Source organism: Leucopleurus acutus (assembly GCF_964270905.1).
Source record: "Leucopleurus acutus genome assembly, chromosome: 6".
NCBI classification, from domain to species: Eukaryota; Metazoa; Chordata; class Mammalia; order Artiodactyla; family Delphinidae; genus Leucopleurus; species Leucopleurus acutus.
In genome coordinates, this window is record NC_139149.1 from 25547452 (window position 1) to 25601684 (window position 54233).

The window sequence follows — 54233 nt, forward strand, 5'->3', positions numbered from 1 at the left end:
GATGAACACATTTTGTAAAAGATTCAAACAATACAGAAATATATATGAAAACTTACTAATTGCCCTCTTCCCTTCCCTTCATAGGGTAATCACTTTCAACACTGTGTTTCCTTCCAGTTTCCTTTCTCTGTACATATTAATGGCTGTTCAGGAATGCCAGTGTTTAAATCTCATCTGGCGAAAGTTACTAAATTTCTCTGTGCCTGCTTCCTCATCTGTATAATGGTGACAGATAGGTTGTGAGATTTAAATGAGGTCATTCATTAGCATATTAAGAACAATGCAACTGAATGATAGCTATTATTACATATATATAATGCAAACATACATGTGTATAACATTTAAAATATATAATTTAACATATATGGAATTATGTCTTATGTAGCATTCCTCAGTTGTTTTTTATTTTCCTTCACTTAATAGTGCTTGGAGCTCTGTTTATACCAGAATATGTAGACCCACTTCTTTTTAACAGATGCATAGCATTCCACAGTAAGGTTGTACCATAGTTTAACCTCTTGCGTATTGAACACTGGTTGGTTCTTAATTTTAATATGTTGCAAATTAATATCTGTATCTTTAGTTATACATCTTTGTCCACATTTCTTTTCTTTAAGATAGATTCTTAGAAATTAAGTTGCTGACTCAATGGCATGCCCATTTGGAATTTTTATTGTAATCCAAAGTCTTCTAAAACAGGCTTCTTCAAATTTAAATCCTACCTACAGTTAGAAGTGTGTCTAAATCTCTCTGGTTTGCTCACACCTGTTATAAAACTTCATATTTTGGACACTTGTTTCTGTTTAGAGGGGTAGCTTTTCAGGTTAATTGGCTACTTGTTTTTCTTCTTTATATCCTTTGTACATTTTTATTAACTTATTATTGATATAAGAACTCTTAATAGAGTTTGGATATCATGTATTAAAATGTGATAGAAAAAAAATTTCTCTCTAGTGTTAGTTTTAAAATTTGGTTTATAGTGTCCTTCAAAATACATTACTTGGTACCATATTTTTGAAAGCTTGTGTGAAATGTATTATTTAATATTCTTGTTTCTAATCTTTAGATCTTTAGCCCATCTTGAATTTTAACTTTGTTTGTGCTGTGTGGTAGGTTTATCAATTTCTAATGGGTTACTGAATAGGCCATTCTCTCCCCACTATTTGAAATGCCAACTATCAGAAATGAAATATCTATCTAGACATATGTGTTTCTAGACTTTCTACTCCTTGTCTATCTATTCCTGTGCCAGTACCACAGTATTTCAATTTTTATACCTGTGTAGCGTAGTACTTTTCACTTTATGATAGGACATGGCCTCTTCTATCATTCTTTTTCCTAGAATTGTCTTGTTAATGTATATATATATTCATTTTAATAGAAAGTTTTATTTCACTTAGTGGAATTTTCAAGGTGGCCCTGACAGCTTCATATAAATGTATCATTTTTCAGATTCCTGTGTTTATAATCATTGTTATCTCTCTAAAAGCATATTATATTAATTATAGAAATATTAAATAAATGCATTCTCATAAATATCCCCAAAATTTAGATAATAGTTCCATTTGCCTTATACCTAATCCCAGCTACTTCCTAAAAAGTATTCACCATTTATTACATGTGTATGTACATAAAGAATATACTTTTACCTAACAAGTTTACAAAATAAGAGGTACTATAATGTGAGTATTGATCTACAACTGGTATTTTTACCATACAGCACAACTTGGAGATCTTCACATTGTGCAAATATTGATATATCTTATTCTTTTTGAAAGCTGCACTTTGTGACCTTGCATAATCATTAATTTGTTGATTAGGTTTTAGGTTATTTTCCATTTTCAGTGTCACAATGTCACAATGAATGTCATTGTATATGCCTTTTTCTATACATATATAGGTTATTTCTTCAGGGAAAATATTGAAGAGTACAATTGCTGGGTAATAGGGTAGTCAGTTATATTTTAACTTCTAATGGTACTGACAAATTTTTCCCTAAAAGGAGTGTCCCGATTTATACTCCTACCAGTAGTGCATTACAACATCAAATTCCAGACAAACCCACCAATGCTATTACAATATTATCAAATTATTAGTGTGTTTATAATTTTGAATGATTTTTAAAATTGATTTGTATCAGCTCTGTATCCATTTTGGGAAATAATCTTTTTCCCATTATAAACTGAGAAAATATATAGCTATTGAAACATATATATAGTATATTCTTCTCATCTGCAGCTTATTTTTCCTGGACATTAATCCTTTCTCTCGTATATAGGTTGAGAAAACATTTTCCCAATCTGTAGCTCTGGTTTTTAATTTTTAAACTTTGGTGTAGTCAAATTTATTAATTTTTTTCCTTATGGCATCTCTGCTTATACATAGTTTTAAAAAGCCTCTTCTACAAAGTTATAATAAAAGCTTGTATTTTTCCTTTTTAAAATTAATTTTTAAAAATTGATACAATTGACATATAACATTATATTTGTTCCAGGTGTACAACATGATTGTATACACTGCACACATATCACCACAATAAATCTAGTTAACATATCCATCACCACACATAGATACAAATTTTTTTCTTGTGTGTGGTGAGAACGTTTAAGATCTACTCTCTTAGCAACTTTCAAATAGTGTTATTAACTATAGTCACCATGGTGTACATTACATCCCCATGACATTTATTTTGTAACTGTAAGTTTGTACCTTTTGACCACTTTCACCCATTTCACCCACCTACCACCTCCACCTCTGGCAACCACCAATCTAGCCTTTGTACCTATGAGTTCATTTTTTATTTTATTAAAAATATTTTTTTAGGGACTTCCCTGGTAGTCCAGTGGTAAAGAATACACCTTCCAATGAAGGGACACGGGTTTGATCCCTGGTCGGGGAACTAAGATCTCACATGCTGCAGGGGAACTAAGCCCACATGCCACAACTACTGAGCTCACACACCTCAACATGAGAGCCTGCATGCCGCAAACTACACAGCCCATACACCCTGGAGCCTTCGCGCCACAATTAGACAGAGAAAACCCACACACCACAACTAGAGAGAAGCCTGTGCACTACAACTAGAGAAGCCCATGTGTCACAATGAAAAGATCCCGCATGCTGCAGCTAAGACCCAACATAGCCAAAAAAATAAAATGAATAAATTAAAAAGTTACTCTAAAAATGTTTTAGATTCCACACAGATTATACACTATTTGTCTTTCTGTCTTATTTCATTTAGCATAATGCCCTCCAGTTTCATCCATGTTGTCACAAATGACAAGATTTCCTTCTTTTCAGGGCTGAATAATACTTGATTGTACATATATATACATTTTATGCATTCTTCCATCAGTGAACACTTAGGTTGCTTCCATGTCTTGGCTATTGTAAATAATGTGGCAATGAACATGAGGGTGCATCAATCTTTTTGAGTTAGCTTTTTCATTTTCTTCAGATAAATACCTAGAAGTGGAATTGCTGGATTTATATGGTAGTTCTATTTTTAGTTTTTTGGGAAACCTCTATGTTTTCCATAGAGGCTCTCACCAATATTACACAAGAGTTCTCTTTTCTCCACATCCTTGCCAACGCTTGTTATTTTTTGCCTTTTTCATAATAGCCTTTCTCATGGGTGTAATGTAATAGCTCATTGTGGTTTTGACTTTCATTTCCCTGATGATTAGTTATGTTGAGCACCTTTTCATGTATGTTGGCAATCTGAATATCTTCTTTGGAAAAATGCCTATTCAGATTATCTGCCCATTTTAGATGGTTATCTTGTATAAATTCTTTACATACTTTGGATATTAAGCCCTCATCAGATACAGTACTTGCAAATATCTTCTCCCATTCTTTTTCATTTGACTGATGGTTTTCTTTGCTGTGCAGAAGCTTTTTAGTTTGTTGTAGCCCTATTTATTTATTTTTGCTTTTGTTGCCTTTGCTTTAGCGTCAAATCCAAAAAATCATTGCCAAGATTGATATCAAGGAACCTACCACCTGTGTTTTCTTCTAGGAAGTTTATGATTTCAGGTTTAATCTCCAACTCTTTAATCCATATTAACTTTTGTGTATGGTGTAAGGTAGTGATCTAGTTTTCCCAACACCATTTATTTAAGAGACCGTCTTTCCCTATCGTATATTTTTGGTTCCTTTGTTGTAAATTAACTGACTATATATACATGGGTTTATTTCTAGGTTCTCTATTCTGTCCTACTGATCTATACGTATGTTTTAATGTCAATACCATAATGTTTTAATTACTATACCTTTGTAATACAGCTTGAAATCAGGAAGCATGATACCTCTAGCTTTATTCTTTCTCAACACTGCTTTGGTTATTCTGGGTCTTTTGTGGTTCCATACAAGTCTTAGGATTGTCTGTTCTATTTCTGTGAAAAATGCCATGGAAATTTTGATAGAGATTGCACTGAATGTGTAGATTCCTCTGGATAGTATGGGCATTTTAACAATATTAATTCTTCCAATCTGTAAGCATGGAATATCTTTCCATTTATCTGTGTCTTCTTCAATTTCTTTCACCACGCTTATAGTTTTCAGTGTACAGGTCTTTTACCTCCTTGGTTAAATTTATCCCTAGGTATGTTTTTTCTTACTATGCAACTGTAAATGGGATTATTTCCTTAACTTCTTTTTCTGGTAGTTTTTATTAGTGTATAGAAATGCAGATTTTTGCATATTGATTTAGTATGCTGCAATTTTGCTGAATTCATTGATCAATTCTAAGTTTTTTGGTGGAGTCTTTAGGGTTTTCTATATGCAACATCATGTCATCTGCAAATAGTGACAATTTTACTTCTCCTTAATTTGGATGCCTTTCTTTCCTAGCTCTGGCTAGGATTCCAATACTATATTGAATAAGAGGTGAGAGCAGGCACCCTTGTCTCATCCCCAAGAGTATGATTAGCTGTGGGCTTGCCATTTATGGCCTTTATTTTTAATATTTGGCCATGCTGGGTCTTAGTTGTGGCACATGGAATCTTTGTTGCCGTGTGCAGGATCCGTTTTTAGTTGTGGCATGCAGGATCTAGTTCCCCGACCAGGGATCGAACCCGGGCCCCCTGCAATGGGAGCACAGAGTCTTAACCAGGGGACCACCAGGAAAGTCTCTATGGCCTTTATTATGTTGAGGTACTTTCTCTCTATATTCAATTTGTTGACAGTTTTTTAAAATCATAAATGGATGTTGAATTTTACCAAATGCTTTTTTCCCCATCTACGGAGAGGACCATGATTTTTATCCTTTTTTGTTAAACTGGTGTAATATACTGATTGATTTTCAGATGTTGAATCATCCTTGCATCCTGGAATAATCCCACTTGATCATGTTGTATGGTCATTTTAACATACTGTTGAAGTTTTGTTAAGGATTTTTGCATCTATTTTGTACATCAGGGATATTGGCCTATAATTTTCTTTTCTTTAGGTGTCCTTGTCTGGCTTTGGTATCAGGGTAATGCTGGTTTCATAAAATGAATTTGGAAGTGGTTCCTCCTCTTTGATTTTTTGGAAGTGTTTGAGAAGGACTGGTATTAATTCTTTAAATGTTTGGTAGAAGTCATCAGTGAAGCCATATGGTCCTGGACTTTTGTTGGGAGGTTTTTGATTATTGATTCAATCTCCTCACTACTAACCAGACTACTCACATTTCACATTTCATCATGATTCAATCTTGGTAGGTATGTTTCTAGCAGTCCACTTCTAGGCTATCCAATTTGTTGGCCAACAATCATTCACAGTAACATCTGATTCTTTGTATTTCCATGGTACAACTTGTAACACCTCCTCTTTCCTTTCTGATTTTGAGGGCTTTTTTTGTGAGTCTAGCTAAAGTTTTATCAATTTTATCTTAAAAAGAAAAAAAACAGCTCTTAAGTTTCATTGCTCTTTCCTTTCTTCTACTAACTTTGGGCTTCATTTTTTTCCCCCCGAGATAGCAAGTTAGGTTGCGATCTTTGTTTCTTGATGTAGGCTTTTATCCCTATATACTTCCCTCTTAGACTGTTTTTGCTGTATCCCGTAAGTTTTGGTATGTTGTTTCCATTTTCATTTCTCATTATTTTTAAATTTCTTCTTTGACCCATTGGTTGTTCAGTAGGTTGCTTAATTTCCACATATTTGTGAAATTTTTAGGCTTCTTGTAGTTGATTTCTAGTTTTATACCATTATGGTCAGAAAAGATGCCTGATATTGATTTCAGTCTTCTTAAACGTATTGACTTGTTTTGTGTCCTAACATATGATCTGTCCTGAAGAATTTTCCATGTGTGCTTGAAAAGAGTCTATATTCTGTTGCTTTTGGATGGAATGTTCTGCATGTCTGTTACATCCATCTGGTCTAAACATGTTATTTAAGGTCAGTGCTTCCTTATTGATAATCTGACTGGATGATCTATCCTTTTGATGAAAGTGGGGTACTGAAGTTCCCTGCTATTATTGTTTTGCTGTCTATCCTGTTAATATTTGCTGTCTATGTCTGTTAATACTTGCTTTATATATTTAGGTGCTCCACAGCTTTATTTGCACATTTTCTTTTCCATGTGTCCTAGAGATATTTCCATTTCAAACATCTTCATTTCCCTCATTTTAGTTTGCATAACTCAGAGCATTGCTATATCACAAGTTATGTAGTCATTTGCTTATTGATGGACATCTGTCGGCATTTGGTTGAAAATACATTAAATTTATGGATCAGTTGACAACATACAATATTTAAGACGTCCTATTCAGAAAGAAGTTACATCTGCTTACTAAATACTCATCTAATTTTCTTCATAAAGATCTTATACATGCTCCATCATCCATTAGCCACTTTGTTTCCCTGACAAATAACATGTAGAGAAAGGGGGTGTGTGAAAAAGTAAGCACACTTATTCAGATGGGTAAAAACTGATTTTAGTTGTATTAATGGCCTCACTTTGCTTTAGAGCCCCTACTTTCACTAACGACAGAATTGGGGAGGAGAAGACAGATTCACCATTAAGGAACTCATCTTCCCTGGGCTTCACACTTTGCTTTGGGGTTCAGTATTTGATCAAATTGAAGTTCAAATTTCTGTCAGGCTGTTTCTCTTTTCGGAACCTCCTCACCCCATTTTCTTTATCAAGTTGGGAATCAGTGCATGGAAGGAACTCTTTCTTGCTGTCTTCTGAGTTTTTACTCGTTGTTCTTCCTATCACCTGTTACTGAATGTCCCTGCCTTAGTCCATGCCTTATCCTAGACTCTCCTGTCTCAACAGGAAGTCTGAGATCCTGTACACTGAAGTTTCCTTATTCCAACAGGCTCTCCTACCTCCATTAATTAGGAACATAGTTTTCACAGGAGCTTATACCCTGCAGCTGCTAACTGCAACTTCTCTATCCATTTCCAGTCTCCCTTACCCTATTGTACACAAACCAGTGGAGAGAGGTTTGTATTAGTGAACTCAAATACCACATATAAACATTCCCCAACTGGCCCCACAGGCCCCAGAATCATCTGTTGTCAAAAGCTGCAGCAAAAGGAAATGGTACATCATGTACATACTGATCAAAGCTAAGCCTCAGGGACTATTAATATCATAAACAGCAATAACTCTTTTCCTGGAAAAATGCCATAAAATTTAAGGGTGGTCTGTAATATAGAAAATGACATATTGGGGACTCCCCTGGCGGCCCAGTGGTTAAGACTTCACCTTCCAATGCAGGGGGTGTGGGTTTGATCCCTGGTTGGGGAGCTAGGACCCCACATACCTCGTGGCCAAAAAACCAAAGGAAAAAACAGAAGCAATACTGTAACAAATTCAATAAAGACTTTAAAAGTTGTCCACATCAAAAAAAATCTTAAAAAAAAATGTATTTCCCTTAAAAAAGCAGTTAGAAAATAATTCTGAGACCTTAATCTTAGGATATATAAGTTAAAAAAGTTATTAAAGAGTAATGCAAAAAGTATAATAAACTTTTTATTTTCATAAACTGTCTTTAAAAAAAACCAAAGAGAACTGGAATTAACCTTGGAAAGTCATCTCCAAGGCCTCTTAGCTTTCACACTAACAAATTCTTATAAGGACTCTCCTCACAGGAACCTACACCTAAATGTTTACCATAATGCCGTATTTCCACCCCTTTGCCCCAGGAATCAAGCAAAAAGGGAAAGACTCATATTCATGAATAAATGGAAGCAATAATTTATAATAGAAATAAAGCCAATAGACAACTGCAGAAAAAGTTATTTTGGTGAAAAAAAGTAGTTGGCAATTGAAAAATGTTATTTCTCCAATAAGACACCACATAACAAAAACAACAGACCTTTTCCTACACATGAAAACAAAGGTCTCAGTTATAGAAATGACACACTATTGCAATCCAACTTTTTTTAGGCAAGAAGCACACTAAACAAAGGGATAAAACCTGCGTTGGTATAAAAGGAATGTGACATATGAGGCAATCAACTTGGTTCTTCTTCCTCAGAGTAAATCTTCCTGAATCATCACTCCCAGAAGCACTTCTCTGGCTAGTAGAGCTCCACCCAGACTCCACGCCAGAGGTGGAAGGCCAGTTTCTCTGGTTACTTTCAATAGCTCAATCTTCAAGCAAGTAGTTAGGGTTAACTACTAAGTAGGGATCTTCTTCATAGCTCTCACTTCCTTCTGTGGAGCCTTTCAATCCAGCTTGGGTGAGCTCAATTAGAACATGATCCTATGAAACACAAACGTTTGTCCTCAGTTCTCCAGCAGTATTATAAGAATGCTAAGATACACAGGACTTGGACTTGACCCTTCTTCTGAATATTTGTGACTAACATTTTCTTTCATTTCCCCCCAGAAACTCTCTCAGAAAAAGGACTATATCTTAAAGTCAATATCAAGCTTCTGCTAAGTCACCTTCCCATTAGGATATAGACTTTTTCATATCATAAACTTCTTTGAAAAATTAAGAAATACATCAGTAAGACTGACGTTGTGATTTTAATCAGGTTCCCTAGCATATATATCAACTACTTATAAATATAACTTCAAAAAAGAGCATATGAATTTTACAATCATGCAATTGTATAAAATCCTCTGATAAGTATGTTTATGATTCTGTTTATCACTCTGATAAGTGTTTAATTTCACTTAATATTATGTTAATTTTTAATTATTGGCCACTGAACTCTTTTATATACCATCCATTCATAATTTAGTTAGAAGTAGAATCTAAAGATAATTAACATGAAACAATTTTCCCTCTGACCTATTAACTAATTAAAAAAAGCAGAACATGCCATGTGGCTTAATAAACTTGATGACAGATTTGAAGCCATGATGTAACTATAAGTCTAATACGTCCACAAATGAGAAAGGCTCCTACCGAAGGCCCATACAGAGGAACTCAGGAAATAGTGATGTGATCCTAAGAAGGTGGAAAAGGCCCACAGTATAAGCACTAATTCCACTAAGAGGGATTGGACACTTTCAAGCACTCACTCTATGTACTAACACACCTTCACAGGAAGCATACTTGATTAGCACAGTACAAGTTCCTTAGTCTTCTGTACTGAGTTGGCTCAGGCGGTGAGTCAAACTTAAAAAGGTAAGCCCAATTTAGATCAGTTAATTTCACAACGTGTCCAAATGTGGATTTCTTGCATGGACCATCTTATCTTACACTGATCCCAGGGCCACAAGGGAGGGAAGGGCTGGCCTGATGCAAACACATTGCCCACCACTAACTAGATAGACAACTCTGAGCATAACGCCACCCCAGTTCAGCTTTATTTTTATACATATTATTCATTAAATTTTGAATGGAATAGTTCTTCCCACACCCCCACACCTGTAACCATAGACTCATCTAGTTCTATAGGGAAATAATTTTTCAGATGACAAACCCTGATATGTGACAACTATAATATTTATATAGTGAGCATTGTGAAGTCAACTGCAATCTCTGCCATTTGAACAGAAAAATTCAATCATTTAACAAGTATTTGAGCCCTCTATGACTTAGGCACCACTGTAGATTCTGGGGACACAGTGGCTAAAGAAACAAAGTCCCTGTCCTCATGGTGCTTGCATGTTAACAAGAGAGACAAAATAAACACCTAAATAAAGACGATACTGCCAGGCAATGATAAGCACTATGAAGAAACAAAGCAGGGTAAAGGGGTGACAGCAAGGAAGAGGCTATTTTGACTGGCCAGGCAAGAATAACTTCTCCGAGAAGGTAACATTTGAGCAGACCTCAGAATGGAGGATGGAATATGGGCAAAGAAACAAAGGGCATGTACAAAGGCCTTCATGCTTGGTGTGTCTAAGGAACAGTGACAAGGCCAGTGTCACTAAGCAGAATGGGCAAGGGGAAGAGGCTATGAAAAGAGGTGAATGAGGTGGGCAGGGGCTTGCTTGTGTAGGGTTCTGCAGGCCACGGTACGGAGACTGGATTTTATTCTAAATGTGAGAGAAGGACTAGAAGGAAGGGCACTAAAACAATTTGATTTGTTAAAAGATCTGTCTGGCTGCTGGGCAGAGAGCCACTGCAAGGGAGGACAGTTAGGAGGCACCCATGGAGGTCCAGGCACGGTGGCTTGGGTAGATGTGACGGTGGTGAGAAGAAAACAGAGAATACTGATACTGAAGGCAAGGCTCACAGGATTTGCTTATAAAAGGAGAGAAGTTGTGAGGGGAAAGAGAAGTCAAGGAATCAAGGATAATTCTAAGGTGCCTGGCTTAAAGCAAATGAGTAAGTGAAACATTGCAAGGAAAAACTGTTTTGAACACATTAAGCGTGAGACGCCTATTAATTTGCAAGTAGGCAGCTAGCTACATATATTAGCAATTTAGAGGACAGGTGAGAGCTGGAGATATAAATATGGGTGTCATCACAAATGGTTTTTAATTCATAGAACCAAATGAGATCACTTAGGCAATGAATATAAATAGAAAAGAGGTCTGAGAACTAAGCATAATACTTCATTTAAAAAGTGAAAAGAGAAAGACTCAGGAAAAGAGAATAAGAGGAAATAACCAGTGAGAAGGAGAAGACCCAGGAGAACATGGTGACTCAGAAGCCAAGTGAACAAAGTATTTCTAGAAGGAGTGATCAACTTTTTTTTTTTTTTTTTTGCGGTACACGGGCCTCTCACTGCTGTGGCCTCTCCCGTTGCAGAGCACAGGCTCTGGACACACAGCCTCAGCGGCCATGGCTCACGGGCCCAGCCGCTCCATGGCATGTGGGATCTTCCCGGCCCGGGGCACGAACCCATGTCCCCTGCATCGGCAGGCGGACTCTCAACCACTGCGCCACCAGGGAAGACCAGGAGTGATCAACTTTGACAGATGCTGCTGACAAGCTGAATACTGAAAATAATCAACTGATTGGAGTAGTGAGAAGGTATGTATGTAATGGTCCTTTAAGAGAGTAGGAGAATGAACTGCCTAGGGAAAAGTAATAGCATCGGGCAGTGCTACTGTGAGGTCAGTACTACTGTGACGTTGATAAGACAGAAGTAAAGAATTGTCCATTTGAGATTTGTGGTCATGAATTTAAAATAAAAGTGGGCACATGGTTGTATGCTTTTCTCCAGATACTTTTAACTGCATAGATATAGGTATAGAAAACGAATTAGATTGAACCAAATCTGGAATTTTGCCAAGCAAGTAATATAAAAGAGAATGAATGAAGTTGAAAGTATAAGAAAAAAGTGATCATGGGATAGATTTTAAGCTGGGTAATGAGGGAGATAACATGAGGAAGGATAAAATGCAGAAAATAGGTGACAGTGGTCAGGACGCTCAAAGGTTTATGGTAGAGTGGAAAACAAAGGTTAAAAACACACAAATAATAAGACCCTAAATTCACTTTACCAGCTTTAAGTTCTGCTTATTTTAGCAGAAGAAATAAGTCAATTAACTGTTAATAATTCTCTCTTGTTTTATACAACTCCTAATTCTGACTAGATCCTAATGATTCAAAATAAATGAACATCTAATGAACCTACAAAGATTTGAGGCATGAACTCCTTCTGTAATACCTCAGCAAGCTTAATTATATACGTACATAGTGGGTGAGTCGATAAATGACTTTCTCTATGATTCTCTTTTTATTTATCAGCTCCTCTTCAGAATCTATTTCTGATTCGATTTCCTTCAAGTACCAATTAACAAGCTCACTCCTCTTTAATGCCGACTCATCCTCTTCTGTAACAACAAAAAATACATTTAAAAAGGATTAAATTATCCTTGTAGCAAACTGTATTGCCAATTCTTGGAGTCTGCATGCACAAGATAATGTACAGATTAGATAACCTTCAATCTGTCAGAAAACATATCTGCTGAAATAAGATTTGCAATCTTCCAGCATAAGCCTGAAAAATATTACTTGAATTAAAGTATGCCTTACTTTATCCTGAAAAGAAAAATCTAAAAAAATAGAGATTATAAGAAACAAGTTTCTTAAAGCTATAACGACTTCAAAGTATGAAGGTGTTTCCTTCACCTTCTCATGCTTCACCACCTATGATAATCTGTCAACAGCAGTTGAAAGAGTAAATTAGGAATGAAGTCACAGCAAGCAAAACTGCTTAAATACAACTATTCCTCTTTGGAAAGGGGAACACTTTATGGAATTGAGGTCAACCAAGGAGTGAAATCCATAGGTGTTCACTCAAAAATAAAAAATTACCAATTTATTCCAGCAAGGTCTATCCTTATTGACTGAACTACCTGCCCTTTAGAGTCCAGAACTCTAAATTCACAAGAGAAGTTGGAACCTGGCAATATTTTAAACTATCACAGATATAAAGTATACTAAAAGAAAACTTCATTTGTCTTGATTTTAGAAATTGCTAATAAAATACAAAATCAAAATAGGAAAATTTTAGCTTTACTGATGATGCGTCTGAAAAGTTTTATTATGGTTGTACTGAAACTTCAGTGGTTTGTCCAAATGCTTTTGAGTAAGTAATCTCTTTGGTTTACAGTTTAAAGTTTTGCCAGGGGACTTCCCTGGTGGTCCAATGGTTAAGACTCTGCACTCCCAATGCAGGGGGACTGGGTTCCATCCCTGGTTGGGGAACAAAGATCCCACATACCGCAATGAACCCACGTGCCCTAGAGCTCATGTGCTGCAACCAGAGAAGCCTGAGAGTGGCAACGAAGACCCAGAGTAGCCTAAATAAATAAATGAACTTTAAAAAAAATAAAGTTTTGTTAGAAAACAGCTGTCTATCTGAAGACTGAGAATTAATAACTTACCTGGCTGGGTGAATAGCGTCTTTTTTCTTTTTTTAGGGAAAGGAGGAAGACCTAGAATTTATCTGTGGAATGCACTGTGTGGGTGCTAATCGTATCTTTGCTCCATTGATGGTTGGCCATGTTTAAAACTTAGTTGCATGAGAGAGAGAAAGAATAAGTACAACATGAACACAGGAATGTTTGCTCCCAAATCTTTTTATGTGAGAAGGGACTGGAACTAAAACCTCTCTGTCCTAGTGGCCTCTTTACTGCCTTCTTTCCTCCTTCCCACTGGTCCACAGTTCCCAGGGGAATGAGGGCAGAAACTAAAGGGCTTAAATCTTTTAGTAAGCTAAGACAATCTCTGGTGTTCTCTTCCTCCATCGCAGTTAGGACACTCTGATGAGAATATGTCTGGAAGCCAGCATACTGACAGTCAAATAAGAATTTTTTGATGGTTAATCACCAAACTGAAGTTTAAGTTCAACCCCTTGATTTAATCACTTTTCCTTCTGCCTTGTGGCTAATTACAGGTTGAGAAAACCTGGATAGCATGGTAAAGCAGTTAAGAACAGGAAGGGTAGTAATGTTCAGGTATCACACTTTACCTACAGAGAAATGAGGATTTTACTTCATTTCTAGTCTGGAATGTACTTGTGCTAATAGCCTTTTGAGTTTCAATTACTTGTCTATGATATATAAATACTCTAGGAGTCCATCCATTTTAAACAAACCCATTGTAAGGAAAAGTGACTTTGCATCTGTAAAAACATTTGTTAAGTACGTCTTTATATATTCTCAGATCCCAAATTCAGCTTCACAAATATTAAAATAGGCCAAGGACATTAATAAGAATGAGTCATAAACCTTTGACAATGAACTTGTGGGGAAATGTCTGGGCTGGTAGATATGCTGACATTCCCTAGTAGATTTTGTTTGCCAAAGTGAGCTTGTCTAACAGTTTCTCATCTCTTCTGACAAAATAACACAATCTTTAGCAATCAGAAGTTGTTAGCTGATTCACTTTGTCATAAAGCAGAAACTAACACACCATTGTAAAGCAATTATACTCCAATGAAGATGTTAAAAAAAAAAAGATGTTAGACAAAAAAAAAAAAGTTGTTTATGTGAATACAGCTTATGTAAGTGACTCAGCATGTGAGCAGCACTAAGTATGTATGGCCTCACCTTCTTCCATCTTTCTGAGATGAAGCACAATAAGGTTAGAGATTCGGCAGTATTCGGAGAAGCCCAGCCTTAAGGAGGCTTTCGGAACAGCATCTTGGTTCATGTCTTCACTGTGGCCATTAATTCCATTCACAGGAGCAGGGATATCAGCATGACCTAAGTGAAATATTAACTGTTTGAATCTTCTTTCTGTGCCTCCAATACTCCCCTATTAAATGTTTATAAATATACTACTTATATTTTAATACTACTATTAATAATATTAATATAGTTATATAATTATAACTATATTATATAGTTATAATTATATAACTATATCTATAAATATATAAAATTTTTATATTTATAAAATATATAAATATTATAAAAATATTTATATTTAATATATATATATAAATATATTATATATATATTATATATAAATATATAAAATATATATAAATATTATAAAAATATTTATAAATATTATGTAAAAAATATAATTTTTATATTATTATATATAAATATATATTTATATATAAATATTATATAAAAATATAGTTATATAATTATATATATAATATATAGTTATAAAAATATTATATATAGTTATATAAATATATATATTTATATATATAAATATATTTATATATAAATATATATTTATATATATTTAATAATATTTAAATATTATATATATAATTATATTTATATATATAAAAATATATATAAAATATATATTTATATATATAACTATATATAAATATTATATAAATATATTTTTATATAATATATATATAAAAATATATATTTATATAATATATATATTATATAAAAATATAGTTATATAATTATAACTATATTATATAATTATTATATAACTATATATATAAATATATTATATATATTTATATATATAATATATATATTATATTATATATATAAATATATTATATATTATATATAATATATAAATATATATATTATATAACTATATATAATATAAATAATAATATAGTATTAAATTAAATAATTAATTTAATACTAATATTAATAATAATATAAATATATTTATACTTATATATATAAGTATAAATACTTATATTTTAATACTATAACCATATAGTTATACTCAGTATTTAGTAATTGTATAAATAAATTAGAAAGTTTATAAATGCTACCAGTTAAGACAAAAACCCATTTGGAAGGGATGGGAAGATTGGGAGATAAAAGGATTTCATAATCTGAAAGTGCATTTGCAATATTAAGTCCACTGTCTCCATTTTGGTGTTTTTTCTCTCAGTCTTTCAAGCATATATATTTTATATCAAGTAATTATATTTTAACTTAGAAACAGTTAATAAAATTCAATATCCATTTTTTCCCCTTTTGCTAATAGACTTCACAACCATCAGTAAGTGCATTTTTACCATGACATCTCAGAGAACATTTTGGTCCCTAACTCTAGAACAGTCATGAACAGACACCTCACCATGGATGCCATCTGGGCCCTCATCTACCTCCATCTGGGCATCTTCGTCTTGATCTAGATTGACATCAGGTGTTTCTACACGGATGATTGATTTATTCAGTAACCTGAAAGCTTCCTTCACATGTTTAGGCTGGACCTAAGCCAATCAAGATGAAGTAAATCAGTAAGCCAGTCTTTTTGATATAACAAACAGACTTTCTCCATATGAAATTACAGTGGCATTTTGGTTTTCTCACATTCTCCCTCTACACAACATAAAATATGAGAGAACACCATAAATTCACCAGAATGGTTAAAAGGACCAACAATATTGAGAATGTAGACAACTTTCATTCACTGCTGCTGGGAATATAAATTGTTACAACCATTATGGAAAACTGATTTTCAGGCTTTACTAAACTGCACACACCTACAATCTATGACCCAATGATTCCACTCCTAGATACACACCAAACAGAAATGTACGTATAAATACATCAGATGAACTAAAAGACCTGCACATCCCATAAGAACCCAAATTGGAACTATCCAAATGTCCATTAATAGAAGAATGAGCCAATCACTGTGATAACATTCACTGATAGTTACGTGTATTTAACCACAACTGGGAGGGGAAAAAAGGTTGAAAACAACCTAACTAACCATCAGGAAAAGTATGGTTAGAATACTATATAACCATAAAGAAAAAAAAAAAGGTTATCCTCAGAGAACAGTAGCAGTGACTGTAAACAAACTGAAAGGGTAGCTCTTAGAGATGCTAGTAAGGAATGTTCAACTTCCTGATCTGGGTATAGATTACATAGATACGTTCATTGAAAGTTAACAGAACTGTACACTTGTGATTTGTGCACTCTCTGTACATATGTTTTGCCTCAAAAAGAAAAGCCTACTTAGAAGAAAAATTACAAGTCTATTTGGGGGCAGGGGGAGACTGCTTTAAGTCTTTGTATGAATAATCAACAGTCTCTCTAAATCTACTCCCTTCCTAACGAGCTGAGCCCTATAACAATAGATAAACCCAGCAGAGCAGCCTTTTTTTTTTTTCCTTTAAATACATTACCACCTGCAATGAAACTTTAAGCCATTTGAGAACAGTCAATATCAAGACATATCCTAGTAAACTTACTGGTCTACAAAAATAAGAGAGAATACTTTGGAAAGAGAAAAATATCAAACTACTTATGGAGGAAAAATTAATAATCAAGGGCTGGCCTCAGATTTTCGCAAAGAACAACTGATGTCAGGATACAGTAGAAAAATTTCTAAGAAAAGAAAATATGAGCCAGAGGTTGGATGTCATTCAGGTAAAGACTACAAATAACCCTGCTGAACATAACACTCAGGGAATATTATTCCCATGAACTCATCTTTTTCATCAAACCCTTGAAAAAAGGCCAATTTTCAATCAGTGAAGTGATAAGTTAGAAATCGTAACAAATTTATCTCCAATGATCATGCCTTGCACACATTTAGCTACAAAACTAAGACTTAAACAAACGTGGGAATCAAGAGTGACAGAACAAAATGTAAATGGTATATGTCCTGAAGATAGAGGGGTACAGGGAGACCCAAGAGATGGGAGTAAATTTGCTGATAGCCCCCAAAATGAGCGGAAGACGTAAATAAACATTTCTCCCAAAGACATATAGATGGCCAAGACGCATATGAAAAGATGCTCAACATCACTAACTACTAGAGAAATGCAAATCAAAACTACAATGAGGTATCACCTCACACCAGTCAGAATGGCCATCACCAAAAAATCTACAAACAATTAGTGCTGGAGAGGGTGTGGAGAAAAGGGAACCCTCTTGCACTGTTGGTAGGAATGTAAATTGATACAGCCACTGTGGAGAACGGTATGGAGGTTCATTAAAAAAACTAAAAATAGAATTACCATATGACCCAGCAATTCCACTACTGGGCATATACCCAGAGAAAACCATTAATTCAAAAAGACATATGCACCCCAATATTCATTGCAGCACTATTTACAATAGCCAGGTCATGGAAGCAACCTAAATGCCTATCAACAGATGAATGGTTAAAGAAGATGTGGTATATATATACAATGGAATATTACTCAGCCATAAAAAGGACAGAAATTGGGTCATTTGTAGAGGCGTGGATGGACCTAGAGACTGTCATACAAAATGAAGTAAGTCAGAAAGAGAAAAACAAATGTCATATATGAACACATATACATGGAATCTAGAAAAATTGTACAGATCAAACTTTTTGCAAGGCAGAAAGACAGAGAACAAACGTATGGACACCAAGGAGGGAAAGGGGAGGTGGGATGAATTGGGAGATTGCAATTGACATATACATACACTAATATGTATAAAATAGATAACTAATGAGAATCTGCTGTATAGCACAGGGAACTCCACTTTGCTGTACAGTAGAAACTAACACAACATTGTAAGACAACTATATCCCAATAAAAAAAAAATTTTGCTGATTGCCTCTCACCTGTAACAGATGATAAATCAAGCCATGGATAAACATATCTGACTGTGCAAAGGTAAACAGTAAAATATTATTTACTAAAATCAGGTGGTTGGGAGGGAAGGGAAGAAGAAAGAAGATGAAACATGCTAATTTTATCACTTCATAGTAGAGAACCAATAGAGAACTAAGGGTACAATATAAAGTTATAATAATAAAAGTAACCACTAAAATAACTTTCTGAATCTCAGAACTACACATACAAGCAAAAGCAAAGTGACCACAAAATGAAAAATCATGTCAACTATAAAAAGAAAACAAAAACGAAAACCCAAATAAACCTCTCTCTCATACCAATAAATGTAAATGGGTTTAACTTACATGCTAAATAAATTTTCTTTGCATCACAAAACAAAATCCGACTCTATGCTGTATATGTATATAAGACACACTTAAACTTACTCAGAAATGCCGAAAAATAGTAAAAAGTTAGGCAAAGGTATACCTGTATACCTAACAAAGAAAGCAAGGTGGAGTTCAGGCCAAAAGGCATAAATGAGACAAAGTTAGAGGGTACAAATCTCAATGAAAATATATGTATCAGTTAAGAGAACAACAATATCAGTAAAATAGAATTTATAGGAGAAAAAAAGGATAAATACAAAGAGACAATAACTATGTTGGTAGAGAAATAAAACCTATTCATAGGAGACTTTTCTTTTAATTAATTAATTAATTTTTGGCTGCACTGGGTCTTCATTGCTATGTGCAGGCTCTAGTTGCAGCGAGTGGGGGCTACTCTTCATTGCGGCGCCCAGGCTTCTCCTTGCGGTGGCTTCTCTTGTTGCGGAGCACGGCCTCTAGGCACGTGGGCTTCAGTAGTTGTGGCTCACGGGCTCTAGAGCGCAGGCTCAGTAGCTGTAGCTCACGGGCTTAGTTGTTCCACAGCATGTGGGATCTTCCCAGACCAGGGCTTGAACCCTTGTCCCATGCGCATTGGCAGGCGGATTCTCAACCTCTGCACCACCAGTGAAGTCCCCATAGGAGACTTTTAACTTTCAATCTAGAGAAGATACAGTAGACCAAAAAACCCCACAAAAAAATAGAAAACCTATGTAACATAATAAGGTAACCTCCCCCTTCACAGATATATAAAATTATATACACTGTAAACAGAGACTAGGCCTTCCATTGAAGTGCTCATGGAACACTTATGGAAATGGGCTCTGGGCTACAAAGCATCCAAAAAACCAAATTCCAAAAAACCAAAAAACTAAATGAGAAACATAGACATCATTTTCTAATCACAATGCAGTAAAATTAAAACAAGCAACCAAAAAAACATTCTAACTGGATATTATTCTAACTGGATATTATTAAACTCTGAAACAACTCTTGGTAGTGGATACTTTTCTAGGAAAATGTAGCTTACCAAAACTGACCCAAGAAGAGATAGAAAATCTAAACAAGACTGACTTCCATGGCAGAAATTAAGAACCATGCACCCAAATTGTATACACTAGACCCAGAGAGTTTTACTTGAGAATTCATATCAGTAAAATAGCAGATAATTTTAATGCAATAGAAAACCATTCTAGAATAGAGAAAAAAGGGGAAAACTTTAAAAAATGTAAATGAAATAACCACGATAATAAAACAGACTGCAAAAACAAATGGAATCAATGTTTTTTATGAGTACTGCTTTAAAAATTCTAAATAACAGCAAACAGAAGCCAAATGCATTAAAAAAAGTGGGATTTATTCCAGGAAGGCTTGACATTAGAAAGTCTATTAATTTATTTTTCATTTTAATAGATCCAGGAGAAAAAAAAATCATGATTAACTCTATACACACTAAAAAGACAACTGGCCAAAAAAAAAAAAATCTTCTTGATAAAAATATTCAAGACATAATAATAAATGTATAGTTCCTATTGATAAAAACACATCGTATCTCAGCCACAGAGCCAATTAGGAACAAGAAAAAAATGTCCAATGTCATAATTATTAGACATTGTATTACAACAGCAAAGGTAAATTAGTGGAAAATATGGGAAAAGATTAAGTTTCTTTTTCAATAAGAATAGAAAGAAAAACATATGCCATTTATCATTTGCAAATAAGAACAAAAATCTGGAAAATCAACAGACTCAACTGAAAAACTACTACAAACAAAAGGCATCAGTATAGTACAAAACTAGCATACAGAAATCAATAGTTCATATATACACGCAACAACCAGTTAAAATATAAAATGAAAAAAGTCTACCTTCAATACCCACAAAAATAACAAAATATCAAGAAATAAATTCAACAAGAAACATGCAAAAATCATATGAACTTTAAAACCTATTGAGTGAAACAAAAGACATATGTGGAAAAATCTAGAAACAATAAATGCTGGAGAGGGTGTGAAGAAAAGGGAACACTCCTACACTGCTGCTGGGAATGTGAATTGGTACAGCCACTATGGAGAACGGTATGGAGGTTCCTTAAAAAACTACAAATAGAACTACCATATGACCCAGCAATCCCACTACTGGGCATATACCCTGAGAAAACCATAATTCAAAAAGAGTCACATACCAAAATTTTCATTGCAGCTCTATTTGCAATAGCCCGGAGATGGAAACAAACTAAGTGCCCATCATCGGATGAATGGATAAAGATGTGGCACATATATATAATGGAATATTACTCAGCCATAAAAAGAAACGAAACTGAGCTATTTGTAATGAGGTGGATAGTCCTAGAGTCTGTCATACAGAGTGAAGTCAGAAAGAGAAAGACAAATAACGTATGCTAACACATATATATGGAATTTAAGGGAAAAAAATGTCATGAAGAACCTAGGGGTAAGACAGGAATGAAGACACAGACCTACTGGAGAACGGACTTGAGGATATGGGGAGGGGGAAGAGTGAGCTGTGACAAAGCGAGAGAGAGGCATGGACATATATACACTACCAAACATAAGGTAGATAGCTAGTGGGAAGCAGCAGCATAGCACAGGGACATCAGCTCGGTGCTTTGTGACCGCCTGGAGGGGTGGGATAGGGAGGGTGGGAGGGAGGGGGACGCAGGAGGGAAGAGATATGGGAACATGTGTATATGTATGGCTGATTCACTTTGTTGTGAAGCGGAAACTAACACACCATTGTGAAGCAATTGTACCCCAATAAAGATGTTAAAAAAAAAAAAAAGACATAAGTGGAAAGATAATGAGGTCTCTGGTACTCAGAACTGTTAACGAATGTTTGCATTTGTCATTCTAGACACCTGAAAGGAAGGCACTGCTTTAACCTCTTGAACTTAGGCATGGCCGTGTTAATTCCTCTGACCAATGAAATGTGACCAGCAGTGTCATGTCATTTCTAGATAGAAGGTTAAGAAATGGCATATGATTCACCTTGTCTTTTCTGTCTTCTGTGATCATGGAAGTGTATGTCAAGAAAGAACCTTTACATCAGCCTGAATTTCTGAGCGATGTGAAGCGCAGAGCCTCTGGCTAACATAAATGAACATGAAGCATGAGCAAAAAAATGGAATTGTTTCTGTTTTAAACAGCTGAGAGTTTTATAGTGGCATAATCTAGATTCTAACCGCTATTATGCTTTCTTAGAAAAAATCATCATAAAGAAGTCAATTCTCCATTATTAACATATAAATTTAACATGTTCTCAATATCAATAATTTTTGGGGGGTATACTATTTTTATTTTATTCATATTTAAATTTCACCTCAAATACTGAGCTCAAGTATATGCTGGCCCTATGTTCAGATTTTTGAAATAAAGATAAATGGACAGATAGCTTTAAGGGTGAATGTATTTCATATTTCACAATATATTCAACAATTAGGGAAAATCTAGGGGGTGGTATAATTATATACCTTTATACATTTAGTAGCACAAGTACAGGGAAAAGCCATGCAACTGGAGGAAAAACCCATTTCAAGGCTGAACAGAGGTCCTTGAATGCCAACAGAATCTCCCCTTGACTTCAGACAAACCAAGGAGTCTGTCAGTATACAAAAAACACTGAATTCAGGAGCAATAGGATAGGTATTAAGGAATTGGTTCTTGCCAATCAGGATTATGTGGGCCAGTCTGAAGTGAGCAGAGGTGGCTGGAGGCTGGAAATGTTGTAGCTCAAGTTCAGAATCTATAGATTAGAACAGCAGTCTAGAGACAGAATGGTTAGTGCTTTGTTCAAAAATTCCTGGGTTTTCCAAACAAGTTCCTAGGATGCTTTCCTCAAACAGTGAATATCACTCATCAATAAAAACCAAAACAAAACAAAGCCAGCTGGCTATTAAGTTCACAACAGCCAAAAGAGAACAATGCAGTGGAACATGCATTGGAACAAAAGTGCAACAATGCAGTGGAACAAAAGAGAACATTTAAAATATTGTGGTACTAATGCAAGAGGAGGCTAAGACAGCATAGGAACAGAATTCAGGAAAGAGATCCTAACAAACACAAGAATATATAATAAAAGCATACCAAACCAGTGTGGAAAAGACGAATTGTTCAGTAAGTGGTGTTGGAACAACTAGGAAACTAGCTGAAAAAGAATCAACTGATTTACACCTCACATCTTACAGAAGGATAAATACCAAATGTTTGAATGATTTAAATACAAACAATGAAACCATCTAAATGCTTGAGGAAATCCTGAGAAAATTCTTTTATAATCTTAGAGTGGGGGAGGCCTTCTAATAAAACAAAGTAAAAAGTGAACAAAGAATATGATCATAAAAGGAAGTAGAAATGGCTCTTAAATATATGCAAAAACACTCAATTTTATTCAGGAACTGCATCTGTGTATATATATATGCATATATGTATATTTATTTTATATCATATGCATTTACTACCTATTGAAAAACCAAAAAAAGGAAAGAAAAATCTGTTAGAAATTCTCCAAGACACGTCAGTTCTATGAAATTCATTTTAAGAAACATTACAATGAAGAAAAAAAAAAGGTACAAATGTTAGTATGGTTTTTAAGAATTCCCCTCCATCATGGCCTATTCTTTCTCTACAGATTCCACTATATTCCTCCCAATACCCTTCACTCTAAACTTTCCACCTTCACTCTAAAAATTCCTACCAAAATTTTATACACCCTTCAGTGATCCAGTTTAAATGTTGGCATCTCCCCAAACCCTCCACCTTTGTTATGAAATAATTCATTGATCTCTGTACTCTTTGCTGATGACACTCCATCTAATATCGTCTCTCATATTTCACATGCTTAATTAAACATATGTCTTGCTCCCACCAAACTATCAGCAATGGAAGACAGGGGCTCTTTTATTCATCTCCTAACTTACAAAGATGTGCACTAAATGTCAGGAGAATCAAAGAATAACAAGTAAGACAGTGTGAAAGTATTTTGTAAAGTACCACATCAGAGAATTTGAAAAATTAGACAAAAGGAAAAAAGCCAAAAAATGAAATCTATGAGATAGAAATGGTGAATGAAGTAAGAACAGTGGTTACTTCTGGGGAAGGAAGGGTGCAAGGGAACTTTTTAGGATGATGTAAACCTTCTTTGTTATAAGCTGAGTGGCCACAAGGGTGTACGTAAAAAGTCAAAGCTGTACATTTTTCTCTATGTGAATTATACCTCTATCATACTATTAAGAAAAATAGCCAAACTCCTTCCTCAAACAAAATCTTACACTGTCTAAAATATAAAGCTAGATAAAAGCAGGGCTTGTTTGCTTGAAGCAGAGATGAGGGCATCCTTCCACTCTGCCCCCCATTTACTCCCTAAATACCCACTGACATGTACCTGTAGAACCCAGGGCTCAAAGAACAATTTAATATACACATGTTATACAAAGGAGAATTCCCTTATTAGGAGACTGGAGGCTACATTATCATATCTGTATCCCCTCCCACAGGCCTAGCACATTGTAGGATTTAAACAAATTTTCCTTGAATGAATGGCATTAATCTTGAACTCACCTCTATATGTATGTACTCTATAATCTATGTCATGATTATCTCATTATCATTAATCTAACTACTACATTCAAAAAATGGTTGACAGCAACATTCTTCAAGGGGAAAACCCCAGGGTCAGGGGTCATGTATCCTATGAGCACTCAATAGTCATATAAAAATAAATCTGCAGCTAATGCTAGTATGTCTTATACCAAACATAAAAACAGCTTGTAAGCCAACAAATCAATTTCTCTTTCCCATTATGTTAGAGTGACTTTGATACCTCATCACAGCAGTGCATCCGAGCCATTGCTTCAGAGAGACGGATCATGCTCTCAAGCTGTCGCACTGTAATCCTCCATGAAGACTTGGTTACTCCAGAACCATCCCTCTGGCGGAGGCGTTTATACTGTTCCACAATGAAGTCCTCCGACTCTTTAGAAATCTGTTCCAGAATATCAGTGAAGTCAGAGCATTTCCACTTAATGGGAGCAGCTTTAAACATTAAGTTTAAGAGCCTTCCAGGTGAAGATGCTCTGGGGGAACTAAGAAGGTCAAAACTTTGAAACCAATGACAAGAAATTAATACTGAAATGCCTTTCAAAAGAAACTAATACAAAGGAGGACTATGAATTCCATGTACTAATTTTATGAATAGGAAGACAGTAGAGTTAGTATTTAAGCAAATGACCATTTCTAAACAATGTATACTTTTATACCCAACATGTGAAAGCTCATTAAACAGATTACTGCTCAGGCTATTCTTGAGGCTCAGTTAATTAACTTATGCAGTCTTTGGGAAAAAGAAAAGTCAATATATATAATACTGCCCCCTATCAGTGGCTTCACGTTCTGTGGTTTCAGTTACCTGTGGTCACCTGAAGTCTGAAAATATTAAACAGAAAATCCCAGAGATAAACAATTTATAAGTTTTAAATTGTGCACCATTCTGAGAAGTGTGATGAAATTTTATGCTGTCCAATGTCCCATCTGGGACAAGAATCATCCCTTTATCCAGTGTATCCACACTGTATATGTTACCTGCTTATTAGTCACTTAGTAGCCATTTTGGTTATCAGATCAACTGTTAGGGTAACATAGTGCTTGTGTTCAAGTAACCCTTATTTTACTTAATAATGGCCTCAAAGTGCAAGAGTAGTAATGCTGGCAATTCAGATATTCTCTTATTGTGCCTAACTTATAAACTGAACTTTATCACAGGTATGTACGTATAGGAAAAAACATCATACATATAGGGCTTGGTACTATCTGTGGTTTCTGGCATCCACTGGGGGTCTTGGAACATATCCCCTACTGTATATATACCTTATTATTAGTTAAATAATAACAACAAAATGAGGCATTCTAAAGAATACTGTTTTTCAGAGCAAGGAACTAAGCATATTAAGGAAGCATGCCAAAGTCAAGAGGGACCAGCGTAGTCATGGAGAATAAATGCCTCTGCAAACAAAAGTGCTTTACCCTTCCCTTGGGACAGTGAGAGTCAATCCCAATATTAAGTGAAGGTGATAGATAATTAAAATCTAAGCATAACTCCCAAAAGTCAAGCCAGAAAGAGTGTAAAAACCTCAACCAGAATCAAACAATTTTTTTTTGTACTCTACTTTAGGAAAATGTCAAAAAAAATGCATTATGGAGGTTTATCTTAAAAATAAATGTCCAAGTGAGCACCCTGGATCCTGTATTGTAAAAGTTACTCATGTTCATTACAATAACCTAGAGGAATACAAGCTTCCCTCAGAGACAGATTTGAGAGCATTCAGTAGACTACTGATTTAAACACATGCAGTTTTAAGATTCTTAGGAATAATGGTTGAAATAAAAGGATATCCTACTTTATTTGGTTATTCAAAACTGTTCACCCATAAAAATCTTTTTATTATACCTAAAAAGTTAAAGAAATTGAACTTTTCAGACTTTTAAAAAATTCCCTTTCTCAAGTCTCTCTGAGGAAACAAACTGTTCTCAAAAAAAACCAAAAACAAACCAGAAAACCCAAACCAAAATCAAACCAACCAACTAACCAACCAAATGACCTTAAACACCCAAACAAGTCAGGTTCAGTTAATTTCCATACAACGCTTTTGTTTAAATGCCACTTTCATATACTTATTATGCCCAATTACAGTACAAAAGGGCAGGTTACCTTGGGCTTAAACTGTCTTGCAAAAAGAAGATACCTCCTGATATCATCAAGGGAATACACACGATCAATTGATTCTTCAATTCTTGAATGCAAGTCTACTATTCGCCTGGCGATAGCATAGTCTGTAACCTAATTCAAAATAAGAAAGTCATTTTAATCAGGTATAGTAATATCCACTCCAGACTATCCCAGGCATTAAGAAATTTTTTATAGCTAACAACAAGCTCTAATATGCCACCATAAGATGTATTAATGGGTTCAACTTTCTGATGAAAATTTAGTACCACATCCAAAATCAAAAGTTTAAATGTATACCTTTGCCCTACTCTAAGACTATTCCTGAAGGAATTTACTGACTTTAATATGGCAGAAATAAGATTTCTAGGGCCCTAAGTGTGTCTAGAAGCATTAATTCATGCAACCCTCACAAAAAATTTACTAGGTAGATAATTATTACCCCCATTTTACAGATGAATAAATTGAGGCCTGGAAAGATTAAGTAACTTGTCCACACAGTTAGTAATAGAGCAAGGATTTGAAGAGTCTAGTTTCAGAGTCCATCCTCCTAGCCACTACATTACGTTGCCGCTTATGAACATACGAATGATGATCATCACAGAACCGTTATTAACATTGAAAAAAATAAAATCACACTAAAAATATGCAATACTCTCAAATAGTACAGAAAAAAAAAGTAGAGATACACAGCAAATGGTAAAGCAAACAGGGCAAAAAGTTAATGTGAACTGAATAAAGGGTATATGAGTATTATATGCACTATTATATTTCCTGCAACTTTTCTGTAAGTTTGAAATTATTTCTAATTAAAAAGCTAAAAAACTAATTTAGTAAATTATATATAGACAGAAATATATGAAAATCAGACAATGCCCAACAATGGGGAGGAGGGGACTGGGTTAAACATTTATATAGATTTGTGAAGGAAAAGAACCAAACCCAAACATAAAAAACGAAAACCCTCTAAACATTCACATTAATGGGAGGCAAATTTTATCTAGATGAATTTAAAATTTTGCCGTAAGCAAGAGGTATGCATTGTACCTAATGTACTGTAGGACCTCCATGCTCAGCAATTAAAAGTACAGTACAACATGACCTTCTACAGAAGGTCATTTTGTACTTCTGTGCACATCTGAGATGTGCAATGTTGTTAAATATTTAAGTCTAAGTATAAATAACTCTAATACTGACATGTTAGAATGTAAGTAAATCTGCAGTTTTTAAAAAAAAAATTTCTTTTATTTATTTATTTATTTATTTATGGCTGCATTGGGTCTTTTTTGCTGCGCGCAGGTTTTCTCTAGTTGCAGCGAGAGGGGGCTACTCTTCATTGAGGTGGCTTCTCTTGTTGTGGACCATGGGCTCTAGGTGTGCGGGCCTCACTAGTTGTGGCTCACGGGCTCTAGAGCAGAGGCTCAGTAGTTACGGCGCACGGGCTTAGTTGCTCCGCAGCATGTGGGATCTTCCCAGACCAGGGCTCAAACCCGTGTCCCCTGCATTGGCAGGCAGATTCTTAACAACTGTGCCACCAAGGAAGTCCCTAAATCTGCAATTTTATATTCAATCTTAACACTCTTACACAATTAGGAAAAAAAATGTGACACATGCAATAATTTGATAGGAAGACAGAGGAAGACAAATGACTCAATTTGAAAAAAAAAGAAAAAGAAAAATTTGTTTGGAACCCCAATTCTTTTCAACCTTAATGAAAGAACAAAAACAAAAATCTAATAAAAATCATGGGCTTCCCTGGTGGCGCAGTGGCCGAGAATCCGCCTGCCGAAGCAAGGGACACGGGTTCATGCCCCGGTCTGGGAGGATCCCACATGCCATGGAGTGGCTGGGCCCGTGAGCCATGGCCGCTGAGCCTGCGCGTCCAGAGCCTGTGCGACGGGAGAGGCCACAATAGTGAGAGGCCCGTGTACCGCAAAACAAAACAAAACAAAACAAAAAAAACCTCTTAAAGAGTATGGTTGGGAATTAACTGAAATACTGTTTTTTTGAGAATTAAAAAACAGTAACAAGGGGACTTCCCTGGTGGTCCAGTGGTTAAGAATCTGCCTTCCAATGCAGGGGACGCGGGTTTGATCCCTGGTCAGGGAACTAAGATCCCACATGCCGTGGAGCAACTCAGCCTGCGCGCCACAACTACTGAGCTCGCATGCCACCACTACTGAGCTTGTGTGCCTCAATTAGAGATCCTGAGTGCCACAAACTACAGAGCCCACATGCCCTGGAGCCTGTGCACCAAAACTAGAGAAGAGAAAACCTGCATGCCACACTAGAGAGAAGCCTGTGCAACACAACAAAAGATCCCGCGTGCCGCAACTAAGACCCAGTGCAGCCATAAATAAATAAGTAATAAATCTTAAAAAAAAACAAAACAAAAACAGCAACAAAACCAAAAAACTTGATATTCAACACAATTAAGCAGAACAAGCAATTCAAGTGATTTTCAGTTGCTTAATAAACCCCTGTCCAATCCTGTGCCACTCTGAGAGAAATGAAAGGTCAGTGACAACACATGCACCAGTTCTTTAGGAGTACATCCTCCAGGCTTGTCTCACTCAATTACTCAAACTGGAAATAATAAAGGAAGCTCAGAGCGATAGCTCATAGTTACCTCATTACATTCATCCACAAGTATAAAGAAGAGATCAAATCGGGACATGATAGGAGCTGACAAGTTTATATTCTGTTTCAATGATTTTGATCTGTCATAGTGTCCACTGATTGGGTTTGCTGCTGCCAAAATGGATGTCCTGGCATTTAGAGTAGCCTGACCACAAAAGGAAAAATCGTGACAGGTTTAAAAAGACAACTGTAATGGCATATGACAAAATGCTCAACCTCATTCATAATGAACTAAATACAAACCAAAAGAATAAGATATCATCTTTCACCCAGTGAATCATCAAAATTAAAGTCTGGGGGCTTCCCTGGTGGCGCAGTGGTTGAGAGTTCGCCTGCCGATGCAGGGGACACGGGTTCATGCCCCGGTCTGGGAAGATCCCACATGCCGCGCAGGGAGCAGCTGGGCCCGTAGGCCATGGCCGCTGAGCCTGCGCGTCCGGAGCCTGTGCTCCGCAGCAGGAGAGGCCACGACAGAGAGAGGCCCACGTACCGCAAAAAAAAAAAAATTAAAGTCTGATAATATATAGCAACAGGTACTCCCATATGATGTTGATGGTATGATGTGCACACCCTTTAAGCCAGCAATTTCTTACTAAGAATTTATCTTGCAGCTAGGTACAGGAAGATATGTACAAGGATGTTTACAATATTGTTTGTAATACTAAAGGCTGGAAATGACCTGAATGTCACTCTTCTTTATAAGAGTCTAATGAGCCAAACTGGGGTATGTACAGTTGAAAATCATGGAGTAATAAAAAGACAAGTGGATCTAATATATACTGGTATAGAAAGATTACCAAAATAAAATTATGAAGTTAAATGAACAAGGAACAAAACTGTATGTGTATTATGCTTATTTATGATAAAATATTCCTAAAAGGGACATAAACTCAGCAGATACTTCTGAGAATCTATTGGTGCTAGGAGTTGGAGGGGAAGATTTTTTTTTAACTTACGGTTTAAAGTATTGCTTACATTTTTCTTAACTATTTGAATGTATTACTTTTATTTTTAAAGTTTGATTTCTCTCTAATGCTAGTTACAATATTGTACTTATTATTTTCATTTAAATAATCCATCGACTTGATTAATAATCCTCAAGGCTGTGTTTTCCGTTTCAGTAAACTGCATTTCATGTTGAAGTAATGCATTTTATCCAAGTGATCGTCTAGAGCTACATTAATCTACAAGGCTAAGGCAAGATGCAATGGAACAGAAGTGGACACACGTACCTTCACTCCTGCTTTAGTGATGGAGATGGTCTGCTGTTCCATAGCTTCGTGAATAGCAACTTGATCCCGCACCTCCATCTTATCAAATTCATCAATACAACACACACCCTGTAACCAAACAAACCTAGCATAAGAAACTGCCTTTCAGATGTCAAACGGCAAGGAAACTCAAAGTTTGCTACCACAGAGACCTTTCAGTTCTTTTAAACAACTAAGATAGGTAAGTAAGCAATCCTAACTCCCTCTACTAGAATAAGATAGTACAATAGTTCCCAGAGCTCGAGGGAACCATACTCTTTTGACTCATTTTAAACCAAGAGTGAAACTAAAAACATGCAGTTACTTATTGCACTTTTATTCAACATCAAAACCTTGTATAAATCTCAGGGTCAAAATATTCTGGGTTACTACCTCAGTGTTGACTTTAGGCTGGGAAAGTGAAGGATGGAGTTGGAACATAATGTTTATAAGTATATATAGCTACAATTTACACGCATTCACAGAGCTAACTGATCTATGACAAATACATGCAAAATGCAATAGATATACTCATAGATGTGTCACAGTCGAGAAAGGAAAACTGCTGAGAAGTACTAGTCACAGCAAACACACAAGCTCAGGGCAAGTAATACGTTCTAGAGAAGTTCAGAAAGTGCTGATTAATGATGACAATCCCAATTTCTAGATTAATAAAACCATGAATTATTTACTAAAAGTACTTATTAAAAAGAGGACATCTCCTTAATAGGAACATATAGGCCTTTATTGATAGGGATGGGGATATTCTGATTTCTTTATATCCAAGAGGGTAAAACGTTCTTACATTATCAGCCAGCATCAAAGCTCCAGCCTCAATGACAAACTCATGAGATTCTTCATCTCTCACAACAGCTGCTGTTAAGCCAGCAGCACTGGATGCTTTGCCACTGGTATAGACAGCTCTGGGACTGAATTCCTCCACGTGCCTGTTCAAGGTTATCATATTCATTAATATATGACTACAAAGCAACCTCTTCAGGATTATCAGCTGGTTATGGCTTATGTCAAGTAAGAATTTAAATTTCTAAAAGAACATTTGAAAGAGGCATTAAGAAAAAAAGCAATTCATAAAGACACATGCCATAGACCAAAGAGAAAGCCTTTTCTCCTTTGGTCTTTTAAATAGGTCAAATCCATTCCTGTTAAAGGAAGATGAAGTTCATACATGGCAAAAACAATAATAAACAGTTCAGCAAAAATGATCTATTAGAAGGCCTTGCACTTAAAATGAAAACAAACAAAAAACAAAACAAAACAAACAACTACAACGAAAAAAAGAAAAGAAAACAAAACAAGATGGGACATTTATTCCAAAAAGGCAAGGCTGGTTTAACATCTAAGAATCAATAACATGCCATATTAAAAAATGATAAGAACCACCTTAACAGATGCAGAAAAAGCATGTCAAAAAATCTAACGGCCATCATGATAAAAACTCAACTAACTAGAAGAGACTTTCCCTCAATCTGGTAAAGGGCATCTATGAAAACCCACAGCTAACATCATACATAATGGTAAAAGGCTGAATGCTTTCCCCCTAAGAGCAGGAACAAGACTTAGGGGTCTGCTCTTGCCACTTCTATTCAACATTATACTGAAAGGTTCAGCCAGGGCAACTAGGCAAGAAAAAGTCACCCAGATTTGAAAGAAACAACAACTATCACCATTTGCAGTTAACATGATCTTGTCGACAGAAAATCCTATGAAATCCACTATAACAGTTAGAACTAATAAGTCAGTTCTTGCGATGCTGCAAGATAAAAGATCAGTAATTGTATTTCTACACACTTGCAATAAACAACCCAAAAATTTAACTAAGAAAACAGTTCCATTTACAATAGCATCAAAAAGAATAAAATACTTAGAAATAAGTTTAATAAAAGAAGAGCAAGCTTATACCCTGAAAACTACAAAACATTATTGAAAAATTAAAGAAGACCAAGATATCCCATGTTAATGGATCAAAAGACTTAATATTGTTAAAAAGCAAACATAATCGTGTACAATACTGTTCAGAGGCAACACTGCAGTACATCTTTCTGTGGTGGTGGTGGGAGAGGTGGGAGGCAGGGGCAGAGGAAATGAGAAAAAAAGAGAATTCTCTTAACACAGGACTATTACCTTCAAATCTAGAACTCAGTCCCTGATATACTTGAAGGAAATAGTATTTAATTATAAAACTTCAACTAAAAATGTTTCAGCTTCTAGAACATTTCCATGTTAAAAATTTCCCAGACAAATAAAGGAAAGGCAGCTTGATATAGTAGGAAGAGCACATGCTTGGCAGTCAAAATGCTAAGTTCTAATATTCATGGCTTAGTCAGAGAAGTTTTGATTGCCTCCCTAAAAGAGAATAATATTACATGCCTGTCTGGATGCTGGTAGGATAAGACAACACACACACACACACACACACACACACACACACACACCCCCCACCAAGAACACAGCAAGTGCTCAAAAACTGGTTGCTCTTATCTTGACCTCTAAGTTTCTTAAAAGTTTGAAAGTAAGCAAGTGTTTTATTATAGCTTTTAAAAATAAGCAAAAATTGCTAAAGTAGTACTCATACTGATAGGTTTAGCATAAAATGTCTCATCTTTATCACACTGTTTTTGGAAAGAGTGTCCTCTTTAAGAACCTTAAGGATGTTTGTATTCTTAATCTCAGCAATCCTATGCCTAGGAATTTACCCAAAGGAAAATAATAAAATAAAAACTTATACACATTATGATGTTCACTGTATTTGACTATTAAAATAAATTACTGTTAAATTGTCTAATATCAGGCTAGGGGAATGATTTTGTAAGTTATACCAACAAAAAACAACAATCATGAAAATAAAGAAACATGGAAAAATATTTAGGGTAAATTAAAATTATGCATGCTGTGACTTACAACCATGAGAATATATATTCATATATTCAAAGACTTTTACACAAAGATTAAAAAAATTCTATGTGGGACTGGAATTACAGACAATTTTTCCCTATTCCCCAAAATTGTAAAATGTTCTTACATTCTACTTAACAAATTAAGGTGTACTTAACCTAAGAGTTATATATTCAACAGTCATAATTTATACTCCTGCTCCGGTAAGGGCACACTGACTGCATTCTTGGTAGCACAGAAAGCCTAGAACTACGCATATTGTTTTCTCTGCTGTACTATCTCAGGCAAACACTTACTTGAGAAACTGGCTCTTAGCTGTACTTGGGTCACCAACAATGCAAACATTTATGTCCCCTCGAAGAGAGGTTCCTTCCCCTGTTGTCTTTGGAACACCACCAAAGAGCATCAGCAAGATACCCCGTTTTACTTCGTCATTGCCTGAAATGAAAATCCAAGGTATTTTTCAACATGAGGTTAAACAATTTCACAGGAAACTACAAAGGCATATTTACCAACCAAAAGAGCAGAGACCGCTGAAGAAAAGCTAAGACTAGAGTAAAAATATATGGTTCTTGTCCTGTGAATGTAAAGTCACCCAGTCACTGTCCTAATGTCTTCACCTAATCATAGATGGCAATGCTCACCATTCTAAGAGCCTCTCCTTGTCCGTAAGTCCTACTTCCTAAACAAAGCCTTTCCCCATGTCACAGTCCTCAAATATCTCTCCCCATAAATAAACTATGTCCACTACAGCCTACCACATTTGCTAGTTCTTTCTACAGGCAAGTCTTACAGCTCTACCAAGAGTTTGAGGAAATGGTCCATGACTTACTTCTTTTGTATCAGGTACAGTGACCCATGCTGAATATAAATACAAGCTAATTGAACTGATATGGATTAGATAAGATGCTGAATGTGATTTACAGCTGCTTCTGAGAACTGTTTATAAATGCAATATAAGAAGGAAATGCACAATTAAAAAAAAAAAGACAACACCAGATTTTTAGAAATGTGATACCAGAAGAAACATTTTTCCGTTTTAGTTATTATGACTTTCTGTGAATTCCATCAACAAAGTGCTAGGTACATTTATACAAAACACTCCTTAAAAGCAAAAAATTAAAAATCCAATCCAAAAACAAAATTTCTCTGACTCATAACCTATATGAAACAAATGTGTTGGAGGTGTGGTAGTTTTAAAATGGCCCACAAATTATTTGATAATCCGCTTTTCTAGATGGAGCTTAATTCTCCTCTCCTTAAGTGTGGCTGGGCTTAGCAACTTGCTTCCCACAAATAGCCTATGGTAGAAGTGAAGGTGTCTTAACTTCTGACACTAGGTCCTGAGAAGCACTTTGCTTCCTCCTTGCTCTGCTCTCTTGGATTGCAGGCTCTGGGGGAAGCCAGCTGCTGTGTTGTGAGGACACTGAACCAGCTCAATGGAAAAGACTCATGTGGCAAGGAACTGAGGCTTCCAGCTGACAACTAGCACTAACATAAGCAGTGAGTAAGCTCCCTCGTCAGTGGATTCTCCAGCCCAAGTCAAGCCTTCAGATGACTGCAGCCCCAGATGACGTCTTGGCTACAAACTCATCAAAGACTGAGCCGGAACCACCTAGCTAAGTCTCTCTCAAATTTCTGACCTATAGACTTTATGAGATAATGTTTGTTGTTTCAAGCCATGAAGTTTTGGTATAATTTGTTATGTAGCAACAGTTTAGTTTACAGGGGAATGGAGCAACATAAAATTTGACACCTACTCATTATAAGGGAGGACACTCTAAAATCCACAAAAGATTATTAACATAAAAGAATTTCAGTTCAATTTCATTGACCAAATATTTAAGTAGAAAAAAAGGTTAATTTTCAATGATTAAAAATATATACCTAGGGACTTCCCTGGTGGTCCAATGCTTAAGAATCTGCCATCCAATGCAGGGGACGCGGGTTCAATCCCTGGTCAGGGAACTAAGATCCCACGTGCCACAGTGCAACTAAGCCCGTGCACCACAACTAGAGAGCCTGGATACCACAACTACTGAGCCTGCATGCTCTAGAGCCCGTGTGCCACAACTAGAGAACCCACACACACCACAACTAGAGAGAAGCCCGTGCACTGCAATGAAGAGCCCACACACCACAATGAAAGATCCCGCGTGCCGCAACTAAGACCCAATACAGGCAAATAAATAAACAAATAAATACTTGTAAAAATCCCAATAGCTTAAAAATATATGTATATACCTAAGAGAAATACCCATAATCTTTTTTTTTTAAAAAAGATGTTGGGGGTAGGAGTTTATTAATTAATTTATTTATTTTTGCTGTGTTGCATCTTCGTTTCTGTGCAAGGGCTTTCTCTAGTTGTGGCAAGCAGGGGCCACTCTTCATCGCGGTGCGCGGGCCTCTCACTAGGGCGGCCTCTCTTGTTGCAGAGCACAGGCTCCAGACGCGCAGGCTCAGTAGTTGTGGCTCACGGGCCTAATTGCTCCGCGGCATGTGGGATCCTCCCAGACCAGGGCTCGAACCCGTGTCCCCTGCATTAGCAGGCAGATTCTCAACCACTGCGCCACCAGGGAAGCCCCAAGTACCCATAATCTTATGAATTCTTGCCATAACTCCAACTGAATGCGGAAGATAAGGATGGAAAAAACAAGGGTAAAGCATGAGGCCTGAAAATTTAGTCAAATCCTCAACACACAAGGGGATTTAATGAAGTGAGCAGCTAGTAACCAAGAGCTAAGAAAATATGAAAGAAGAAACCACAAACTATAGGCATAGTAATATAGCCAAAAAACATCAAGAAATCTCTCTCCACCATGAAAACTAAAAAGAAAAATGAGATCAGGATATTAATCTGGCATATTAGAGTATACTTAAGTGCAGTTCTATCCTAAAGCCAGAAAAAAAGACTAAATGACCTTTTTTTTTTAAAAAAAAAAAAACTATGGTAGAGGGCTTCCCTGGTGGCGCAGTGGTTAAGAATCCGCCTGCCAATGCAGGGGACACGGGTTTGAGCCCTGGTCCAGGAAGATCCCACATGCTGTGGAGCAACCAAGACTGTGTGCCACAACTGCTGAGCCTGCACTCTGGAGCCCGCAAGCCACAACTACTGAGCCTGTGTGCCACAACTACTGAAGCGCGTGTGCCTAGAGCCCGTGCTCCGCAACAAGAGAAGCCACCGCAATGAGAAGCCTGTGTGCCACAACTAGAGAAAGCCTGCGCATAGCAATGAAGAAAAATAAATAAATAATAAAATATTAATTTTATTAATGCAGCGAAAAATAAATAAATAATAAAAATTTTAAAAAACTGGTAGAGTGACAAGGGCTTGGCGATGGCCGCCCTGCAGGCGCACAAACGGCTGTCGGGAGGCTGCTGTGTGGCGGCCGCTGAGACCTTCTCTGTCTGAGCCACAGTTCCTGAGTCCGGGGTCCCGTTTCCCGGAACCTTCAGATTTAAAGTACTACATGAAAATGAAAAGAAAGGTGGTGTATGCTGCCAGCAGGCTGAGATTGGGTGCTAATGAGGAAGTCTTCATTTTAAAGGAAGATTATGAAAGAAGATGAAAACTAAGATTGCTACAGGTTTGAGAACAAGAAAGAGATATTGCTTTACAAATAAGAGAAGAAATCAGCAACTCACTCGTTTGGCAGAAGAACTAAGGACAGAATGGGAGGAATCACAAACTCAGAAAATAAAGAACTTGGAAAAACTGCATTTGGCAAGTTTAAGAAATATGGGAGAGGGGCATCAACAAGCCAAAGAAAATGTAAGTGAGCACTTATTTGACTATCTGCCTGTGGTAGTGATACTTGTTAAAAGTAGATTACAGTTGTTAGACACTTATAAAAATGTTTTCATGGGCTTCCCTGGTGGCGCAGTGGTTGAGAGTCCGCCTCCCAATGCAGGGGACACAGGTTCATGCCCCGGTCGGGGAAGATCCCACATGCTGCGGAGCGGCTGGGCCTATAAGCCATGACGGCTGAGCCTGCGCGTCCGGAGCCTGTGCTCCAAAACGGGAGAGGCCACAGCAGTGAGAGGCCCGCGTACCACAAAAAAAAGAAAGAAAAAAAATGTTTTCATGTATAGAATTTGCTGCGGGCAGTCCGAACTTTTTTGTAAATTTAATATAATTTAAGAATTCTGCTAGGTTCATTTCCTAGTAAGAGTCATGTCAAGAATAATCTATTTCCAATGATGTTTAAGTTAACATTATTCTCTAACAAATTTATGGTTACCAAAGGGGGAAGGTGGGGGGGATAAATTAGGAAGTTGGGATTAATATATACACAGTACTATATATAAAATAGATAACCAACAATGACCTAGTGGATAGCACGGGAAACTATACTCAATATTTTGTAATAACCTATAAAGGAAAACAATCTGAACAAGAATATATATATGTATATAACTGAATCACTGTGCTGTATACCTGAAACTAACACAACATTGTAAATCAACTATACTTCAATTAAAAAAACCAAACATTATTCTCTTCCAGTCCTTAACTATCTGTGTAAATAAAATAGTAACCTTCAGAAAAAAAAAATTGTGGTAAAATATACACAACTTTTAAGTGGTCCAGTGGAATTAAGTACATTCATTATCTTTTATAACCATCACCCCTATCCATTTCTAGAACTTTTCATCATCCCAAACAGAAACTCTATCCATTAAACAACAATTCCCTATTTCCCTCCTCACCAGGTAACCTCTTTCTACTTTCTTTCTCTGTGAATTTACCTGTTTTAAGTACCTCATTTTAAGTGGAATTGTATAATATCTGTCCTTTTATAAATGACTTTTTAAAACCCCTTCTAAACCCACTAAAAAACTTTCATAACCTGACTTTTGTGTTTTAAGAAGTCACATGTTGCTATTTTATAATCATTATTTTGATTTCAAGTTTATGCCACAAATGGATAGAACTCTTACCATGTATAGTAGGGAACAGGCTTGTACAAAGATTGTGGTATAGATTTTTATCTTGACTCATTTCAAACACTTTCTCCCACTCCTTCACAGTCATTTGGTTCTTAATGCTCTCAGCTGTCTGTTCCTCATCTCGGAGCTCTTTTCCTCCGAACTGAGGGGTGGAGAAGAAAGGAAAAAAATAGTAGTATAGAAACAGTCAAAATAATGTGAAAGAGAAGAAACATCACCACAAACGAAATATAGCCTGGGAGGTCAACTTCAGAATCTGCTGACTGTAAAGGTTTTTTAAAAAAATCTCCTAACTAGTATGGCCTAAGTTAAGATACTGAAGAGCTTGTCATTTGTCCAGTGATTTAAAAAAAACAAAAAAAGCTACCACTATTGTTTTGTATTGCTATCTAAATGAATCTAGATGCTCATGAGATGAGCCATAATAAAATGTTAATCACTGATATGAAGATGAAAATGAAGAAACAGTACATTATGTTCACCACTCATTTTCCAAACTTTTCCTCACTGCTTTCCCCTCCTGGAACAAAATCAAGCTCTGAAGAACTACAATACCTGGGGTCGATCACTCTCAGAAAGAGCAGTATACTGTACTTCCCAGATACTAAATTTTTCTACTTGTACTTTCTCGAGGAACGTGACAGAGGAACTTTAACAATTAAAAACAGAAAAACAAAAACAGAAAAACCACTATGAATAATAATAGTACCAATGCTCTTAAAGCATTGAGCTCTTATGTACAAAAATAAATAAGACTTTTCCTTAAGATCGGGAAGACAGACATGAAAAAATCTGGTTTTAAAACTAAAGAACAAATCTCAACCCAACCCTGTTTTTAACACTGAGTTTGCGGCAGCCTCAGGGGATGCCTTTCTTAAGCTCTGCCATTCTACTAAGAAGACTCACCCTCGGGTTGGTTGGTGCAACACAACAGGCAAGAAAGACCAGCCTGTATGAAAGATCCCTAACACCAAGTGCCCGGAGCCCTCGAATGCCTTCTGTCTCATATCCATCAACACCACTGACACGGTAATTAGTTTCTGCACGTGCTCCTGAAACAATGAATGATAGACTGTTTCACAGCTCAAATACTGAAGGTGCTGAGAATCAAAACTGCTCAGATAAATGAAACCTATAAATGCAAATATTTCATTTAGGCTTTGAAATTTTCCAGAACAGTAGCTTTTATAGCAAACCAATTTGTTTTTACTCTCATCATAGTTCCTTGCTCACCCTCTGATTGGTAGCCAAAAATAAGACAAGGAAGACGCAAGAAGCTAGATACTCTGCAGTTCGGGTAACTGAGAATTTGTTAAATTTGAGCCACAGATTACTGACCTGGTATGCTAAGCTTAGACACGTCAGGCACAACAATCAGCGTCCCTGTAAAGTCACACTTGTCACCAGCTTGAGCTGACTCCACAGCTTCAGCCCTCAAGATCACTTCTAAACTGCGAGGGATACTCCCTCGAGGAAGCTCAGCTTGAGTCTCTTGAATACGAACCTGTAACAAAGACAAATAAATTGCCAAGGATGAGAAGAAATCTATTTCAAATGCCATGCAATCTAAATTAAATGCCACAAATATTGACATATCCTAAATTATCTTACTAGTTTGCAGACTTCTGACATGTGCCAACATTCATCTTAAAAATTCTCTACCATAAAACTTTCAATTTGGTAAGAGATTACATCTACTTAAAAACTTCAAGTTCACTTTTACTGTCATTAAACAACATGTATTTTTTTCTTTGTTCAAACTGACTTTAAATAATTGTTCTGTGTTCCATATTCCTCTAAATTGTCAGGGAAATTTTATGAAAAATTTCACATCTTTTATACCCTCCACCTCAACACAACTGTTAACATTACTTAAGACACACATATTTTTACTGTATTATTTGAAAGAAGTTGCAAAAATCAAGATACTTCACCCCTAAATATTTTAGCACTCACCTCTTAAGAATAAAGACAGTCTCCTATGTAACCACAATACCATCAATCACACCAAGAGATTTAAATATTTAATTCCATAATGACTTCTTTATCTAGTCCATCTTCAAATTTCCCCAGTTGTCAAGAATGTCCTTTATTACAGCTGTTTTTTTCCCCCCCAAACCAAGACCCAACCTAAATTCATATTTTGTATTTGGTTGTTATATCATGTTCTTTATCAAATATAAAGCATCTTTTACCCAAAGTTGTTGGTAAGAACACATGTTTCCTATAAACCAAGTATCAGAATAAAACAAGAAAACTAAGTAAGGACTAAAAACTGAATTTAATATAAATTATTTATTTTAGTCTGGTACTCATTCTCCAGTGCTTGAGCTGCTGCAGCTTTTCTCTTTGCATATATCAGAGTTACTAAGCCCTGAAGAGCTTTAGCCCCTTCATTCTTACTGCTACCATCCAACTCTTGCCCAGTTACTACAACTGCCTATTAGTCTCTTGTTAAATACCACACACAGTTGTCTCATTAATCTTCCTTTAAAATTCACATCATCTGAAAACTTATCCCCTTGCTTATCAAGATAGGTCCAAGCTTCTCAATCTGAGATTTAAGGCTCCAAGTACTTCCATGCTTCATACCAAACCATCTCTCAGATGATCTCCAATTTGGTTCCTCTACTTTAATCATGATAATCCTCATTGCTATTGACAAGCATGTCCATTTTCACCTGTCCTTTTATTTATGCCTTCCTCCCTCCTAACCACCAACTCCAAGTCTTACACCAACAAGTCTCCACTTCTGCAAAAATTTTCCTAACTCTAGCTTGTAATAATAACAGTAATAATAATGGTTACTGTTTATTCTTTGACAAATACATTTTATTTGCCTGAAGGAGCTTCCAATCCAAGTTATTAATGGTTAGAACACATTTATATACTGATAATTGAAATTTGCATTACAAATTTTTAGCTTAAATCTGTAGTCACACTTGATGAACCTTGACTTACATAAAAACTGAGTTTAACATTGCCTAAGTAAGCTTATAATAATTACAAGTGCCTAGAAGTGAATTATTAGCATAGGCTGAATCTGACCTAAAAAGAAATTAATAAGCACCTTTTGAAAATCAACAAATCTCGATTTATTTGTATCCAGCAGGAATCTCCTTCTGTTGGCACAAACTGGATTTCGGCAGATGTTTGGCTGTGTATATCTGAATTGTTGTTCTACATCCTTGATCACTGTCTGACAGTCCAAGCACAGGAAAGTTCCGCTCACAAGCTCTGGATGAACTGGGTGAGTCCGTACCACCTGCCCACTGATGCGAGTGAGCAAACCAATTCTGGATGAGTTGAGTTCTCGAATTCTGTTTAAAGACAGATATTGTATTACTAAATATTCATTTTCAAACTAAAAATTTTCACTTTTAATGAGAGGATATTCAATGATAATTTATGCTTAAAATAACAACAACAAAATAAGAGACAAGGTATTCTTTGGACTCTCCTACAAGAATAATTTAGTCAACATGCCCATTCCTGAAGTATAATGTACATGCATCCACAACAAAATACATAAATGAATAAATAAGAAAAACTAAGTAAAGGACATGAAAGAAATGCAATTACAATTATAAAACACAATGATCCCATTTTTGTTTTATATGCAAATACATTTTTTTCTTACCTACATTTCTAAATAAGCATTTTCACAGTAAAGTTATCCTTGGGAAAAATTATCATAGGAAAATTTTTTTTTCTGAACTTGAAGGTTTAGAAAACACTGTATTTCACAAACCCATTTTATATTAAACAACTTGGTAATTTTATAAGTAATTTTAGTAGTTTAAGTTTTCAAAATATCACTTCAATTTCCTCCAACAAATTTATTCTTTAAATAACTGCTAAAGAGGAAAACAGTTTAAAAGCTATGCTATTTAAGCTCTTGACAATTCATTAATTTTTGTGACTGTTCTCAGTTTTCATATTTTCTCACTAATTTTTCACCTCAACATCCCTTAAAAGGTCTCCTAAAATACTATAATCCCCAGAAATTGCTTCACTTAACATACTTCCCATCCCATTTTCCTGGAAATACGTATTTTCCAAAACTAAATCTTCTGGATAACTGGATATAACTCTTTATAGACCTGGATATAACTCTTTATAGACCTAAGACTACAACCTTCTGAGCTTTCTGACAATTAAGTGATGCCTATACTATTTGGAGAATTTTTTTTTTTTCAAAGAAGGGTTTCTTACTTGTGTCTGGTAGGAAGATCTTGGAATGCAACATAAAAATCCTTGGCAAGAGGGATCTCTTTACGGTCTTTGACAAAGGTTTTCAAGGCCCGACACAGGTAAGGGTAAACTCTGAAAAACAAACAAAAAGTAAATCAACTGACAACTTCAAGGGGCTTACCAAGGGCTCCTTCCCCTTATGCTTCCCAACAGCTGAAAGTAAGGAATTTCATCTGGTTACAACCAAGCTTTAGAATTTAACTCTGCGGGACACTTCTATCATCTGATCCAGGTTTAGAGCATCTTCAATTCTCTCCTATTCCACCATAAATATATCTAAGACAATAGAAACACCAAAGATAAAATGCTGTTCCTGAAAACCTATTATTTTTAAATAATCATTTAGCATACACACAGCAGGTCACTCCTCTGTCCAAGATGACTCTACTTGAACCACCTGGGCAGTATACTCCTAGCAAGGCAGCCTCCCACTTGTCAAGGCCTACTATTTTCTTCCAGGTTTTATTCTTGATTGATAGGAAGTGGATAAGGGCAGGGAAGGAATTTGTGTACTGATTTGAGAGCAAGTTGGCAGAAACGTTTCACTTGACTGGTTAGATGGAAGTGTGCATGTTCTCTTAACTTTTAAATAGCTGAGGCAGCTTGGTTTAAGTGGTAGGATCTGGAAGTCCTCTGAAAAATCAGCTACTTTCAGGAGACAGAACTGCGGCACGGTCTGTGCATGAGGTACAGGCACAGGTGTTTCCACCATCAGCCCTGATTTTCTATTTCCCTCTCACTTGTCAGTACAACTTTTCCTGCTACATACTATCACAATAAACTCTGCTGCTTATCCCTCTAACCGTTCTTGATAGCCATATATGACTAGAAACACCGAGACAAATTCTCCATCTCCCAGTACACCAGGTAAAAGAACAGGACTGTGACTCCTTACTCCTGGGTCTTCATTTCTCTTTCATAACAGTCCACAGTGTTTATTTTAACCTGATTTTATTTAAACTAAGTTTTGTGTAGAAAGATATTTCTGGCTTTATATATCAATTGAAAGCAAAACAAAAGCCTAATGTCTAATTTCTGCCAAAAAAATACCATTCAGCTTTTAAAATGTTTCAAGGGATTTTATATGATATGGGGAGGGAGAGTGGATTAAATGAATGACATAGCAATAGCACTGAAGCCTGAAACAAAGCAATCCTCTTAACACCTGGAAAAACTACATAGAAAACAAAGGTTTTCAACATTCGCATGTGAAAAACAGTCAACTCCACAAAGGCTTAAATTAGTTCAGAGCAGCACTAAAATGACCACTGGCTGTATCGAAGGGCCTCTGTGACAGCTGCCCTTTTGCCTCACAAATGAACACTTCCATTCTAAGAATAGCTGGCTTCCCAGGCTACATGTCTATTTAAAGTGAAGATTAATACACCAAACCTATAGAACTCCTCTTGAATGGTGGTGGAAAGTTGCTGGTTAAATTGCTCCAGGTCCAAAAAACTCACAACCAATGTGTTTCTCTCGGGACGAATTAACTCCTCAGCTAACTGCAAGTACTTAATTTCTCCATCGCTGTTCTGGAACCTGTAGATACATGCAAGTCAGATTAAACCTAAGAATTAGGCAGCAAAAAGAAGAATGTGAATGCCTGATAATTCAGCATATTGGTTAAAGACCATCAGTTTTAGGGTCAGACAGGCCCATTTTAGTAGGTGTATAACTTGGGGCAAGTTACTTACCTATTCTAAACCTGTCCCCCTTCTGTTTGAAAAAAAAATAATAAAAAAGATTAGAACATCATCTTATCTCTTAAGATCACTGTGAAGATTAAATGAGAAAATGCCTTTAAAATGTTTTGTACAAAGCTGGGAACATAGCAAAACTACGTCTTCAGATTTAAATCTGAATTTCTTGATTTAACACTTTCCAATCTTAACTGTACACACCAACAATAAAAGAATAGTATTTGTTGATTAGAAAATATTAAATCAAGATATCCAGGTTAGGAGATTGGTTCAAGATGGCGGAGTAGAAGGACGTGTGCTCACTCCCTCTTGTGAGAGCACCGGAATCACAACTAGCTGCTGGACAATCATCAACAGGAAGACACTGGAACTCACCAAAAAAGATATCCCACATCCAAAGACAAAGGAGAAGCTGCAATGAGGCGGTAGGAGGTGCGCAATCACAATAAAATCAAATCCCATAACCGCTGGGTGGGTGACTCACAAACTGGAGAACAATTTTACCACGGAAATCCACCCACTGGAGTGAAGGTTCTGAGCCCCCCGTCAGTCTTCCTAACCTGGGGGTCCGGCAACGGGAGGAGGAATTCCCAGAGAATCAGACTTTAAAGGCTAGCGGGATTTGACTGCAGGACTTCGACAGGACTGGGGGAAACAGAGACTCCACTCCTGGAGGGCACACACAAAGTAGTGTGCACATCGGGACCCAGGGGAAGGAGCAGCGACCCCATAGGAGACTGAACCAGACCTACCTGCTAGTGTTGGAGGGTCTCTGGCAGAGGCAGGGGGTGGCTATGGTTCACTGCGAGGACAAGGACACTGGCAGCAGAAGTTCTGGGAAGTAGACACCTCCTGGTGTCGCCCACCAAAGAGCCTGTAGGCTCCAGTGCTGGGTCGCCTCAGGCCAAACAACCAACAGGGAGGACAGTCAGCCTCACCCATCAGCAGACAAGTGGATTAAAGTGTTACTAAGCTCTGCCCACCAGAGCAACAGCCAGCTCTACCCACCCCATCAGGAAGCTTGCACAAGCCTCTTAGATAGCCTCAACCACCAGAGGGCAGACAGCAGAAGCAAGAAGAGCTACAATCCTGCAGCCTATGGAACGAAAACCACATTCACAGAGAGACAGACAAAATAAAAAGGCAGAGGACTATACCAGGTGAAGGAACAAGATAAGACCGCAGAAAAACAATTAAATGAAGGGGAGATAGGTAACCTTCCAGAAAAAGAATTCAGAATAATGATAGTGAAGACGATCCAGGACCTCGGAAAAAGAATGGAGGCAAAGATTGAGAAAATGCAAGAAATGTTTAACAAAGACCTAGAAGAAGTAAAAAACAAACAGAGATGAATAATACAATAACTGAAATGAAAAATACACTAGAAGCAATCAGTAGAATAACTGAGATAGAAGAATGGATAAGTGACCTGGAAGACAGAATGGTGGAATTCACTGCTGAGGAACAGAATAAAGAAAAAAGAATGAAAAGAAATGAAGACAGCCTAAGAGACCTCTGGGACAACATTAAATGCACCAACATTTGCATTATAGGGGTCCCAGAAGGAGAAGAGAGAGAGAATCGACCTGAGAAAATATCTGAAGAGATTATAGTTGAAAACTTCCCTAACATGGGAAAGGAAATAGTCACCCAAGTCCAGGAAGCACAGAGAGTCCCAGGCAGGATAAACCCAAAGAGAAACACGCCAAGACACACAGTAATCAAACTGACAAAAGTTAAAGACAAAGAAAAATTATTAAAGGCAACAAGGGAAAAACGACAAATAACATACAAGGGAACTCCCATAAGGTTAACAACTGATTTCTCAGCAGAAACTCCACAAGCCAGAAGGGAGTGGCACGATATATTTAAAGTGATGAAAGGGAAGAACCTACAACCAAGATTACTCTACCCAGCAAGGATCTCATTCAGATTTGATGGAGAAATCAAAAGCTTTATAGACACACAAAAGCTAAGAGAATTCCACACCACCAAACCAGCTCTACAACAAATGCTAAAGGAACTTCTCTAAGTGGGAAACACAAAAGAAAAGGACCTACAAAAAGAAACACAAAACAATTAAGAAAATGGTAATAGGAAAATACATATCGATAATTACCTTGAATGTGATTGAATTAAATGCTCCAACCAAAAGACACAGGCTTGCTGAATGGATACAAAAACAAGACCCGTATATATGCTGTCTATAAGAGATACATACAGACTGAAAGTGAGGGGATGGAAAAAGTTATTCCATGCAAATGGACATCAAAAGAAAGCTGGAGTAGCAATACTTATATCAGGTAAAATAGACTTTAAAATAAAGAATAGGGCTTCCCTGGTGGCGCAGTGGTACAGAGTCCGCCTGCCGATGCAGGGGACACGGGTTCCTGCCCCGATCCGGGAAGATCCCACATGCCGCAGAGCAGCTAGGCCCGTGAGCCATGGCCACTGAGCCTGCGCATCCGGAGCCTGTGCTCCGCAATGGAAGAGGCCACAACAGTGAGAGGCCCGTGTACCGCAAAACAAACAAACAAACAAAATAAAGAATATTACAAGAGACAAGGACACTACATAATGATCAAGGGATCAATCCAAGAAGAAGATAAAACAATTATAAACTTATAGGCACCCAAAATAGGAACACCTCAATACACAAGGCAAATGCTAACAGCTATTAAAGAGGATATCAATAGTAACACAATAATAGTGGGGGACTTTATAACGCCTCACCTACACCAATAGACAAATCATCCAGACAGAAAATTAATAAGGAAACACAAGCTTTAAATGACACAATAGACCAGATAGATTTAATTGATATTTATAGGACATTCCATCCGAAAACAGCAGATTACACTTTCTTCTCAAGTGCACACAGAACATTCTCCAGGATAGATCACATCTTGGGTCACAAATCAAACCTTGGTAAATTTAAGAAAACTGAAATCATATCAAGCATCTTTTTCAACCACAACGCTATGAGATTAGAAATCAATTACAGGGAAAAAAAAAACGTAAAAAACACAAACACATGGAGGCTAAACAATATGTTACTAAATAACCAAGAGATCACTGAAGAAATCAAAGAGGACATCAAAAAATACATAGAGACAAATAACAATGAAAACATGACAATCCAAAACCTATGGGATGCAGCAAAAGCAGTTCTAAGAGGGAAGTTTATAACAATACAATCCTACCTCAAGAAACAAGAAAAATCTCAAATAAACAATCTAACCTCACACCTAAAGGAACTAGAGAAACAACAAACAAAACCCAAAGTTAGTACAAGGATAGAAATCATACAGCTCAGAGCAAAAATAAATGAAATAGAAACAAAGAAAACAACAGCAAAGATCAACTCTATGCCAATAAAATGGACAACTTGGAAGAAATGGACAAATTCTTAGAAAGGTATAACCTTCCAAGACTGAACTGGAAAGAGGCAGAAAATATGAACAGACCAATCACAAGTAATGAAATTGAAACTGTGATTAAAAATCTTCCAACAAACAAAAGTCCAGGACCAGACACCTTCACAGGTGAATTCTACCAAAGGTTTAGAGAAGGCTAACACTCTTCCAAAAAATTACAAAGGAACACTCCCAAACTCATTTTATGAGGACATCACCCTGATATCAAAACCAGACAAAGATACTACAAAAAAAAAAAATTACAGACCAATATCACTGATGAATATAGATGCAAAAATCGTCAACAAAATACTAGCAAACAGAATCCAACAACACATTAAAAGGATCATATACCATGATGAAGTGGGATTTATCCCAGGGATGCAAGGATTCAACATATGCAAATCAACCAATGTGATACACCATATTAACAAATTGAAGGATAAAAACCATATGATAATCTCAAAAGATGCATAAAAAGCTTCTGACAATATTCAACTCTCAAAAGATGCATAAAAAGCTTTTGACAAATTTCAACACCCATTTATGATAAAAACTCTCCAGGAAGTGGGCATAGAGGGATCCTACCTCAACATAATAAAGGCCATATATGACAAACCCACAGCAAACATCATTCTCAATGGTGAAAAACTGAAACCATTCCCTGTAAGATCAGGAACAAGACAAGGATGTCCACTTTCGCCACTCTTATTCAACAGTTTTGCAAGTCCTAGCCATGGCAATTACAGAAGAAAAATAAAAGGAATCCGAATTGGAAAAGAAGAAGTAAAACTGTCACCATCTGCAGATGATACTGTACATAGATAATCCTAAAGATGCCAGCAGAAAACTACTAGAGCTAATCAATGAATTTGGTAAACTTGCAGAATACAAAATTAATGCATAGAAATCTCTTGCATTCCTATACACTAACAATGAAGGATCAGAAAGAGAAATTAAGGACACAGTCCCATTCACCACTGCAACAAAAAGAATACCTAGGAATAAACCTAAGGAGACAGAAAACCTGTACTCAGAAAACCATAAGACACTGATGAAAGAAATCAAAGATGACACAAGCAGATAGAGATATATCATGTTCTTGTATTGGAAGAATCAATATTGTGAAAATGACTATACCACCCAAAGCAATCTATAGATTCAATGCAATCCCTATCAAATGACCAATGGCATTTTTTCCAGAACTAGAACAAAAAATCTTAAAATTTGTATAGAGACACAAAAGACCCCGAATAGCCAAAGCAATCTTGAGGGGAAAAAACGAATATCCAAAGCAATCTTGAGGGGAAAAAACGGAGCTGGAGGAACCACAGCTGGAAGTCCCTGACTTCAGACTATACTACAAAGCTACAGTAACGAAGGCAACATGGTACTGGCATAAAAACAGAAATATAGATCAATGGAACAGGATAGAAAGCCCAGAGATAAACCCACGCACCTATGGTCAACTAATCTATGACAAAGGAAGCAAGGATATACAATGGAGAAAAGACAATCTCTTCAATAAATGGTGCTGGGAAAACTGGACAGCTACATGTAAAAGAATGAAATTAGCACATTCCCTAACACCATACACAAAAATAAACTCAAAATGGATTAAATACTTAAATGTAAGGCCAGACACTATAAAACTCTTAGAGGAAAACATAGTCAGAACACTCTATGACATACATCACAGCAAGATCCTTTTTGACCCACCTCCTGAAGTAATGAAAATAAAAACAAAAATAAACAAGTGGGACCTAATGAAACTTAAAAACTTCTGCACAGCAAAGGAAAGTATAAACAAGATGAAAAGACAACCCTCAGAATGGGAGAAAATATTTGCAAATGAATCAACGGACAAAGGATTACTCTCCAAAATATATAAACAGCTCATGCAGCTCAATATTGAAAAAACAAACAAGCCAATCAAAAAATGGGCAGAAGACCTAAATAGACATTTCTCCAAAGAAGACATACAGATGGCCAAGAGGCACATGAAAAGATGCTCAGCATCACTAATTATTAGAGAAATACAAATCAAAACTATAATGAGGTTTCACACACTGGTCAGAATGGGCATCATCAGAAAATCTACAAATAACAAATACTGGAGAGGGTGTGGAGATAAGGGAACCCTCTTGCACTGTTGGTGGGAATGTAAACTGATACAGCCACTATGGAGGTTCCTTAAAAAACTAAAAATAGAATTACCATAGGACCCAACAATCCCACCACTGGGCATATACCCAGAGAAAACCATAATTCAAAAAGACACATGCGTCGCAATGTTCACTGCAGCACTATTTGCAACAGCCAGGTCATGGAAGCAACCTAAATGCCCACTGACAGACAAATGGATAAAGAAGATGTGGTACATATATACAATGGACTATTACTCAGCCATAAAAAGGAATGAAACTGGGTCATTTGTAGAGACGTGGATGGACCTAGAGACTGCCATACAGAGTGAAGTTAAGTTGGAAAGAGAAAAACAAATATCGTATATTAACATATATATGTGGAATCTAGAAAAATGGTACAGATGAACCATTTGCAAGGCAGAAATAGAGACACAGATGTAGAGAACAAATGTATGGACACCAAGGGGGGAAAGCGGGGGGCTGTTGTTGGTGGTGGTGATGGTGAGATGAATTGGGAGATTAGGACTGACATATATACACTAATATGTATAAAATAGATAACTAATAAGAATGTGCCATATATTAAAAAAAGTGATAAGTAATAAAAAACTCAAAAATACCCAACTCTATTAATGATATAAAAAAAAGAAAGAAATACAGGTTAAAATCCAAAGATTTAATTTCTAAAGAGAAAACTGACAGATTAGCTGTTGATTTATGAACCAGAATACAAATAAATACACAGAAATGAGGTGCTTCAGCGCCTAAGACCTTCAGGAAAAAGGAAACATACACACACACAAAGTAAAGCTGGTGTGTTTTTTCCAAAAGCGTATCATACGAACATATTTGATTTTTGTTCTTCTAACATAACCATGCAGATTAGTTTTGAGAAAAAATCAATTCCTCCTTCAAATACAGCATGTTCTAACTGTTAAATACCTAAATAGCTATCTGCAAAGCACTATGCCAGAGGTACCACAGGCTGGAAATGACAGCATCATCCCTCTGCTGGGGTTGACACTCTCATAGGAGACATTTCTACTAAAAAGAGGGACAAGACATCTAAATGTTCATGACAAATGAACGAACAAAATGTAGTATACACATACAACAGAATATTATTCAACCTTAAAACAGGATATTCTGCAATGTCTCAATATGGATGAATCTTGAGGACATGGTGCTAAGTGAAATAAGCCAATTACAGAAAGACAAATATTGCATGATTCTACTAATATGAGGTATCTAAAAGTCAAATTCAGGAATTCCCTGGTGATGCAGTGGTTAGGACTCCACGCTTTCACTGCCGTGGGCCCGGGGTTCGATCCCTGGCCAGGGAACTAAGATCTCACAAGCCATTGGGAGAGGCCAAAAAAAACCCCCAAAAGTCAAATTCATAGAATCAAAGAGTGGTATGGTGGTAGGAGGAAGAGGAGAATGTGGAGGTACTACAGGCATAAAGTTTCAGTCAAGCAAGATGAATAAGCTCTAACAGATCTACTGTACAACAATAACACAGTAGTTAAAATTTTGTTAAGAAGGTAGATTTCATGTTAAGTGTTCTTTCCACAATAACATAAAAAGGAAAAAGAAAAAGGAGGAGGTAAAAGAATGTAACAGGGGAATATAAACTAATTTTGCCTAACAGGAACATCTACAAAGGCTTCATGCATATAAAAGGTAACACTGGAATTCGGCGTTGAAAGACTTTCAAAATTTGAAAGAAAAAAAAAATGAGTGGTGGATAGATTGGCTACAGATGTTTGCAAGTATGTAGCAAAGTCAGGAAGGGTATGGGAGGAGTGTGGATAATGACAGAATGGCTGTGGAAGATCAAACTGGAAAAGGCAGCTGTGAAGAATTTAGATCTTATTCCATAAGCAATGGCAATCAAAGTTGGTATTTTGAGAGGGCGTTAACATTTTTTCCCCAACAAATACAGGGATTATTTGTCTTGTTCATCATTGTGCCCAGGAGTCAGCTGCATGGCAAACTTCAAGGAAGCAAAGGTAATTACATTATTTGTTAAAATCAAACATAACTTAGGACCTGTGTAATGTGGTGTGGTGGCTAGGGGGGATTAAGGATGGGATTTACATTCAGATGAAACGGCTGACAGGTAAATATATTACCAGAGATGACTGAAAATGGCAGCTTGGGAACATAAGAGAAGAAAGGATTGGTGCTGCCTGAAAGGTTTCTAGGGTTTAACAAATGAGGTATGATTCTTTAGCTAGGCTTTGAAGGATGAAGAGCTGTCAGGCAGAGAGTAACATTGCCAAAAGTAGGGTAATATAAGTTAAACTATGGTTTTAACGCTATCAGAATTTCACAAGACAGCAGAATTATTCACAGTGGTAAAAGTGTGGAAACAACCTACACATCCACGGATGGATGAAGAGACAAACGAAATGTGGTATAGACATACAATGATATACTATTCACCCTTCAAAAGGAAATTCTGGTGCATGCTACAGCATGGAAAACCTCAAAGACACACTATGCTAAGTGAAGTAAGCTGGTCACAAAAGGACAAATATTGTATGACTCCAAGTCTGAGGTACCTAGAATAGTCAGGTTCATAGACAGAAAATAGAATGGTGGTTGTCAGGGGCAGGAGGGTTGGGGGGGGAATGGTGAATCATTGTTTAGTGGGTGCAGAGTTTCAGTTTGGGAAGAAGAAAAGTGGTCTGGAGATGGATGTTGGTGATGGCTGTATAACAAGGTAAATGTACTTAACGCCAGTGAACTCTGTGTTTAAAAAAGGTTAAAATGGGGACTTCCCTGGTGGTCCCGTGGTTGAGACTCTCTTCCCAAAACAGGGGGCATGGGTTCGATCCCTGGTTGGGGAACTAAGATCCCATGTACCACAGGGCACGGCCAAGAAAAAAAAAAAGGTTAAAATGGTAAAGGTTTTACCACAATAAAAAAAAAAAAAAAAAAGAATTTCCTGCCATGTTATGAGCCTTAAAGACGTGGAAGTCATTAAGGCCCTTGAGAATAGCTAAAAGAAATTTTAAGGATGGGAAGCATTTTCGTAAGACATGTGCTAATTTTTAAAAGCGTCACTATAACTAGCGCTAACAACTTAGTGGAGTTTCTAAATATTAGTAAAACCGCATATGACTTTTTTTTTTTTAGGACCATGGCAAAGAGTCTCAGGCCAAGATGTCATCGAGGAGAACTTCAAATGCAAGAAATGATGAAATTAAAAAACTGAGCTCTTAAAAAAAAAAAAGAGAGAATTTCCTAAGACATTCCGCAGTGCTTCCACTTCTTCCTGGAGGCGGTAGAGTCCCACTCAGGGAAAGCAGAGCTATATCTGCACAATCTAAGAAAAGTAACTGGTGGCAGTGGCTGAAAGCCAGGGAGAGGGGGTTTGAGATGCCTGGAGCCTAAAAAAAGGCAACAGAAAAAAAAGAAAAGTGGGGTTTGGAGGATTGGAAGGAAAGGAAGAGACGGAGGAAGTGCGTTCAGCGCCATAAGCAGGTCGGGCCCTCGCCCGAGCATCTGTCAACCACGGGGTTCACTCCGGCCCTTTCAACTCCACGGGCTCCAGGCCCTCGGTGGACCCCAGTCAGGCCCCCGCCAGGATTCATACGCCAGTTCGGCCTCCCCCGCGACCCTGAGGACGCGCGGCCTAACTGGACGAGTTACTCATCCCTACCCAGCCTCAGGGTCCGAACAAGGAACCGGGGGCTACGCGACCACCAGCCTTACAGGCTGTGAGGACTGAACGACGGGCCTAAAGCGCTCGGCCCAGGGCACTGCGCACGGCAGGAGTTTGCGGAAGAGCTCCAGATGGATTTCACCCCCGGAAACCAGCCCAGCCGGCCCAGCCTCCTCTCCGCGGCCCACTCTCCGAGGCGCGCGACCCCTCAGTTCCCGAACACGCGCGGGGCCCACAGCGCCCCCGGGCTCCGGAAGCCGCGAGGGGCGGGAGGGGAAGTTCCGCGGGTAAGGGGCGCCCTCCGACTTACTCCTCCAAGAAGTCCACGAATAGTTTCTGGCACTTCTCGGCCACCTCGTCGCGGACTTCCAGGTGCTGGCTGCCGGCGCCAGGCTCCGCTGCCGCCGCGAGGTCCATCGCTGCTTAATGCTGAGGGGCCGCCGGCGCCTCACTGGACCGCAGAGAGTTGCTTCTCCCCGGACGCTGCCGCTCGGCGCGCACCTCCTCTGCCCCGCCCCTTCGCCGGAAGGCCGGAGCCAATCGTGGCGCAGGAGCTCGGGGATTTCGCGCCAAACCTGTCCAATGAGCGCGGCGTCTCTCTCAGCCCCTCCCACGAAACGGAGATTTCGCGCCAAATGCAAAGACCAGAGAAAGCCGGGTGATCGGCCTCTGCGCCTGCGCAGTTGTTCGTGTCCGGGGGAATTTGGCTGCTGGAGCGAGTTAAAACGTAAGATCTTTGCCCGGGGGTGGTTTTTCAAATGTTCTTCAAATCGTTTCACTTATATTAATTGAGCAAGAGGCGTAATGCCTTATGGAAGAGGAAAAT

At 37.0% G+C, this 54233-nt stretch overlaps 1 protein-coding gene across 1 annotated transcript; it reads right to left on the reverse strand.

Annotated features, from left to right (window-relative positions):
• Positions 1 to 7408: 7408 nt before the first annotated feature.
• Positions 7409 to 53867, reverse strand: MCM6 (minichromosome maintenance complex component 6). Its single transcript, XM_082840846.1, has 17 exons — positions 53718 to 53867; positions 43864 to 44010; positions 42433 to 42543; positions 41288 to 41537; positions 39556 to 39721; positions 39124 to 39269; positions 38209 to 38359; positions 33564 to 33705; positions 31160 to 31301; positions 30337 to 30444; positions 29094 to 29249; positions 26450 to 26578; positions 24566 to 24727; positions 15876 to 16011; positions 14405 to 14560; positions 12042 to 12181; positions 7409 to 8699 (listed from the first exon to the last, which is right to left on the reverse strand). Exons 1-17 carry the CDS (start codon positions 53822 to 53824, stop codon positions 8583 to 8585), a joined length of 2466 nt encoding a protein of 821 aa, XP_082696972.1. The 5' UTR covers positions 53825 to 53867; the 3' UTR covers positions 7409 to 8582.
• Positions 53868 to 54233: the final 366 nt, after the last annotated feature.

Coding starts and splice junctions, on each gene's coding strand:
- MCM6 (XM_082840846.1), bottom strand. CDS start 53,824: ATGGACCTCGCGGCGGCAGCGGAGCCTGGCGCCGGCAGCCAGCACCTG. Junction 42,544..43,863: donor ATTCAAGAGGAGTTCTATAG/GTTTGGTGTATT, acceptor TTTGTTTTTCAG/AGTTTACCCTTACCTGTGTC. Junction 31,302..33,563: donor GCTAAGAGCCAGTTTCTCAA/GTAAGTGTTTGC, acceptor AACCTTGAACAG/GCACGTGGAGGAATTCAGTC.